This window comes from Pseudochaenichthys georgianus, chromosome 13 (genome assembly GCF_902827115.2).
Source record: "Pseudochaenichthys georgianus chromosome 13, fPseGeo1.2, whole genome shotgun sequence".
In the NCBI taxonomy this organism is placed as follows: Eukaryota; Metazoa; Chordata; class Actinopteri; order Perciformes; family Channichthyidae; genus Pseudochaenichthys; species Pseudochaenichthys georgianus.
The window spans coordinates 7,445,747-7,517,835 of record NC_047515.1 but is presented as its reverse complement, the minus strand read 5'-3'; the positions used below and the strand labels follow the sequence as shown (position 1 = coordinate 7,517,835).

Sequence of the window (72,089 nt, the reverse complement as noted above, 5' to 3'; positions counted from 1 at the left end):
ATTTGATGCTTGTATCATCATTTGCACGATTCTTCTGAAACATTGCTGTTATCTGCCCCACTATTACAGCCGATGTGAAGGTGTTTCATCTGGCTGAAAGCTGTCGGCAGCCATAGGAAACGCCTAGCTTAAGTTAGCAGTTAGCAGTTAGCTTGTGTTTAGCCACAGCAGCCATTGTCATGTTGTCGTTTCTGCCCTTTCATGTCAAAAAACACAATATTTACAAAATGATGTAAAAGTTGTAACTTAGAGATACAGATTTGCAGATACAAAGTATACCGCATCTATTCATTGTCATTGTGTTACTTGACATTTGCATGTGAATCCTAATGAGACTATGTTAACACCAACGTTCTTATGCATTACATTCATCTGTCCATACATCTCATAGAGGGAATGTGGTGTGTGTGTCAGATCAGAATCTATGTGTGTGTGTGTGTGTGTGTGTGTGTGTGTGTGTGTGTGTGTGTGTGTGTGTGTGTGTGTGTGTGTGTGTGTGTGTGTGTGTGTGTGTGTGTGTGTGTGTGTGTGTGTGTGTGTGTGTGTGTGTGTGTGTGTGTGTGTGTGTGTGTGTGTGTGTGTGTGTGTGTGTGTGTGTGTGTGTGTGTGTGTGTGCGCGTGTGCGTGCGTAGGGGGGCTGCTTTCAGGGGATTTGCAGTAATTATATGACAAAACGCTGGCGAGTCTCTCCGGGTGCTGAGCAGAGGCTCACGGGTCAGGGGACCGAGCACTCTGGGCCGGGTAATTTGTAAATGTCATTCAGGTGGAGTCCTCTGTCAGCCCACAGGGAGGGGTGGAGAGCAGTGTGTGGGGGGGCTGCTGCAGTGGTCTTTTCTCATGTAGATTATTCTACCACAGAATCCCTCGTCTGCTTTTGTCTGCAGTGATGGCCTCAGATTTCCTGATGTGTGCAAAACATATTGTTTGACATCTTGTCATGGTCAGTGATGTGGCTGTTACCTAATATGCATGAATATGTAATATTGTTAAATTCGGTTTTTATGTGAGGTGACAGTCCAGTGCAGTGAAATGATTGGTTGCTATCTCCATAGAATTGTATGTGTAAGAAACTCACAATACTAATACATGTATTTGGATAATTTTGCATGAAGTAAAAATGTGCTTGTGTATATATATATATATATATATATATATGTATATATATATATCAGTCTATATCATAGACTGTATATATAAAGGTCTATATACTTTGATCAATATATCAAATTGTTGAAAAATTACTATGTTGTGGGTGTACAGGTGTGGGTGTATGTATGTATACATGTATGCAATGCATATACATTTATTTTATTCCTCAGGATTGTGAGAAACAGCATTTCGATCTCCCTATCTGTATCACACAAAAGTAGATTGACTAAAAGTTGAGTTTGATGCTTTACAGCAGCTTCCTCTGCCAATAAGAATTGATTTTAAGATTCACATACAGGTCCCTGCATGGTCCGGCACCTGAGCACATCTGTGATCCGCTCCTTCCCAACATTACTGTCAGGTCACTCGGGTCATCTGACCACGTACCTCGAGCTTGACTGAAAATAAAAGGTGATTTCTAAAAGGAGTGGCTGTACAGCACTGCAGTGCGTTCAGATGTTTTGGAGAGGCTACACGGCCCAATTAACACTGCTTATAACCCTGTACAAGTGACATTTAACCCAGGTACTTATATAACATTTTGATTCTTCTTAAACTAACCGAGATCAAACACTCCAAAGCACACAAGTCCGAATTGTATATATCACATTGTGTGCTTTGCTTATACAGAAAAGCTATAGCAACAGTAGGTACGAGGGGCAGGGCAAATTGACCCATTTTAAATGTTATGTATAATAAAAATTATACAAGGATATTTGTTTCAAGCTGAAACTTCATGGCCCTATCTTATTTTCTTTTTTGAACATGTCATGAAAATGCCAACTCCTTTATGTTCTTCAAACAATGGAAATCAATTTTATTTTAAACATTAGTGGAAAGAGATGTTTGATTAAAAGTTTTTCTAGAAAATAATCCACGTCTTTATTTTTTTATTGAGTCAGGCACAATGAGTTTACATTTATACAGTCAATATTTTTATTTATTTTCCCCCTTTCCCCCCCTCCCGGTCTTAGCTAGTAAATTAAATAACTAACTAAATTAAATAGATACATGTATAGGTAAAAGTAAGGTAATGTAGAAGATAATATTAAAAGAAAATAAAGAATAGTAACAGTAATACTTGTACCCATATACTCACATATGTATACCCACATACACATACGTGTGTGTACATACCCACACACATGTACACATACACGTACCTACATACATGTATACAAAGACAGAACAAATAAATAAATAAAAATGAATATCACAAAAACAAACAGATAAAATGAGACACAAGAAAAAAAAACATACACATACATTCGTAGTTCCCCCCCTTTCTTCTTAATTTAGTGTCTTAAGTTCAGCTATGTAGGCTATCATAGAGCCCCAGACAGATTCAAATAGTTTTGAGGAGCCCCTCAGGTTATATTTAATCTTCTCCAAGTTAAGGTACAACATTAAATCTTTAAGCCATAGAGATGCTTTAGGTGGTATAGAAAATTTCCATTCTAGGAGTATTCTTCTTCGTGCTAAGATAGATGCAAAGGCTATACTGTCTTTAGTTTTCCTCTTCAACATTCAGTGGCCAGGTAGTACTCCAAAAATGGCCGTTTCTGCACATGGTGTCAATACCACGTCCAATGCCTCAGTAAGGTGTTTGAAAATGCTTGTCCAGAATCCTTGTAGGCGAGGACAAGACCAAAACATATGAGTCATGTTTGCTGGTAACATGTGGCATCTGTTACAGGTGTCCGTAACATTTGGGTATATTTTGGAGAGTTTAGAGTTGGTGTAATAGATAGATACGGTGGACAACTTTTAGTTGTATAAGATTAAGCCTGGCACAGGACGTACTATTGTTCACTCTCGCTAATGCGCCATTCCAGACCTCATCATCTATAATTATATATTTTTTCTTTATTATATAAGAATAATTTTTACATAATTAAATTGTAACTTTACCACAAAAAAACTAATGGCACTTTCATTCTTATGGCCGCTACACACCAACCTGGGACAAAAGAACGCGTACCGAAGGTGTCCCGACTTTTATGTCCGCTACGTCGGCTACGCCGCCCGCCTACGCCGCCCGCCTACGCCGCCCGCCTACGCCGCCCGCCTACGCCGCCCGCCCAATCTGTAAAGGATTGTGTACGTAACTATTCAAGTTTGTATTTCTTTTTTTTAACCCTATTAGCTTCTGGGTCAATTCAACCCAAACAGTACCAAATGTGAACACAACAAAGGGTTAAGTGTGTTCATGTTTCCTCAAGCCTGGTTCTGTGTGTGTGTGTGTGTGTGTGTGTGTGTGTGTGTGTGTGTGTGTGTGTGTGTGTGTGTGTGTGTGTGTGTGTGTGTGTGTGTGTGTGTGTGTGTGTGTGTGTGTGTGTGTGTGTGTGTGTGTGTGTGTGTGTGTGTGTGTGTGTGTGTGTGTGTGTGTGTGTGTGTGTGTGTGTGTGTGTGTGTGTGTGTGTGTTCTACAAGTTATCAGTGGACAGATGCAAAAGCCTTGCTGATTAGACCTGTGATAGCCCAGGCAACATATCAGCCATCCTGCATAAAGTGTTTTTCCCCCGGCTTTACCTCATCAGCCTAGTACAGGCACACATCTCCTACTGATGCACCATTACCATTATGTTTGAAAGGGACATCTCATTTTCTTCGTAAGTGGCCAATCAGCGTGGCCTAAGAGAAGGCTATTCATGTGTGTCTGTCCTCCAAATAGATTCCCCCAACCACAAAGCCACAGCTGTGTTGAAGGGAATATTTAGCAGGTCAAAGTGACACTGATTGATATTGAGTTTTACTGACGTGTTTATCAAAATGGGTTGCATTCTTCCCTCAAAACGTCAAGGACTCCATTGGTTTCTCAACAACACACCAATGTGGATGTTCAATCCACCTTTTTAGATATTCTCTTCTCAAGACGTGTTTTGGTGACCGCTGTGTTTAAATTTGATTACAGGTGTCATTCTCTTAATTCAAGCAAACGGCAGGTTTAAACGCTCAAGACCAAGGTCGGTTCATGTCCGCAAATAAAAATCAACCTCGGAAAATGTCCTTTCAATTTGAAATGTGCAACTGAAGGGATCTGGTGATTTATTGTGAAGAGGCCATGTGTAATTGGAGCATAGCCCAAAAGAACAATTATATTACAAATCAGTGACCCTGAGGAATCTTGAAGGAATGTTCGGAGCAATCATCAAACTTTGTTCTATGATATCAGTGTTTGCATACAGTATGTAGCAGGTAGTTAAAGACAAATTCAAAAAGAACATCAAGACATTGCAATATTAAAACTAGAAGAACACAGTGTTGATATACAGAAAGCTTTCCCATATGACGGGAAAGAAGTGTCACGGAAAGATCAAGAGGACAGAGCGATGCTGATCAATGCCAAGAATGCTCAATTCTATATAATATCTTGTTAACCATTGTCCTCTGTGATTATATATTTTGTATATTTAAGTTTGGTTTAGGGCAGTGCGCCTGAATCTTGTATTCATTCGTGCAGTACAAACACCAAACACAAATCCATTCTACTGGCTGGTGGTGGGGGGGTCAAGCCGACATCTCATATTACCATCTTTATCCAATTGAGAGTTGCCAAATAACCTAACCTGGCAAGGCTCAGTAGTTTTAAAAGAGCCTCAGCATCAAGAACTCTAGATATACCCCAGACACATGTTCCTCTACTGTGACATGTTTCCATGCTTTAATGTTCAAAAAGCTCTTTATTTTTCTCATACTGCAGCACCTCTTTTCACCCTCTGTCTGAAACCAGAGCCCAGTCTGCTCTGATTGGTTAGCTGGCCGGCTCTGTTGTGATTGTTCAAAGAGATGTGTCAGAAATGACCCGCCCCTTAGCCTATCATGTATAATGTGTTGGATCGCGAGCCAGTCTAACATAGTGATGTCTTTACGTTTCGGAAGTAAACAAAGGAGTCCAATGAAGGCGTTTTAGGCTGTGTGGGAGAGACACTCCTTCTGGAAGGAACTTTGGGATTTTAGTCTTTGCAAACCATTTACATGCACCAGAACCTATATAACACACTATGAAAAGGAAAACCCCAAATAAAATAATATATATAAATATATATCTAACTTGTGATGAATTAAAGTAATACCCAATAATTGGCATTAGGTATTGCTATACTTCTCAAGAGCCATTCATCCTAAAAACTGGACACGACACTTTTTTGTTTGTTCTCTGCTTGCTGGCTCTTGGAGTTTCAGGTGATGCTGGTCTTTAGCTTGATGAGCCACACCTGGTTGTTTAGAGAAAAAGCTCAACAATATCCGACAGTTCCCCTCACTCTTCATTTAGACACAGCTGCCGTTTGATTCGGTTTGTTTTATGTTGTTCACGTACGTTTAAGTTAATTCCGTTGTTAACTAATCTTGTATTGTGAAGAACTTGTTGGTCTACCATCTTTGTTTCAGCGTATGAGTCGGGCTGCTTCGTTCTCGAGCACATATAGAAAAGAGCTCCATTCAGTTTCAAACATATTCAGCCAACCATGTTTGAAACCTATGCATGATTAGCCATTACTGCTGCCACTGTTTGTGTCCCTGGTATCCAACAGCACATGTTTTTTGGGTCCAATGGAGGGAGAAAGTCAGGTTACTTCACCATTCAAATGATCACCATAACATAAGCAACAAGGCAGCCTATGATGTTTTTTTCAGCTTCAAACACCAGCTTTATATTCAGCCTGTACAATTAATACATAGTTTTATTTTTCAACAAAGAAAATCCGACTGACGGCAACCCCCACCCCCATCTGTACTAAAACGGCATTAAAAGGGAGCCAATTCTTTACCAAGTGAGTGGAAGGACAAATAAACAGCGTGACATACATTTCCTGCAGCGGTTGCAGCGTTCAGTAGTGACTTTTATAGCTTGAAAGTGAGAGGAGAGGCGCTATCAGACTATTGGACTTTATTACAGTGGGTATAATAGGGCTGGCTGGAGAGTTTTATACGTTTCTGTCTCGCTGAGCGCCATCGCATCTCTCCATTCTCCACCAGTGTGATTGTTGCAGCGGCAGGTTCTCTGTGATAGGCCATTGTGCGACCCGACCACGGATAAGCGGGAGAAGATGGATGGATGGAGGCCATTGTGCACTCTCTCCAAAAAACCCTTCACCTCAGCCGCGATGATGCTGCCTCTTCTTCTCTTCTTCAGCCTCTGCTGATTTTCAGAGAGACCCGATCTCCCCCCTCCCCCAACCCTCTCCCCGTCTGAATAAAGAGCTCTATCTATCAAAGCCAGGCCAAGACTTAATCTCTCGCCAGCTCTCCGGCCTTCGATCAACTATCTGTGAAAACAGCGGCTTATAGAGCTGAGGCATATGCGAGGGCTGCCGTGATTACATTTTAGATCTACCACAGGAAAAGTTATACAGACACACATGCACAGACACACAGACCTCAACCCTGTCTGCCTACATTTCTTACTTTACCTCTTAAAGGGCAGTGTTCCCTTTACATGTAGCTGTTTAGCTGAACTTATTTTAGATGGTTTAGAAACAATACTATAGATAAAAGAAACATGAATGTTAGCTAAACATAGCTTTTTAAAGTCACTTTGTTTGACATTCAACAGTGTAAGTATGGTATACTTTCTTCTAAATATAAAACAGGCTGTAGATGTATTGCTGGAATATAGTAATCGACACAAAACTGGATATTATTCAGGATCAGATTGTGATGCAAGACTTGTCCTGGACAAAGTGGGTATTCTTTTTGAAGCACTGGACATCATTTCTATCATTTTCCCAAGTCAATCCGGGAATAAAGGACAATAAACATGTTTACTAAGACAGATTGTATCTATGACAGGGTAGGAGTGCTGTTATCTGCATAAGAGGCTGGGTGTTCCTGGAGGTTGAAGTCTGATTGAACCCAGGAACGTTCTGCAGTTTCCAGACTCCCCGGAAAACCTCTCTGGTGATGCCAACCCAAATGGAACAAATGCTGAGCAAACCTCAGCCTGGCCGGATCGACGTGAGGTGGCGCCGTCAGCACATCTGGAGTCTCTAAGCGGGTGAGGATTTGTTGAAGCTGTGTCGCCAGCTGATTGACCTGTGTGGTTACGGCAGTCCGACAAACCTCTTACTCCGCCCAATAGCTGTTAGCTGCTCCTGATGCTGGTGAATTGTTCTGCCTTGGGCAAACAATGCAGTCTGGAGCGCTTTTGGGTCGGCTGGGTCCATTTTTGGTCAGTTCGTTCTGTCAGGACCTCGACACAAACTGATGGACCCAAATGCACGACCCAGAGACAAAGTCTTAAATGTAAAAAAAGTATCTTTATTTACAAAGATCAGGAAAATCCTTTTAACAGAGTAGGTACTGGAATTAACAAAAAGCGCTCACAAGGAGGACAAACTATGCATGACCAAAAGAGAACTTAAGAAAGAAACTTAAGCCTACAAAATGTACAAAACAACAAAACCTGACATGAGTGAAAGCGATCTTTTCTTAGCTGAGGCTTGGCACGACCATTCAGAGAAACAAACAAGACGAACTGACACAGGACAGGACAGAGACAGGACTATTTAAACATGAGGTCAGTGGGAACAGGTGGAAACAATCAGGGGCGGGGCAAACGCTGATGATGGCGGGAAAACACACAAAGGGAGGAAGTAACAGAGACAAGAGGGAAGTACAAAATAAAACAGGAAATGGAAAACGAGACATGACAATAAACACAGAGACTGACTAAGATGAAGGAACTAAATAAACAGACATGACCAGAGGCCTGTACTACGAAGCTGGTTCAACCTAACCTGGATATGTTTGAGTTAGCCGGTTGGCCTAATCCAAAACATACGCGCTCTCGCTAAGCGGTCCTACGACGCTGGTTATCAAGTGGATCGCTCAAGCCAGCCGTGTCCTATCTAGTTAGGTGCGCGTTCACATGAAAAGGGTGGTATTTGGAGCATTCGACCAATCACAAACATGGACAAGCGTACTGACAGCGCAGCGTCATACTTCCTGAATGAAAAGTCAACTATAATATTAGACATATGAAGAAGTTAAACTTTAAACATCCATGACTTAAACACTTTATCCAGGATAAAAGCCACAGAGCTGCACCTGCAAGGTGAATACAGCTGGTAACAGAACAAGTGTTTGAATGCGTACATTAACAGGTTTATGATATCACTGCTCCGTCTAAAACACGATCTGACTTTAATTACATTTGACTCGAGTGTTTCCTCAACTTAATGTGTTGCTTAAAATAATACTTCTGCATACAGTATGTGACACTGTGAGTGTTGCACGGCCAGATACGGCTCAGCTGACTCAGATAAGGAAATATATGATACGTTATGAAGTGATATGCCGCGGACTGTACTTAATGTACTCTGATCCGGTTACTTATGTTGTGGCCGATATTTAAGTAAGCTTTCTTAACGCTAATGTTATAATAGTCAGATTGCTCTGAAGATGGAGGTGATATTCTATTAATGTTCACGTTCACACAGTCGGTGATTTTTGCCGGCCGTCTTTCCTGCAACGGCAGCTTTTCTGTATTTCCTTTCTCCTGTAATATGACTTGATCGCTTTAAACTCCGCACACTGAGCTCTGATTGGTCAGCAGGCAGTGGTTTCACTGAGTTGAGGAATAGCCTGCAACCTAACCTGCTCCGAGAAGGTTAGCCGCTCAGCATAAGTTACCATGGAGATCTAGCCTGCTAAAAAAAGAACCAGCGTCGTAGGACCGGAAAGCCAGAGTTTTCCCTGAAGTTAGCCGGCTAAGCGAAAATCCTGCTTCGTAGTACAGGCCTCAGATGTGAACAAATATGAACATGACAGACATAATACATAAACATAACTAACACATTTGACGAGACACAACACATAATATATATATATTAATGCTGTCAAAATTATCGCGTTAACGGCGGTAATTAATTTTTTGAATTAATTGCGTTAAAATATTTAATGCATTTAACGCATGCGCAGAATGGCCCGTCCCATACGTGCCACCAGTGGCAGCGCCAGGGTATGGCTGGGGTAGGCTACACCCATACCAAGAAATGGCTTAGCCCCACCATGAAAAATGATGTTAAAATAAGCAAAATAAAGTCCGCCAACTCGCGCGGAGTAAATTGCACAGACAGCAGTTAGTAAGATTGATTTCAGCAGCCACTTGTCTGGAAATACCGAAGACTAGAAACGGTTCTGAAAACTTTTGTCACGTAGTGATCGTCTTCTCAATAGAACATCTTTGATAATGTCTTCTGGCCAATCAGAATCAAGATAACGGCGTGGTGTTGTTGCAGGAAGTCCCAGCGGAGAATACTTTTGCTGTAGTACATCTCTATACATCGATACAACATTACGTGTTGATTTCTATCAACACGTAATGAAATAAGACCCCACGGTTTGATGATTGATAGGTGTGTGGGTTGTCTTTCATTTTGACACACAGAACAATGTTATAATAAACATATACTGTATGTTAAATGGATATATCTGCCTTCTTTCATTTATCGTTCCATTCCCACAACAATATATATAAAGAAATGGCATATTTTGGACATAGTTCGAATGGTGATTAATCATGATTAATTAATTTTTAAGCTGTGATTAATCTGATTAAAATTTGTAATCGTTTGACAGCCCTAATATATATATATATATATAATAGCAGCCCATGTGTATTTAGTTGCAAGAGTGAAAAAAAAGACTTTAAAATACAAAACAGGCATTTCTGCCTCACGCATATTGTTGTTTTTCAGTTGTATTTAACACTTATTTGAATATATTAAGAGAACTATAATGTTAACACTGTTTCCAAAAATGTCGTAAGTAGTAAGTAATGCAGATGTAAGTCAAATATATATACAAGTCAATAAATAAATACAATAAGCTAAATAATGCAGAGAATGTTGAAAGTGACCAATGAAATGCAGGAGTCTATAATAGAATACGATATATACAAGAACAGAATATAAACTTGAATAGTGTACAGTGAGATATAATTAAATACTGTTTATTGTAGTGATTACCATTACGATAAATACAAGATGACAACAGATACATTCTTTAGGTCATGAAGGCACTTAGAGCTCAGGAGTTGAGTCTCCTGTGGAATGAAACCGTCCCTGAGTCTGGTGGTTTTAGTCCGGATGCCTGCAAGACAGCAGCGACAGAACAGTTTGTGGCTGGGGTGATGGGGGTCTTTGATAATCCTGTTGGCTTTTTGTTAATTTGGTATGAGGCTATTTCATACATTTTAAGGTGGAGGTTAATTTTTTCCATTGCATGGCCATACATGTTGTATTGACTTTTATGATGGATGTCTTCCAGAAGGTTATTCTGGGTTCTGCAGGAATGGTTATACCAGTAATGTCATAGAGCAAATGCATTGAGTATAAATGTACATTATGAATTTAGACATAACGTTCCCAGAAAATATACTGTGCCTACACCAGTTATACATTGTGAGAAGAACTGGGAGCACGGGGAATATATTCTGTGTTGCCTATAGGGTATATTCTACGAATTATATTATGCTTTGTCATATTATTTCTAGTGTTAAAGGAGAAATACTACCCTCCCCAGTGTTTCCTATTCCTCTTCTTCTGAATTACACAAAAGATTATCTAGAAGTCGGTTTTACATTTTTATTTTTTCATTCTACATTTCTGGAGGGGACACTGAAAATGTTATTTATTTTAGTTTGTAATTGCTTATTCATGGAATAATTGATTTGTGTGTGTGTGTGATGGCCTAAAAATAGCTGATTTTGAAATACCGCCAATAGTTCCCCTTTAAATCATGATCAACGGAGGATGTAACCTCTGGGTTTCAAATCAGTTATTTGGTGTCTTCGGATACTTTGAGGTGTCCAGTAGGATTTAAAATGAAGTTCTGTGGCATTGACCGAAGTTTGGCAGCACACCATGACTCTGTAATGTGGGTCGGAGGGTGTGGAAGATGTTAAACATACAGTCATGCTAAATGCAATATGTAGCTTCAAATTGGTGAGGCAAGCTGTGAAATTGAAAAAGGGCAACTAAGTTAGAATAGCCTTAAAAGACCTCCGGGGATTATTACCACTTCAATTAACTCGCCTTTAATTATTTCAGGGCAGGTATGAAGGTAAACGCATGTGAACCTCAATATAACTGAGGTGATTTTACACTGGTATTGTGTAGCAGGAGAGGATACAATTGATTCTCTCTGTTTGTTTCCTTATCAGAAGATAGGAAGATTGGCTTGAAAAGAAAGGGAGTAAGAGATACTGTGCAGAGGTATAGAGTTTTAAGCCAGGCAAGGCTCATTGGTTCGCCCCAGTCCCTTCTTCACACTGCAGGCCTGACTGCTGCCCAATATGGTAAGAACTTAATGCCACCAGGGACCCAACCCATTTGAATGCTCAGACTTCCTTTATCCCAGGCACAAGTGGTGCAGAAAAATTGCTCAGGATTAATTCTGGGGGCCTTGCAAATACACACAGCCGGGATCAGTGCTTACAGCTTTCTCAGTGGTGGCACTCTTTAAAAAGTGGGGCTTTTATAAACGGTGGGATGGGCCTTTCCATTGAGGCTTTGCTTTTGGTGGGGCTGAAGGGAGTCCCCCATTTGCTAATGCAGTTTAAAATTGTGTTAGAAGACATACTATCAGACATGTTCAAAGTGATAAGAGAATTAAGGCTTTTTAGGCACTCCCTAAAACCCAAGTCTCCGTCGAGGTTCCCAAATGTAAAGACTTTTATCGCCTTGTTGGTTTTCGACTGTGCTATGCTAGTATATACTGTATCAACTCCAAATGCACTGCATGGCAGGATTTGGATGGGTAAGTGTAAGATAAGATGGAGTGCAGTTGTAAGGAGGTTTTTCTCTTGCTACTGTACTCGCTACTGTGTCCATTTACAACAGAAAGGACAAGTTATAGTAAGGGAGGCAGATCTCCACTGGACATGAGCACAGAATGAGGACAGATCAGAGGGAGAATTCTTCGACTGACCTGTAGAGAGTACAGTATTAATGCCCTATCTTTTATAGCTTTGAGCAACCTCTTGTTTCTACAATCAAGCAATACTTGCATTATTCTGTACAATATCCATTTCTTTGCTAAACCATTGTCAGTGCAGGACTAGTCACAACACAAACAACAAATAACAGGAATGTATACACACATTCGATTAATTAAACTAAGTATTTAAAGCAGTCGGCAGCTACTATACAGCAATCAGGAGATTCAGGAGACGAAAACGAACCGAGGTCGATATCAAAAAAGTCTACCGTCCACACGGAATCGGCACAAGAAACGTGTCCGTCCACACGAGCCCGCTCGACCCGCCGGAGACGCTGTAGTACATATGCCGGGCCTGTACTTTTACTTTTTATTTTGCACTAACATCTGTATCATGGTCAGGAGCACGAACGCAACCCTGTGATCTGCCATTGTTGTTGGCGAAACGCATCAGCAATGACGCGGGGGTGAGCAGGAGAGGTGGGGAGAGGCGGGGCTATGGCGTCATCGTGTTCAGGGAATGATCATAGGGCGGACACACGGTGCTGCAAGCGTTACGTTACCAGACCTTCATACTTTGGGGTGCGTTATCGTTTGAGTGCTCTGTTTCCGCGGCTCCGTTACTGTCGAGACGAAAGTCAATATGCCTATGTAATAATATCTGTGAAAAACGGACTAATAAATAATTATGTGGTTTCATTTAGATTATTATTATTATTATTATAGTATTGTTCAATACCAGGAGAGGGTATTTGTTTATTTTGGATAGCGTGGGCTACTTTTCAGAAGCGAGCTGTAGAAAAGATATGAATGCCGCTTCCGGCAACACGGCTACAAAAGGGGTGTAGTTTGTGATGGCCGGGCTCTTGTTCTCAAAGCCACGGAGAGAGAACCAGGCGACAGTGTGTGTGAGGCTCCGGAGACGCCGTTGGTATGTTTATTGTGTTTATGTACTTGATCTGTTGCCGCACTTTGCGAGAGTGCTGTTGCGCAATCAACTGTTTTTTTTACGCAGCGCGGTCTGCCTGTGCTCCGTTTGTTTTCTGTACAATTTAGACGGCGCAGGTGTTCAGATGGTGCTTGTTTCCAAGTGGAGATAAACACTCTAATTCATTTAAGTTAATGATGTTAATTAATGGAACAATTTATTCACTTTAATTAAAACATAGTTTGTGGTGCTGTTATTGTTATTATTGAGAATGCAGTGAGACCTGCAAAATGTTTGTAATTTGTGAGCTAACTTTTGTTTGTCCTTTGTGTTTTGAAGGTTTTCAACCTGATGAATTCTTGGAGCTGTCTTGATAAATAAAGACAAAAAGAACGAATTTGAGTTGTCCAAAGCGTCCTCTGTTGCCCTCAAGCCTATCAAGTCAGGCTAAATCACTGGTACAGGCCAAAAACCTGAAGGACTTGACAGTTACGTCCATACGATAAAGAACTATAGCGGATAACAGCCGTTTCGTCTCTGTGTGGACGGGGCCTCAATGTCTTGCCAATTGGCACCTCAGCATTTCCACTTTTTGGTTAATGGTTAGTTTCTGGAACCTACAGTATGTGATGTTTTGGGGGGTTTGCATACGATTTCATGAAGTTGGGCTAAAAAGTATACATTTGGTATCATAGGGCAAACATTCAAGATTGTATCCACGTTTTTTGCACCTCCTCTTGGCTTGGACAGGAGACCTGGACCAATCATAGGCCAGGTGTTTCAGAGAAATCCCAAAAAAGGAACTCAGATTTATTCGAAATAGAGTCGTACAATATCGATGAAACTTTGGAGACGGAGAGAAAATATGAGTCTAGCTTCTGCTCATGGCTTTGGCTAGCGGCATGAGCTAATGTTGGCATCATGGCTACGTTTTAGTCATTACAACCAAGTGGTAAGCAACATTTTCTCTTAATCTAACTTTATAGGTCTTTCTTAATCCAGATAAGACTTGTGTGTTTTCTGAGCAGAAGCTTAACTTGTATCCACATCCTGTAATCACAAAGGGTTTGAAGGGTTTTTGTTGTCTTTACTGGAAAACAACATAACCTGAGGTACCACTTGAATAACAATATTTTAATGATATACTAAAATATTTGTAATGAAAGTTCCTTTACCAGCCTTAAGGGTTTTCAAATTACACACACACACACACACACACACACACACACACACACACACACACACACACACACACACACACACACACACACACACACACACACACACACACACACACACACACACACACACACACACACACAGCCTACAGGGTAACATACTAGCAGCACTCGCCCATCTAGTGGAGTGCGCTTTGAGCACCAGTCCAAACCACACAGCCAAGCTATCATGAGACTAGTAAGCGTGAATGCACACACATTCACACAAACACACAGTCCAATAAACACGGACAATCATGCACCCAACCCCCCACAACCCCTAACCCCCTCTCTCTATTACACACAAACACACACACAGACAAACACACACACACAGTGAGAGCAATCAGCATGGGCCTTCTCTTCCCTTAATGCTGATGACACCGTTTCCATTTCCGTGGAGACAGTGCTCTGTCGCTGTGGCGATATGGATTCTTATGGCTGACACACTCCATCGGCCAGCGGCTTGCTTCCAGCCACATAGCTTTGTTTATGTGGGAAACCATATCAAAGTGAATTACTATTGAGAGGTAGCTAAATCAAATATGTGGTGTGCGGAAAGAAGAGAAAAAAACATCAAGTTTGCCATTTCAAAGTCGTTTGCCCTTGAATGTTATTCTAAAGCTGTTAATAATGAGTGCTTTTTATGATGTAAGATGCCACAGCGACATCCAGAGCTCCGCTCCCCTGAGGTGAAAGATATGGAAGCGGACAGACTCGCTAACCATCAGGGAAAGCATAATTTCACTCTACTCCACCACACCGTATTACTTCTGCACTTGATAAAAGGTCATGTTCAAACAAGCTTTGTATTTGTTGCGCTGGCGTCCACTCGGACAGACATAAGAGGTAGAAATAGCTGTAGTTCTGTAGAAATAAGCACAGGGGAGGGTAAGATGTCATGACAAAATGTAAGCCAGGTAATGAAGTAATATTGCACTCAATATTCAAATCAACAGATGGAAAAGACATCATACAGACTGTTATCCATAATACAGATAAGAGTGTAGACAAATGTTCTGTTAAAGTGACTCGTTGTATTTGTGTTGTTAGAAGGAAATCCATACTTCCCTATGAAGAACACTGAGGCAGTCAACGATACTAACGCAAACAGTTGTTTAGTATACCCTTTTTGCACAAAGATACTGTATGCAGATTATGGAGAGTTCTTTAACAAGGGAAAACTTGCTTTAAATAGGCGATACACTTCTTTCTAATTGCCAGTAGACGAGTACGCCTTTACCTGGTCAAGGTGATGGATGCACGGAAAAAACTGAAACGTTGAAGCTTAGTTGTAGCCAATAATGTTAAGTTTGAAAAAAACAGTTTGGTTCAACTTAACATACAACTGACGTAATACAGTTATGTCAAATCTGTTGACATAATACATTTAATTAAAGTTAACGTTTCAGTTTTTTTCAGTGTGTGCTGAACAGGAGTGGTTGGCACAGGAAAAGGGTAAATAACCTGTAAAATGTATGGTGCTTACTGTTCTTGTATCTGTTAGTGAATCAAATTAAATGTCTAAAATACCTGGTGATTTTATTTAATACATTTACTTTAACGCATATCGAACTGGAAAATGGATAAAAATTACCAACCTTCTCGAACCGGGGGTCAGGTTTTCATCACCGTCAGTACTGCAGACCTTGGTCCCGGGAATGATTGTGAAAGGTAGCGTTCTCACACAGCTAATTCAAAGAAATCCTATCATTAGCTGTTAAGAATGTTCACTCAAAACTAAATTGTCAATCTGCTGGTGGTGAAGTTAAAGAGTCAGAGAATAACTAAAGTGTTTAAGGTTTATTTTCTCATTCATTTAAGACTTCAGTGCCATGACATGAATGTCAAGACAAAGAAATATTTAAAGAAATGTTACTAATTCTAAAAAGAGGAAGATGAGTGATCCAAAGAGGTAAAAATGGAAGAACTAAACAAGAAGAAGTGTTCTTGTTGGCTGAGCCCAAACACATTGTGTGCAGGTTGCAGCCGTTGACCTCAGGCGGTTAGATGGGTGCATTTAGTAAATATGTGTGATAGCTATCAGACAGGCTACAGGGAGGTCAGGGCGGTCTGAGGGTTAGGAGGGGGGGGGGGGGTAGCTAAGCTACAGCAGCACCCTAATCAGCCGACAGACCGTTACCTGCTATTCCCCGCCAGCTCCACCGCAGACAGCCCGGTTCATTTCAATACACACTACGGCCTCAAGTGCAATTGTCAGAGTAAATAGGAACTGCTGGTTGTTTCCTACTCCGCCACTTTCTTCTTACTTGATTTCAAACACACTGGGGCCGTTTCTCAATGTCGAGTAAACCTGCTGCAGAGCCACTATTTCAAGTATACTATGTCATTGAGTGGCGCCGAATGCTGGGCATTTAACATGCATTTAAACAGTCCTTCGGCGCCACTCGATGGCGTAGTATACTTGAAATAGTGGCTCTGCAGAAGTTTTACTCGACATTGAGAAACGGCCTGGGCCACTATTTCAAGGATGCTACGTCATCGAGTCCCGCCCAAGGACTGTTCCAATGTCCAGGATCCTTGGAATTCTACCGAGGCCGGCGTCCTTCGTTGCGGGAAATTTCGAGGATGCACATGTGTATCATGAAAAAAAATCCCCACAATGCTTTGCACACGGACCAATTTCCAAATCGTTGGCGGAAATCGCATTCCATTTAAGGCGGGGCCTCGCATATGACGCACACCTGTTAGCCTGTTCCACCATTCTTTGTTTTTCCGAGGCTAGTAAGGATTCTTGCCTCGCTTCTGAAGCTGTAGGAAGCGTCCTCAACATTGAGAAACACCCACAGACTCACACCTCCTTTCTCCTCTGAAGAAAGAGGATGCCATTAGCTCATGATACACAATCCTCTCCAACTGGCGGGAAATTACTGTCAGCGGGGCAGCCCGCCGCACCACAAGCCGCAAAACAATGGATGGGCTACGACCAAATTAAAGCTCCATAAATCACAAGGTGTTTAACTACGCCACGCGTGTGGCACCTCGCCTCGTCGCAAAGAAAAGGGGGAACGATGGAGGGTGATGGAACGCAGATGGAGGGGTGTCACAGTGTGAGGAGGTTTTGGGGGGGGGCTAATGACGGATTCATATGCATGCTTCAGTAGAGAAGAAGGAGGGGGAGGAAATACTTTTCTGTTTCCTAATGGCAGCAAGGATTATAGTTTAGCACCATTCTATAGGTACAAGCATTGTATCCAGGTGAGACAAAGATAACTGCTGCTTCACCTTCACACAAAGAAACCAGAGGTATGGACATTGTCGCTGTCTGAAAGTTGATTCCTCTTCATATTTTTAAATGGAGTCTACATTTGGTGTGTTTATGTTGTCGTTTCAAGAGATGGTTGTTTTTAAAAGTAGAAAATATGTGTTGCTAAATCTGCTGCTGCTGTCAGACTCTGAGAAGTGGAGGTTCCCACAGGGATAAACACTACCATTTGAAAACTATAGCTGTCATCATTCAACGCTGGCTTAACTTTGATCAAACCCCCAAGTACCTACAATAACAATACAAATCCTGTTATAAACTAGTCCTTTAGAAATGTATATCCATAAACATTACATTGTTAATATAGTGTTTTTTTTATAGTGTTTAATTTCAAGGGGCCTTCTAAAAATAAAGGCGGCGAAATGCTGTGAAAGTGGAGGCTAAATGCACTGTAGATGTAGTAAATACTTGAACATTAACAAAACCATGCCTAGTGTTGAGGGTCATGGTGTGATGAGTTGAACACAGTTGAATTTGTTCTGTATTAGAACATATGTATTCTTGTTGAAGACAGTAACATTGTATAGGACTTTCTTATCAAATCATTGTGCCATCGCTTTAAAAGTTCTAATTTAAATGTTCTTTCATTGCAGTTATTTATGTCGTTGGGTTTTTCAGAGTAAAGTGCCGCAGGTATCCTCTGCTGTGTCACGTACAACAGGTTCAATCTAGATATTTCTAACTTTGATTGCCTTAACGCTTTAAATTGTGTAAATTGATGAGGAAAAAAGCTACGAATTTGAAGGAAATAAATTACCATAGGGACCAGTAACCAATCCAATCTGAATGTTCAGTGCTACGTGCCAACAAACAAACACTGCAGCAACTAAACTGTGACGAATCAGTAAGAGACGGGGCAAAGCCGATGGCGCCATAAGAAGCTCTGATGGCCTCTGAGAGTGTATTGTAACTGCCGTGGTCACAGTCATTTCCAATAAAAGTGAAATTGTCTATGAACTCTTTCCAGCCACTCTCTTTTTCCGGTGAAATAATTGAGCTTGAAGTCGAGGTGCTGCAGAAATCAGACACAACATTTTGATAGGAAGGACAGGGATTTTTTTCTGGATCATTTTTCAAGGGCACTGTGCTGCGTTCTCGAAAAATCCTCGTGGATTTCCAATCAGTGCTAACAGCAGTATTTGGTGACTGGCTCTCAGGAAAAGAGCTCACACAATGATATTTGACTTAGGGTTCAAAAGGCCGTGGAGTCATTCAGACTTCGGCTTTCTTTTTCCCCCTCATCAGGCTGAATGAACCATTTCGGCCAGAATGGACCTCTTTGTGCGATACGCTCTAACAACAGGCAGCAAAATGACTTCTCATTACTTAAAAGATATTTGGAGCAGTCTCTTCAAGTACACAAGGCCTGACAATTGGTTTGGAAATCATTTTCACTGAAAACGACAGATGGACCATTTTCAACTCTTAAATCTACAGGAAAGAATCAGCCATTTCAGTGTGTGGAGGAAGAGGAGCAGCTTAGTGCAGGTGAGGGGATGAAGGAAAGACCACCAGAGTCCAACTCAAGTGGATTTATTCCATCATGTTTAGCGATTTCGATTGATGTCGTGATGTTTTAAATAACACGTTTGCTTTTTTTAAAGAGGCCCTATTGTGCTATTTGGGGTTTCTTTCCTGTATTGGGTTTTAGGCTTTGGTGCATGTCAATGGTCTGCAAAGGCTAAAATACCTGTGTTCCTTCCAGAGGGAGTTTCTCTCCCACACACTCCCCCCTGCCTGAAACGCCTCCATTGGAATCCTTAACTTTGCCGTAACATAGTGACATCACTATATAACACTTGTGCTTCTATTGGCTAGCACTCCAAAACATTGTACATGATTGGCTAATGGAATGGACATGTCAAAGCGGTTGACGAATTGTAACAGAGTCGGCCAGCTAGCCAATCAGAGCAGACTGGGCTCTGGTTTCAGACAGAGGGTGAAAATAGGTGCTATTTGAACATTAAAGCATGGAGACATGTCACAGTAGAGACACGAAATACAAATATGAACCTGAAAATAAGCAGAATTTGTCCTATTTAACTTGTGGATTGAGACTTTGGAATTTTGAAAGAAGAAATAACACTTTATTTTCTGTTGGCTCAGATTCGATTTACTTTATTAAGTTACTGATACAAATGTTTTACAGGTAACTAGTAATACAGAAAGCCTTTTTTACAGTAACCCAACCCTGCACTTTATTTCTCTTAAAATTGAATTAAATACTCAATTCAAAAGTCATAGCTTATTCTGCTACAATTTGAGATCCTATATATGATCATTTTAGATCTATACTTCTCTATAATGGGCCGCTTCGGTGCCATACTGTCAGTATACATTTGAGAATGTACCGTTATCCTGTTATTGTCATGTGTGGGTTAGTTAGCCCCACGACATATGAGCAAAGGTCATGAGCAAATCCAAAAGTTTAAAAGTGGGTGAGCTGTGAATATCTGGTGGGATTTAACACATGAGGTTACAAGTGTTATTCCTTATTTTCAACAAACCCTAAAGATCCTAAAGCCTTCAATGTGTTAGTTTGTTTCCCTACCATCAATCTTAAATTGTGTTTAACTGCTAAGAACTGTATGCTTTTAAAAATAAAATGATAAGATCCATGAAATGTTAGGGACTATTTTCAGCTGCGTATTAATCATAGCCTGTATAAAAGCTATTAACACAGCGATAGGATAAGTAATCAGGCTAGTACTTGTCAGGAGGATACTGTACATGTATTGGTGGTTTTGGTGTTCAATGGAATTTGTTTACATATGGAATAATGTAAAATACTTCAAGCTTTATCATGTACGCACATTAGAAGGAAAAATGTGACCTGACAAACGTCATATTGGATCCACTCCAAAAGGCAGAGAAAGGACCCAGGCGCTGTCCTCTGGTCCCACATACATCAGCCTGTAACTGCTAAATCAATGCAGCTTATTGTCACACAATGGACAGCATCAGGTGAATCCACCAGTCTCTCTGTCTCAGGGAATAACGAGCTGAAGCACATGCAGGGGACAGATGCTGCACACCACTGTCATCACATGTTACTTTTCTTTGCATGTCTTGACCTGCTCCATGTTTGTTCCTCAACGACATGCTGCACCGTCAGTATGCACAGAGCATTCTCCTCCATGAGCAGGGAGAGACGTGGTCAGTGTGTGAGCTGCCTGCTGTATGCTTGCAGCTCCATCTAGTGTTACACGCTCACAACTCACACACCAGGCCAGCTGTAACACTGGCTTGCAGTCGGCTTACAGTAGCACAATGCATGCTTATCATTGATCAGTTCTCCATAGCATTGGTCATTGGAGGCAATAGGAATTACAAATATGACAACAAGGCGTTTTGGGTTTAGAAAGCCTCGTTGCAATTCATATCGTTAAAGCATATACATTTGACTTTTTTGTCCATGTTGTGTTTATTTTGTGTGAGTGATGGCCTGTAGTTATCCTGAATGTGCTACTGAACAGAGGACTTTTGTTATACTACATTACACTAACCCTCACGCCTACAGTACACACCATGTTGTGTTCATATAAGAGAAAAGATTTTAAAAAGGAGATTTGATCAAAATGAAAAAGTGTGAATATAGTTTTCTGTTATATGTATGAGTATAGTTATATGTGAAAAATGACAATAGCTATACAAAAGACAGGTTTGTACTTTTGAGTCACATATTATATAAACAGGCATTTCACCCAAAAATATCCCATCACTATTTGTATTGCTTATACATTTTTATTAAATACCATATCTATAATTTAAGCAATTACAACATGGCTTCTGTTTACCTTTAGCAAGCATTATCAAACAATGTAACCAGTCCGGAAAATATCATGTATTTTTTGTGGGTGTGTATTAGTATGTGGGAAGTATGTAAATTCATCCTTCTTTGTTTACATATGTGTTGTTGTTAAAGCCAATATATTTGTATCTGTCATAACGTAAGTCAAGTTACTGATAATGGTTTGGGTTTTTTACATTTTCTTTTTAAATGTTTTTACCACATACAGTACAACATAGTTACCTTTTAGCAATACAAATGGTTTAATTTGCTAAATAAACATATATTCAGGGATATTAAAAGCCGGCATTATGTGCAGAATGCAACGACCCGAGTGGAACCGGCTACTCTTAAGCATTCATTAAAGCCGTGAATGATTATTCGCAAATAACGCTAATGTTACATTATTCTTAACTGCATCACGAGTAGTTTTCATTAATAAAAGTCACAGTATGACATAAAGAGTTACATTGATTTGTATTTTATTGATTTTGTTAACAGGTGAAGAGCATAGAGTCATTCAAATAACTGACATTAAAACAGAGAAATCACCTTTTGTCCGTGCTGGGCTCTGAAATGTGCTGCAGCTTATTATTGTGGTGCCGCCACATGCTGTCCGTGTGAGCGGTGGAGAGCCGATCCACACCTCTCACCCCCCCCCCCCTCTCCCAGCTTCACCTCCCTCTCCCAGTCTGGGCTTGCCTGCCGCCACCACGGCTGCTGCCGCCACTGCACCGAGAGGGAATTTACATTTTAATAGGCAGAGCTGCTCACCGTCTCCGAATGAGGGTATGTGTTCAGGCGAACAGCAGGAAACGCACCCAGCTGCACAAGTTTTCAATGAACCCTCCAGACAATTCCTGGGCCAGGGAAAATGATATGTTTAGCCACTGGGCCTCCCATTCCTTTTCCCTTTCTTTGGTTCATGTTCCCTGTTTTTAATTCAGTAGCTGAACCTATATGTTCATAAAATAGTGTGTGTGAGCTTAACTGTATGTTTTAAACTAAAATGGAGCATCTTCTGTGAGCGTATGCTTTTTTAAACTGTATGTGCTCATGTGTTTCATTGTTGGTGTGTGGACTGCCTGAATATATTAATGAAAGGCAGGTTTTCCTATAAAGAACATCTTTTGTTACACTAAATATCATTCTTTTCTAATGTGACATTGATCTGTTGTCTTACATAATACACTTCAGTGAAACACATCTTATTTATATTTTATTGGATTTATATTGCATTTCATATTAATCCAAAGGTAACAGAAAGTAATCAAATTACATTACTTTTATATTTTGATACTCAGATTATGTTACTGATTACATTTTATAAAGTAACTAGTAATGTTACACTGAGAAAAATGAAACGTTGACTTTAATTAAATATATTGTGTCACATAACTGTCATAAGTTAGTTGAAAGGAATAATATTAAGTTGTACCTAATTTGTTATTTAAACGTAATCATCTTGCTTTCTACTAACCTAACACAAAATGGTGTAATCTGTTGACAAAAAATGTAAACGTTGACTTAATGAAATGTATTATGTCAACAAATTACACATATTGTATTAGGTTAGATGAAAGCAATAATATTAAGTTTAAATAAAGAATGGGTTCAACTTAATATATTGATTTCAACTAACCTAATACAATAATGTGGAACCTGTTGACACAATACATTTCATTAAAGTCAACCTTTCAATTTTTCAGTGTAACAGATTACATTGTTTAAAGTAACTCTGTGCATATTTTACAACACAAAGCAGATCTGTGAGATGAGATTGGAGAAGGTGCCCCCTCAGACCAGAGTCGATGGGGGGGGGGGGGGGGGGGGGGGGGCTGCAGAGGATGCAGTGGCAGTGGATAGAAACGGGGAATGTGACGGCAGAGGGATGGCCGCTGCGATCACAGAGCATGACGGTTCCATCACAGCTGTCATTAGGCACCAAACAAAAGGCACATCAAGAGCCGCACGGAGAGGAAGAGGCGGGGGGGGGGGGGACGTCACTCCTGCTCTGTCGCGAGGCCTCTTGATGAAGTGTCGGGCCCCGCAGCACGGGGAAGGAGGTCAGGAGGAGTGCAGTCATGTCCATGTTGTTCTCTCTTTTAGGCGAACCTACACTGCGTTACGTACGGGTTCTTTGGGGATGTTAGGGCTTTGAAAACGGTGACATCGAATGGAGCTGTGAACCCAAACGAAACAGCAAACAATAACACCGTGAAGAACAGTCATGTAGATCTAGAAAAGGAGGATAGGACTGTAAATCACAATGAGAAAGAACTAATAGGCAAAGTGTGAGAACATTTTCAGATTTGTGAATTTAAAGATGCAATAATCAAGATGTTCCAGTTTAAATGAATCTTATAATATCAATATTTTTGAAAAAAATGTAATTATCGGTTTAATTTCAGAATATGAAATATAAAACACGTATGGAAACAGGCGCATATGTCACGGGCTTGGCAGACATTATTGGTGGTGTTACAAGCAGCTAATTACAGTGTGTGTGTGTGTGTGTGTGTGTGTGTGTGTGTGTGTGTGTGTGTGTGTGTGTGTGTGTGTGTGTGTGTGTGTGTGGGGTGTGTGTGTGTGTGTGTGTGTGTGTGTGTGTGTGTGTGTGTGTGTGTGTGTGTGTGTGTGTGTGTGTGTGTGTGTGTGTGTGTGTGTGTGTGTGTGTGTGTGTGTGTGTGTGTGTGTGTGTGATATGGAGAAGGGAGTTTATGCACGGACATTCGGCTTCTGTAGAGAGAGCTGTCATTAATTTAGACGATGACATTCAATGATATTTTGTCATTTATTTTCAAACATTCAAATTCAGACTTTTTTGCTGAAGTGAACAATGCTGACTTGTCCTGCATTTTACTTGCACTATTTGACTTCCTTATCTCTATAGTATAGTGATACATGTATTGTATCTTTCGCATTTGGCTGAACAAAGGATTGTATTTGCTAAAAACTAGACCTTAGCTATTGTGCATACGACAATAGAACCTGTGTAAGCTCTCAAATTGAATAAAGGCATTGCAGTGGGCCAGTCTGTGTTCTGTAATGACAGCCTGTAATACTGTGACGTACAGTACTACACGTCCTGCAACTATTCAATACAATGGCAATTCAAAGTATTTCAAAAGACAAAACCTAATTCAAAGCTTTGTATCAGTCCCAGAGTCAAGTGTAATACTTCTTATATGTACTTTTTTTATAAATATTTAATAAATACATTTCCTGTTGACATTTTGGTGTTCAGTAATACGTTTTTAGTTAAAGACGTTGCAACCCCCACGCCCCCAGACCCACCACTCTTTGATTTTTCACAGCATCTATGTTATCCAGAGTGTGAGACAACACGGTGCGTTACAGCTTCGGGCCAGGGCCCCTCCCCCCCTAATTAATAACTATTGAACACGCCAACAACAATCAACACTAATTGAATTGTGTGTACAAGGGTACAAGCCTTATCAAAAGACATGAGGGTGTGTGTGTGTGTGTGTGTGTGTGTGTGTGTGTGTGTGTGTGTGTGTGTGTGTGTGTGTGTGTGTGTGTGTGTGTGTGTGTGTGTGTGTGTGTGTGTGTGTGTGTGTGTGTGTTGGAGAGGGCGTATGTTAGGGCCTCTGTTTTCCATAATAAGTTTACTAAGTGCCCCAAGCCATAGTTTTAATTCAAAGCCACCATATCCACCGTCACTGCGACACTGAATGTTGGCAGAGGGATGGAGCAAGGCTCGGTGTGTGTGTGTGTGTGTGTGTGTGTGTGTGTGTGTGTGTGTGTGTGTGTGTGTGTGTGTGTGTGTGTGTGTGTGTGTGCGTGCGTGCGTGCGTGCGTGCGTGCGTGCGTGCGTGCGTGCGTGCGTGCGTGCGTGCGTGCGTGCGTGCGTGATATGTGGCTATAGTATATTTCTATATATCCCTGTAGTGAAACTGTACATTGAGTACTCAATTGATTAAATATATTCTTATATTGTGTATTATTTAGATACTCTAGGGATATATCTCTTTTCTATTGAATTTGTTCTATCTATCGATCAAACATGATTTCAATTGAAGTTGTACAAATGTCTAAAATTGGATTGGCTGTGAAATGGATTTGTCTACAAAACATAAACAAAATCTGCATTAACATTTAAAAACAAACCACTAGTTACAATATATAAACTCTTTATTAAAAAGTTGGACCCTAAGATGACATGTCATATGATGTCATATGCCTACGTAATCTGTGATGTCACATAGACCTCAGTGGACCTCCACACTTAAAGAGAAATTGATTATGAACATGACCCAGAAACCCCTTCACAAGCCTGTTGGAGCCAAGTTTGAATGCCCTACATTCCACCCACTGACAGTCCGCAGCGGGCTGCTGTCCCTGTGGAGCTTCAGGAGAAGAAAAACGAGAGCCGGTTCAAAAGGGACAGTTCAGGCATTTAGAGACGCAAGGTGATGACACCAAGAACAGGACTGCAGCAAATAGGTGTAGAAGTTATTTGGTGGGATCTTCTCTAGGCTGTAATATAACAACGTGTGCTTGGATCAACAAATCAAAGCTCTCGTGTTCACAACTACGACACTTGGCCTTGAAGGGGCCGTATTATGCTTTCAGGTTTCATACTAGATTTGTGTGCATCTACTGTGACATGTCTCCATGCTTTAATGTTCAAAAAGCTCTTTATTTTTCTCATGCTGCAGCACCTCTTTTCACCCTCTGAAGGCTTCTCAATTCTGTAACTCCCCTCCTCGACTCCCCTCCTCGACTCATATCCTCGTGTCTTAGTCCCGCCCACAGGAGATGCGAGCGGAGGATCCGAGGAGAGGAACCGAGGAGAGAGGAGGGGAAGCAGCAGGCGCTTAGAGAAATGAGAACTCCTCTCCTCTGAGCGGTCATCTTAAAGAGACGTCCATTAATGATGACAGGAGGCACAGCAGCCCTCTGTCTGATGGACAGATGTGTTCATGACCACTTATATATTTACTTTGATTCATTCACAGTGCGGTATAATGAGACAATAACAGGCTACAGATGCGGACACACACACACACACACACACATATATACCATTTCAGAATCAAACCAGTCTGAGAACACTCTCATAATAACGTAACACAATCAGAGACTGGATGTATCCTCGGTGCTCGATGCTCAGTCCTCGATGTGCATTTAGAGAAATGAGATGTCCTTCAACATGGCGCGCTGAAATCCATTTCCAGGTCACTACCGGAGGACCGAGGAGTCGAGGAGGGGAAATTAGAGAATTGAGAAACCTTCTCTGTCTGAAACCAGAGCCCAATCACTGATTGGTTAGCTGGCAGGCTCTGTCATGGGAGATGTCCTGCCCCTTAGCCTGTCACATTCAATGTGTTGGAGCAACTTGGAAAAAAAATTGCGAGTTTTGTTGGGAGAATTTTTTTCTCCAAGCTCAATTTTTCTATATGTATACGTCATACATTTCATTTTGAAAAAGTGTTCACCCCTGTGTAAGGTCTGTTTTCACTTCCTGTCTCTGTGTTGTTCCGCCTGTTTGATTGCCTGATTGTGTTCACCTGGTGCCCTGCCCAGCGGTGTCTTGTCCTTGTGATTCGTTCTGCATGTATTTAAGCTCTGGTTTTCCGTCAGATCCTTGTTTTCAGTTCAAAGGAAACTTTTGTTCTGCTTGTTTGCCTTGCCCTGTGGCCTGTTCTACGAAGCAGGATCTTCGCTCAGCGAGGTAACTTCAGGGTTAACTCTTGGTTTCCGGTCCTAACTTAAAGGTCTCCTATCATGCAAAATGCACTTTTTGATGTCTTTCATACTTTTTTTGCGTCCGATATGATCGAAAATGTGGCTTTACACCCACGGCCCTATCAGAAACGTGACTATCAGAAACAATGCGCAACGTGTTTTGGAAGTAATATGGTCTGTGTTTACATTAACAAGCATCGCTAACACTCAGAGCTAACGCTGTACTGGAGAGAGTATGTGTAAAGAAGCAGGATATGAATAGGTACTCACCTTGTGGTATTTTCGCAAGAGAAAAAGCATTTGAGCTCCATGCTGTTTCAAAAATAATCCTGGTGGTTTTGAACATAATATGGCGTTTAATCACAGCAGCATTTAGCTGAGTACCTACCGCTTTTCAGTTTTTTAAAGCTACGGACCCAGAATCAGCACTTCTCTAACAGGGCTAAAATACAGGGGTATGAGGCATGGCTGGAACGGGTGATGTATTTTGAGAAAAACACTTGTATAAAATGGTATAATAGGAGACCTTTAAGTATTTGATATTTCATTATCTGTGTAGCAAGGATAATCCTTACCATTAGTCCTAAATGATGTCTTTAATTCTAAGTAATCTGCTAAATGTACTTGGCCATAAACTAGCAACACAGAGACTCCAGCCCCGGCTTCATAAACAGAACACAGACAAACTGGGATTACAACATACACAGAAGAAGAGATAATTCACTCTCCGCTCCATTATACTTTTACATTGCCTTGTGCTGCTATCATATTGCTTTGAATGGTGTTTAAATACACTTCTTAAAAAAGATAATACTAGCCAAAGGAAGAAAGCAGACAAATATATTATTTGTGTGTTGTCACTTTGAAAGCAAGAGACATCCCCACAGTGTATACCTCAAACGACCCTCTCTCACACTGACATGGCCTACTAGCAGTGCAGCCTCCTGGCACCAGGCCCAGGCTGCAGGCCTAATTCTGACTGACAGCTACCAAATGACAAAATCAGCCGCTTGTTCCCATGAAAGGCCCCCGCTATAGACAACTGGCTTGGCCTGTGACCCTGAATAAACAGTAGCCCCTTCCCTCCACCCAAACACACGCATGCACAATGCCCATCCTCATCAATGAGGTAATCAATAGCTAGTGACTGATATTGATGAGTCTTACTCAGCTGCTGTCCATTCCCAGCTCCTGTTGGTGTTCGGGGGAGATGAACTTGGGGTTTCAGTAACTCTTACTCTTAGTAAGTAGTCAGTGTCATCTAGTACTCGGGGAGTAGTTAGTGTTAATCAAAGTAAATCATCACATGCTTTGCTAACTTTTGAGGTTCTGTGTGTCTGTGTGAACAATATGGAAGTGAGACAAAAGCAAAGTGTTAAACATTATATCCCCCCTCATCACCTCTTTCCTCTAGATACTCTTCACTGTGAACACACACACACACACACACACACACACACACACACACACACACACACACACACACACAGATACACAACATACCAAAAAAAATCAAAAGCTGTCTCTTGCATATTCTAATTTGTTTCCATTTTTCAACACGACTTCACAGACTTCACAAGCTAGAAACCATGGCAACAGCAAGCGTGTTGCTTCATACTACAATGGATTTGTTTTCCATTCCCTGACCAATGTTCACATTAACTTTGACCACCAAGAGCAGTTCAAAGTGTGCCAAGGTTTCTGTTGTCAGGTGCTATTTCAAGTGTATCTGTTTTTTAAGGGATCTTTGACGATCCCAATAATTCCCTTAATATCCTCTAGTGGATCCAGAATGTGGCAGCATACAAGAACTATAAAAAAAACACCAATTTTAGCAGCTCTGCACTTGCTTCCTGCAAATGCCAGAATTGTATTTTAAAACCTGTCTCGACACCTTCAAAGCTCTTAAAGTCAGGCACCATCTTCTCAGAAAGAGCTCTATTACGCCACTAGAGCAGCATGCTTTCAGAATGTATTTGAGGTTTCAGGACTCTCCAAACGTAGTACAGGAGCCGAAGCATTTAGCCATCAAGCTCCTCTGGTGTGGAACCAGCGCCCAGCTTGTGTCCTGTCCACGTGTAAGAGGAGGCTTCAGATTTCTCTCTTTAAAAAACGTTAGTTAAGGCTGGCTCAGGCTAAAGGTGGACCAGCCCATAGTTTTGCTTCTATAGGCTTAATACTTGTGATTCATGGTAAACATCCGCGGTGGAATTTCAAGAGGAATTTTTGATACAAATTTGGAATGTAATTAATTTGCATTTAAAAAAATGACGCAATAAGGTTTCCAGATGAATCGCATGCATAAACGTTGACAGTGACAGCCCTTGTTTAAAGTCGTTATTGGTATTATTGTAGAGTAAGGAGCAGATGGTTGTCCACTCGATAGCTCCAGTGGATTTTATTTTCTAACCAATATCTCACTAATTTGTCAAACTGGATTGTTATGGTTGGTTTGGTTGCAGTATGTTGCCCGGTCACGATCACAAACCAATCTGTGCGACCTGGACTAAACCATGGACTTCACAAATGTCCTTTAATAGGAAATAGGACTGGATGAGAACATTGTAAGAGAGCTCAGGTGCACCAGGTGGCTGTGCAAGAAATCATCCACAGCAGCTGCCAGATTCATAGCTAATCCAAATATGTTTAAGAGGCCTAAGAGTAAAAAATCCAATTGGGATCTTAGCTGAGGGGCTCTCATCCTGTAGCTCAGGTGCAGTCTGGTTCCACATTTCTCCTCTCAACGTCCCTTCCACAGATGCTGCCTGGATCCAACAATGGTTTCCCTAAATTAAGAGTACTAAACAGGCTGATAGGCCAACATCTTAAAATGATTGAACCATAATAATAACTCTAAATGGTTACAACAAACAAGCAGGCATTTAAACAGAGAAGGATGAGGGATGCAAAAATGGAGAGGAAATTCAATATTATTGGGAACCGTTGAAAGCTAACTCTCAGACCTTAACATTCATGCAATATCGTACAGCTGTTCCTTTCGGGTTGTATTGTGTTAACATGTTTTATATTTATTATTGTAAATGCCATTTTAGGGACAGGCATTGGAAATTAGCAGTAGCTATAAATACTTTGATACATTGCATTATATAGGTTTTGCAATTTTCTGTGTACATTGTATTTTTCGCTAATAATAAACAAAACATTCAAATACAATTCAAAGAGAACTTACTCACATGTTTATCCATATTGCAATGTCCATTGTTATCAAGGCCAAAAAAAACTGCTTTTGGGTTCCGATTTGCATGCCTATTCTTATGCATTTATAGACTGTTTGGGTTTTTATATAATTATTTGAAGTTGTTGGGGTTATTATGGGACCCACAAATATGTTTGTTTTTTTCGAAGAGCTGTTTCATTTATTTCCAAGAATGAATGGCGGGTACCATATCAAGTTATCAACACATGATTTACAACTTGCAAACTGCATCCACTGAAAGAGATTGGGCTCGTTCAGCTAGTTTATTTCACCATGATAATCCACACATAAGACTATTAGTAAGCGAGAACAGAGTACAAAGTTCAAAGCTATTTTATCTTAAATACAGAATGTTGGTTTTTTGCACTTAAAGAGCCTGTGACACCATCCCAACAACTGTTGTGCAATGAAATATTGGGCTACTAGTAATCTCGAACCGTCAGTTTAAAAAAGAAAAAGCGATACCGTTTCGTTAAATATCAATAATTTCGAACATCGCGGGGAAATTCCTTCACTCATTTTGAAGTTTTGGGGGAAGCCGGAAGTGACGTCAATGCGGGAACGCTTCGAGAGCCAAACACGGACAAAGTGTGTTGTGTCATGCATAGAAATGGTGAATTACTGAGATTAGGCACGTTAATAACGTTTTAATGAAGTTGACTACAGTATATTCATATTTGTCAGTGCTTTCATGTCAATTCAGCGACATAAACATAAATGATCGTGGTGAAGATGATGATTACATTAGGATTAAAAATCGGGAGTGAGAGCTGCTGAATTTCCTCCCGTCGGATGTGATATAAAAACAAATCGATTATTTTTGTGGTTGTAAACTCAAGTGGATGAAACTACATTTATTAGTGCTTTCATGTCAATTCGGCGAACATATGATACATTAAATGATGAGTGAGGATGATGATTAAAAATCGTTTGTTTGAGCCGGTCTGCATTTACTGATGAGAAAACAAACCGATGCTTTTTGTAGTTGTAGTACACCAACATGGATTAAACGTGTGGTTTTTTTACCACAATGTTGGGGAAATTAATGGATAAAATGCACGGATTATTATTATTATTCCCACTCCGATCGGGACACTAGGTCCACCGTTTCCCCGCAGCGAGGCTCCCCCCGTTGACAGTTTACGTGGGCTGGGTGCAGTGGCGGACTGGCCATCGGGACGAATCCCGATGGGCCGGTACCGAAGTGGGCCGGTCGGATAAGTAACTAGCACATCCCCCATAGGCGGCGCGTGAGGCTCAGGTTTGAGAAGGCTAAATAACTTTTTTTACCTGACGCTGCCCGCCTCCGGCGTCTATAGAAAAGAGATCACTCAGTGTGCGGAGTTTAAATCTCTCAAGTCATATTACAGGATAAAGGAAATACAGTTTAAACTGCCGTATGCAGAGAAGACGCCGACGTGTCGCACTTATCATTCATATTACATCATCAATCAGATCATCGATCATATAATATCATAATATATCATATATTTCCTTATCTGAGTCAGCTTCTCCAGCCTCATCTGGCCGTGCAACACTCACAGCGTCACAGACTGGATGCAGAAGTATTATTTAACACATTATGTTGACGAAACACTCGAGACAAATGTAATTAAAGTCAGATCCACTCGTGTCTTAGACGTGAACGCGCTCTCAGCTGGAGAGAGAAACCCTGAAACCCGGTCGAGAGTCCCGGGATGATTTGTAGTCCCATTCCACCACTGGCTACATGACCATATGATCGCCCATATTGACGCACCTCATTCCTAAACTTCTAACAGATACAACATAAACCGATCCTTCAGCCTCATATGAGCTCTCAGACACGTTCAACATTAACCTGTCATCGCTGTCTGAGCTTGCTGCTGTGTGCGCCGTCGTGCGTTTACATCTGACTGTATATATATAAAGGTTTACATGCAGATGCTGGGATCCTGGACGGTGCAGCTGGAGCGCTGTGCCCGCAATGACGTCACCCATCATTTGGCGGGACTTGAAGAATCCGCGAGAAGATCCAGAAAATGGTCGACATTGAAGGCAGATTAATGGTTATCAAAGTACAAATATCCAAAATCAGTTCAGTAACGGTTTTCAAGGGGACAATATGTACTCAAATTGATGGGTTTGGATGATGGGGGAAAACCGTGTCACAGGCTCTTTAAGGTGAAAACTAAGACACTGCCAAGGCAAATATATAGATTGATGGAATGTTATAGAAAGAAAAACCTTGATTTGTGTAAGTCAAACTGCTGAAGCATCATATTCATGTCAGATCAAATAAATGGTGGGTTTTGTTGTCCGTATAAATATTATAAGACTTAGAAGTCTATTTTAAAGACACATGGAAATCCAGATCTGTAAAAAATCCTGTGTTTTTTCATTTTCATTTGAACGGCTAGTGTCTTACTTGAAGGTGGGGTAGGTAAGTTTGAGAAACCGGCTCGAGATACACTTTTTGTTATATTCCATGGAATGCTCTTAACATCCCGATTGCAATGAATATATTAAATGCTTTGATAATAAATCCATAATAAAATGTCATCTGTGGAAGCTGTGGCGCTGTAAAAAGCACGACCAATCATCTGAGCCGGCCCGGCTAAAGTAACTGGATGGCCTACCTGCCTGTCAGCCTTCCATCTGTGCACAAACTTATCTCGTGCCCTCATTGGTCATGTGCGCGTTCGTGTGTGTTGGAGGAGGGGCTCTGTGAGGAAGTGGCAGATTTTTTCCGGCTGTGTATTTTCAAATTCTAGCGCACTCGAGCTGGTTTCTCCAAAATGACCTACCCCACCTTTAAGTATAACGTTTCTTTAATTACTCAGCTGTTTTGTGAAGATGCTGTCCTGTGCTAGTTTAGAGCTAATAATCAACATCCTGTCTTTATTTGACACATGTCAATATATACAGTATGATGACCATACATATGCAATGGGCACACTCACTCAGCTGCATGTTTTAGTATTACTGATAGTGTCACATTACATTACATGTCACTTGTTAGACGCTTTTATCCAAAAGGACTTACATACATTCAGTATGCAATGTGTCACAGTAGCAATTTTGGGTGAAGTGTCTTGCCCAGGGAAACAACGACATGCTGACAGCAGTGGGACTTGAACCCTGCTCTCCCATGATCCCAAGATCAACGCACTAGCTCACTGAGCCTCAGCCTCAACCGCCAAAGGTGAAATAAACATTGTAATACATCCTAAGTGGACCATGTCTTCAAGATAACTACTTGAAATTGTCTCTAAAGTGTTTCCAACCATTTGTTTCTATTATAACCCAAAACCTTTCAGTCCAGGTTCTACAGATTGAGTGACTGCAAGATCTTAAAGCTGCATCAAAGCAACCCTACTGTATGTCTTCCTTTGAAATGTATCTCTTATCCATAATGCTGACCTCTCTTCGGATGACACGAGTGAAAGGAAGAACGTCTGTGAGCTGTGTAAACAAGCCTACCTCACAAAGGGGGCCAGATTCCTGCGCCACACTTGCATGAAAATAGCTAACACCGACGAAAGGATGCTTTTTCATGCAGGCTATTGTATATAATGTGTGGTGTTAATTGCACAGATAGCTGACTTCGATCTGTGACTGCCAGTTTGGGATGTTTGGCTATTCTCAGCCACCACAATCAGTGTCTAATCAATAGTGGCACTCGTGTGGAATTTCCCAATCAATTTTCAATGAAAGGCAGACAAAACCAGCAGCCTTGAGTCATTGTTGGAGTCAGCAAAACATCCACAAAGCTGGACACTTTACAGAAGTTTGTATATCGTGGTATATAAGTGGCTATGTCAGATGTAGACATCCAAACCACTTGCTTTCACATATATCCTAAAAGGATCAAAGTGCCCTTCACATTCATTCATCCTAAAGGAATATCTACAGAAGGGGAGAATTGACTTGGATTGGATTTCAAAATCCAATTCAATTCTCAAGCTCCTATGTGTTTTCTAATATAGGAGGGAAAAAAAGTTTTCAATTTGATCTGGAGCTTAAAATGATATTAGGTATAAGATATAAGATGCTAGATATACAAACTAACTAATGTGGGGCATTACAACTTTAGGTTTATGGTTGTAATTCTTTAAAGCCACTCTTACCCCCTAATCCCACCAGGAGCGTCTGCGCAGCGCAGGAAGTGGAACGTTCATCCAACAACTGCGAGGCTGCACACACGACGCTCCGCTTCTGCAACGTTTTGAAACGTGCCTGGTGGGTTATGACGCAGGAGGAGGTCGCAGGAGGAGGTCGCAGGAGGAGGTCGCAGCGCGTCGCAGCGCGTTAGCTAGCTTGCTGCCGTTAGCTAGCTCACACCGATTGATTGTTTTGTCGCACCAATTCATTACAGACTGTTCAATTACCCTATATATTTAACAGTGGCTTCTTAACTACACTATAATAGTGATATTTTACTTTAAAAGTGAAACAACTCTGATGTATGACACTTAATTTTGTATTGCAGTTTTCACCGGAGCCATCACAACATCATAACTGCTGATAGTGTAAATAGGCAACTGCTAATACCTTAGCCATAACAAATGTAAAGGACAAAATATAATAAAATGGAAATATCATGTTAACTACATTTTTCAGTGCTTTCATGCATTAGTGTGTCTGGCAGAGGTGGGGACTCGAGTCACATGACTTGGCTCGAGTCACATGACTTGACTCGAGTCGCATATTTTTTGACTTGAGACTTGCTTGACTAACATTGATAAAAGACTTGACTTTGACTTGGTATTCATGACTTGAGACTTGACTTAAGCTTGAGACGGATGACTTGAAAGACTTAACCTTTTCAAATTAAATATTTGCGTTTGTTTTTGTAGTGAGATATTTAGTTTTTTCTAAACGTGATTGGGTGATTATAGCGCCGTGTGCACAAACCTGGCAACCCACTAGACGGCAGGAGTCTCAGTTAACATGGCAGCGGCTAGCGTTACTCCAAAAATAGTGAAGTTTGGATTCAAGGATTATGTTGTCGATGACGGTAATAAGAAGAGAACAGCGGTATGCAGGGTCTGCAGCATAAAGATCAGTGACAGGACCACCACAGCATCCAACTTCATTCGTCACTACAAAAAAACCCACAGAGAAAGGTGCGTGAATGTGTTGTGTTAGCTAGAAAGCTAACGTTAAGTTTAAGCTACGTTAGACTTGGTTTCAAATCAATAAAGCAAAGAGAAGACAAAACGGTAAATGAACACTAGAACCTCCAAGGGATTCATTTGTACCCTGATACTAACGGGCTGTCAGGAGAGAGAGAGAGAGAGAGAGAGAGAGAGAGAGATGCCTCGTTTATTTCCCCTGTGTTATTATCAGAAGTTACTGTAAACTGTTGAATAATGTAGTTCATCTACTTTTAGTAGTTTGTTTAAATGTTTTAATTATGTTGTTTTGTTTGTAGAAGTGCATCATTCCTTGGTTTGTTGTAAAATGAATCTGAACTTTTTGATCTGTTATGATGATAAACTGAAGCAATTTCTAAATGAACCAAATTAAGTGAGTTTGAAATCGTCCTACTTAGTTCATAAGGAAATTATGAAGAGGAACAAATTAAATGATTTGAAAATGATATCTCTGTCGGTGCTGACGCTGTTGGCGGTTCTAGTGTTAACAGACATTTACATTAAATATGTGTAATGGCAAAAGCCATCTATGATTTTCTTACCTTGTTCTGCCTTTTTGAACAGACTTTTTGAGTCCTCGCTATATTGTCTGCAGTTCTCGGGTTAATATGAATCTAATATGATTGTCATTGGTCTAAATTAGATTTCAAATGATTAACTGTGTATGTAATGAAGATCATAGTGTGGGTTGACCACACTAAGTGGTTTCATAACCACTGATTTAAATGTGGAAACTGGGCTTGTTCATCAGAATGTTGTATGACTTGACTTGACTTGCTTGACCCTCACCACAGTGACTTGGGACTTGCTTGATACTTGTAGGTCAAGACTTGAGACTTGCTCATGACCTGCACATGTAGGACTTACTCCCACCTCTGGTATCTGGAGTATCTACCTACGCAACTGAGAAATAACACAACCCGGTCTGTTTTTCTTTTGGAAACATGGGATTCAACAAGCCCCCCTTCTGGCCTCGCATTCATTCTCATTAGAATATAATGAGTATCTCCCCACGGCTTGAGAACTACCTTGCAGTTGTAGTCACCGCACTAAAGAGTCCTTGGGAAATAAAGCTATTGTGAGTGGATGTGTATATCACATAAATACATTTTTCGTGAAGCTAATTGGCAATTTATTACCACAGCAACCAACAAAACTGTATAATTTCTGTATAATTAATAGTTTGGTGCTGTTTTATTGCCTCTGCTCAGTGAGCAGCATTTTCTCGTTAGATTATTGAAAATTGCAAAAAGCATGAGAGTGCTCATTTACCTAAGTGCTATGACTGAATGTATGTTTAAGAGGCTTTTAAAAGGTTAGCTTTCTCTTCATGTTGGTTTCATGTTGCTTCCAGACACAGTGGGTTACGGGCAGGATAATTAAAACACCTACAAGACAAATGAAAAGCATTACCATGATTTAAACTTCTATTAACACCTGCACACTGAGCCTGATCGTTGCACATGAGATTTCACAGGAGAAACTTGTCGTTTCAATTTGGGAAAGTGAACATGCACTAAATATGTCAGTGTTTGTATATAAACCAATGTACAATATCTTTGAGACAATCAGTAATAATCCACCAGTTATGGATTTACCGGAGCCAAGTGAATAACCAGTTCTTCATACCTATATCTGAACGTCTAAAGCTAGCAACGCTGAACACCTGCCATGTGAAAGATGAGAAGAACAGAATGCTGGTACTCAAAACTGAGAGCAGCTACTTAGGAGTGTCTATCCGCAAAGCCAGGGGCTGTGTGTATAGGCAGTGTCAGAGGTCAGAGTGATGGTGTCATTCCTATAGAAACCAGTTCCTTAGAGTGTCCTTTCGGAATCAGCCTCACAAACAACCTGAAGTGATCATCACATTCCTCCATCTTGGTGGAAAAAAGCTCAAAGACGGCTGTATTTTTTAGGGAAACACAAGAAGGCAAAATTCCCGAGCCAAGTTATTGTTAACTCTTACAGAGAAGTAATCAAAAGCGTCCTGAATGAAACCATTACAAAGTGCAATGGGACTCGGTCAGAACCAGAGGGCTCTCCAGCAGGGGATTCAAACCAGGACCCAGAACATCATTCCATCTACAAAGCATCAGATTTCGGTGAGGAGCTTCTAGTATGAAGTAAGTTGCCGCACCAAGGGAAGGTCTTACTGTACGTGATATAACATAGCTCTTGTTTTAGGCAATCACATCTTGTAAGCGTTGCTAACGATCATGGATTCAAGTGGCTGAAATGAGTTTCCTTCAGTTTGGCTGAGCACACTTTTAGGGATGTAATGAAGATGTTAGACATCCTGAAGGAACAAGGGAAGAACTGCTGTTCCTTTGCAATCAAACGAGTCAGCTTATTTGGTCCCAGTCCTTGATGAGGATGCCTCCTGAATGTTTCCTTTCTAGGCAGTTCCATATCGGAGAAGACCAATGGATCCAACCTGGGCATGCCTCAGGACCTTGCATGAATGGCTCGAGAACATCGGAGAAGAACATCCAATTGCTCAGCAAGAGTCCTTGCACTGAATCAGTTCTTTATATTATGCAATATTAAGATACAAATTGTGAGTTTAGTGTCTCGGGACAAGGCCGAAGGTTCACTACCATCAACAGTATTTCTGATCTGGTTATTCTCTGTGAAACTTTGAAACATCCCTCTGGAAACCGGTGGGTGACATCACAGACAAGAAGCGTCAAGGGACACACAGGATTAATTGGAAATGTGGACTTGAAATCTTGAAAAATGAATTGTTGTAAAAGCTTAATAATGCAATACATTTGAAAAATGATATGTTTATGATGTACCTGTATCAACAGATCAGTCTGATATATCTTTAGTAGGGTATAATATGGCATCATCATAACCGTTTCTCCAACCTTGGGACCAAGGAAACAGAGATTACCAGTGGGGATCAGTTTAGTCATATTCAATGTTGACAGCCTGAGCTTCAAATGGGGGTGTTGTGAAATGAAGAGCAAGGTGTGTACAGTGAGTTAAGAAGTCGTACACGCCACAGCGTATCGGTAAACACCGTTAATCACAGGTTAGCAGATGAGAATGTTAATTGCAGCGAAGGAAATAACAAGACCCAGAGGATGCTTCTATTTATCGACACCCCCACTGTTACTGATAAGGGCCAGCAAGCAGTGTGTGTGTGTGTGTGTGTGTGTGTGTGTGTGTGTGTGTGTGTGTGTGTGTGTGTGTGTGTGTGTGTGTGTGTGTGTGTGTGTGTGTGTGTGTGTGTGTGTGTGTGTGTGTGTGTGTGTGTGTGTGTGTGTGTGTGTGTGTGTGTGTGTGTGTGTGTGTGTGTGTGTGTGTGTGTGTGTGTGTGTGTGTGTGTGTGTGTGTGTGTGTGTGTTCACAGTGAAGAGTATCTAGAGGAAAGAGGTGACGAGGGGGGATATAATGTTTAACACTTTGCTTTTGTCTCACTTCCATATTGTTCACACAGACACACAGAACCTCAAAAGTTAGCAAAGCATGTGATGATTTACTTTGATTAACACTAACTACTCCCCGAGTACTAGATGACACTGACTACTTACTAACACCAACAGCTAACTGACAGTACTGACTGTCGCCGATGTTGTCAAAGTTCAAATTATTTCAACTTTGACCCCAATCAGATCACCAAACCCTAACCCCAAACCTTGTGGTGGCCAAAGAGCGGATGTAAATACGGCCTTCACGAGTACTTTGTATCTGTACACGAGGAGAACAAAACCATCCAACTTAAGTCAAGAAGGCAGACACAGAATGAACTGATGACATTGAGGTTTGGATAAATTAAAAAAAAAGAATATATGAATATTACTACAAAAGATGTCCGTCCTGACTGAAGCAGTAAAACTGGTTGGCAAACGCTGCTTTGTTTTAATGTTTGAATCATGACAGCGGCTTGTATATCTGTTCTAGAGTTTTTGGTTTCTTTATGAAAGAGGAAGACAGCTCGGGACGGCTGCAGTCTGTGAGGTTCACGTGCGACCTTTTGGCCAAGAGGCAGGCATCATGCCTCTTGGCCAACAAGTTGCACATTAGTACTTTTATGAGGGTTTCTGTGCAAGGGCCATTCAGTTAGTCCTATTTACTGGATGTAGTTATGGCTTGTTCAAAAGTTTAGAATTTAATTGCAAAATGCAAAATAAATAAATGGTCTGAAAATGTTTTAAAACATCTGAACAATGTATAAGCGAGATAAAACCTCTTAGAGTGTGCAAAATCAGAAATGAATGGACACTTGGGCATCCCCTTACATTAATCACTTATAAAAGGATTTTAAGGGTAACTTGAGTGAGGGTTGAGTTTAGGGTGATTTAAAGCATGTGTTTTGATACCGTTTTTCACCACTTTCACGGGCAGTGAACAGGTACAAAATGTGTTATAAACCCTGAGAGTTTTGCTTTCACTCAGATGTGTTGGTATCGTCCCCAAACAAACAACCTGCACACGGCTCACACAGCATCTAAATCAATCAGCATGTCTCTATGCATCCGATAGCTGCCTAATTGATGCACTAATCCAGTCACTAAGTACTGCAGCGCTGTGGAGTATGCCCAAAGCAAACACAACACACAAGTCATCAATGAGCTGATCTCCAACAGAGAGCGGAGCAGGACTGACAGAACATCTATGAACTATAGATCAGGAGGAGAAGTGCACACACCTTTGGCCTGGAACAACACAGCTGTCTTCTGTGATGGGCCTGCGTCCTGCAGGCCCATGAGGCATTGAAGAAAAAGAGACCGCTTATTTTCTAATATTTTACATCTTTGACTGCGGGGCCTTTTGTCTCAAACAGCACTGAGGTCATGACCTCTGATTCTGTGAAGTTGGAGGTTTTAGTCACTTTAGTTCAGTTTACAGATTACAGTTCACATGGTGGTGGATTCCAGTATTTTTGGGAATCAATGTGTTAAACTTGGCTGGAAATACTAAGTATTAGTCCACCAGAATGCTCTTTCCTATATCAAGATGCAAGTCTTTCTAAATTAAGAGATGCAGCTATTTTGCACACTTTTATAATTGTTATGATATCCTATGTTTATATACGTCTGTTTTGATAGTAGTCTATTTTGGAGTATTGTGACTTGTACTTTATAAGAACAATATTTTTGAATTGTTTATCGTTTAGACACTCTACTGATATACTTTCTATTTACTGTTTATTTGATTGATGTATTTATTTTTCTATTTCATTTCAATATATATGTTTTACTCATGTGAAATGCCACATGCTGCTGTGACAGAAACAATTATGATTTGGGATAAATGAGACACTTTGGAGACACATGTATTTCCTTATTTCCCTATGTCATGTGTTACTAACTATATGGAGAATAGAGACTGCCAGAGGATGGAGAAGAAAAGAAAGCTTCTAATGTGAAAATGTACATGAATACAAACATGTTATATGTGCATGGTTATATTTCACTGTAACACATTAGTCTGGTGTTTCACATTTAAAAAAACTTCCCATGCACCTTGACTAGCTCATGAGGCTTGATGTTTGTACATTGTACACGCTAGAAGTAGGGAAGGTACTGGGTGCCCATTGACTTCCACCAAATTCCGTTCATAATGAGAGCAACCTTTAGAGTGGTACAGGAAAGAGTTTTCAAACCTGGAGTTTTTTTAGCATTTTAGCACATCCGATTCCTAAATTCATTCATAGCATTCTATTCCCATGTAAATCACTGCTTTATTTCATTCGTATTGCTATTTAACTCTATTTTATTACGGTGTAAAATATGTTTTGTTTTATATTAGATTTCTTGTTTTTTTTATATTTTATGTATGGACCATGACATCAAGTCAAATTCCTAGTATGTGCGAACCTACCTGGCAATAAACCTGTTTCTGATTCTGATTTCTGATTCTTGTCTCGAGTTTTCTGAAAGTGTTTTTGGTAGGAGGCTTGAAATAAGGTCTGTTTTTAACACAAGCTTGCAAGATTCTCATGTTTTGTTCTACGACAGAAAATACGTCAGTACATACCCCAATCTTGAAGTCCAATGCTTCTATGCTGCCATTAAAAAATGGTGAATAAGTCACCAAATGAGACTACTTAACATCGTCAGGTTGTACATTAGCCGCCTTTAGCTTAGCGAGCATGATGTAGTTTGTTTGCAGCATTATATTAGCGCTTTCATTTCTGTGGATTGCTTTTACGCCTCGATCATCATACAACTGGTGGTAATATGTGTAGACTATCCGACTGAACAAAACATGTAAGTATCATAAAGTGTGTTTTCCAATAAGTTATTTTCTGCAATATTCCGAAATCCAGCGGGAGAAAGAAATTAAGCTATCGTCGATGGAGCCCTTGTGAAGCTAACTTCCGGGTCGGTCTACAAAAAGACGCCATCACTGCACCATTCTATGAACTATTTAAGTGCAGAGTCATAATGGAAAGAGTGTCGAAGTCTCTGCTTCGACACAGCAGAGAGACCCAGAGGCTTCCAGTGGAGCTCCAAGCTGAAGCTACATCTCCACCAACAACCACAAGGAAAACTACAAGGAGAGCTTTGAAACTATAGAAGAAAAATAAGGCTCAAACATCATCAATGAAATGAGGCAGATGTTGATGTTCAGGAAAGGGTCTCCTCCAGGTAAAGACCCAAAGAACAGCAACAATACAACTGTAAGGAAAGAGCTACCTCAAAGAACTGAAGCGTTGCTAAATTAGGAGGAAGCTCAGAGTGACATGTGGACAGGAGGAACCAAGGATCACTGTCAAACCTTGAAATCTTGCCAAGTATATTCGTCTAATTTCTAGTCAGAATGTTTCTTTACAATCGATGACTAAATAACTTAAGAAGTAACAATGCAGTGAGATATAGGGTCTTGTTTCTAGACAACGTCTCAGACGAAACACAACATTTCCCGATTCTGGTCAAATGAAGTTCGAAATAAGTTGTCCCAGCTAATTACAACGACTCATTTCTAAATATCCCATCTTAGAAGAAATCTTCCGAGAAATATGATAAAGCTTGTTCTATTGGCACCTTGTTTTTATTATTCTTTTACTTGATTGTGGAGCAGCATTTTTCCACTGCATACCTCCATCCCTACGCCTTCGGGACACATTGCTACATGTATACCAGCTGCACCACAGCAACCCTCCTGCACTGCCATGTAAATCTACAATTTAGTTTCATCATCTCTTAGAGAATTTGGCTTGGATCCCAATACAGTAGAGGTGAATGTAATCTAGTTTGCAGTGCCGACAGCATTGAAAAGTGACATTTCAAATCGAAAGGAAAATTGTAATTTTTTTCTAGAACCAATGTCTGTTTTCATCTGTTTTCAGTTGCTCTTTTTTGAACTATTTGTGTTGTATTCTTGTTGGGTTGATGTTGAGTTTGATGACCTCCACTCTGTGACAGGTGTGAAGGAGTGCTAAACTGTAAAGAAGAATTGTGTCAGTTAAGCTGTTTCTCAATGATAATTCAAGTTGGCCGCCGGTCCTTTCAGCATGCAGCAAAGTGAGTGGGGTGAAGAAGGAAGGGGACAGAGGGATAGTTGAAGCCGGGAGAAGATAGGAATCGATCGTTGAAGAGTGTTCCTCCCCACCAACACTGAGGTTAAAGGAGAAGGCTGCGCAGAACAATGTCCTACTGAGTAATTACAAAAGCACCTCTCTTAACACACAACTGACCCCGCTCCATGCCTACCCGTGTTAATAATCAGCGCTCATAATGAACACAATCCATAGGTCTGCTGGGTTAAGGTCCTCAACAACCTTGCTCCAAGCAACAACGGCCAAGCTCAGCACAAAGAGACGCTTTCTTTAGATGGAGCTGTGTGACGCTACTGCCCCCCAGTGGACACACGGGACACTGACGGCCTCCATGTTATCTTATGAGGTAAGATTACTGTACAGTCTGTGGGTCAGTAACATAACCCTAACCCTGACTTTGAAAAACGATTTGCAGTACAACTCAGGCCCTTGAATATAACCCATACGTGTTGGAACTATTTATTGGTAAGACATTTATTATTTGTATTTTGTAATAACTCTTGAAATTCATTTTCTTGTTGTTTCTGTTTATATTGATTGTTTTGATTGTATTGATTCTTATTTATTGCAAATATTTTTAGTATTAAATTAATTCTAATGTTTTTATTTTGAAGGCAGTTTTGGGCACGGGTGATTATATATTGGAGACAGGTAGTGATGGGATTAGCGCACCAGTATAGGCATATGGTGTTTTGCCAGGGTGACCAAGGAAAGCCATAGGAAAAGCTGCTGGAAAAGAAAATGTGACACCAGATTTCATGCACTTTTGATGATATTAGCTCATGGAAATACATGTATGAAACATTGTTCTTGCCTGGACTTGGACCTACTTTACTACTTGTGAATAAATAATTGAAATGAAAAGAGTGCAACAATGTGCTGCTGGATCATTATTATTATTTTAACTAGTTCACTCTTGCTGGCTTCTCCACTGTTGCTGATCCAATCATTAACACTAAATATATATTTATTTCACCAGTTTCTGACATTTTGTAAATGTAATAATTCATCTATTCATTATTACACTGTTTATGTGGTATAAAGGTATTCACAGCTGTTTATTTCCCCTGCTGAAGATTTGCTTACCGGTGCCTCAGCGGGCATTTTATTTTTGAGTTCTTTAAGGTGGAATGAATATTGTTGTAGTTATACAGGCCTATAAACTCAACGAAGCAATTAAGATCATTAACCACAGTGATAGAAGAAGTACTCTGTTTTATAGTTAAAAGTAGCAATACTTAATTAAAAGTAAGTAAAAATCCTGCATTCAAACCTAAGTGAAGTAAAGGTACAAAAGTATTGGCAGCAAAATAGACTTAAGTAAGTGCTCATAAAGCTTTATGGTCCATTTCAGAATTTGAAATGACTTGATTATGAATATTGATGCATTAATGTGTCTATCACAGCTGGTAAAAGTAGAGATCATTTTAACACTTTTTTTTTTTTAATGTTTTATTTTCTATTCTTATTTTTTTTATTTTCTGCTGTTTTTCTTTAATGTATTCGTTATTTTTCAACAGCTTCGATGTTAACTGATCTAGTGATGCCAAAACCAATGCAGTATTGGTGAAGAATACACCTTGTTGAATTGGATTTTGGTTTCTTTCCCGGTTCATATGAATATCTTTGGAAACGTTACTGTTTCTTTACTGAAAACCCAATTTTTTATTTTGTGTGTGATAGGCTAAGGGACGGGACATCTCTAAGCAGTTGACCAATCAAAATAGAGCCGGCCAGCTAACCAATCAGAGCAGACTGGGCTCTGGTTTCAGACAGAGGGTGAGAGCGTTAAAGCATGGAAATGTCAGAGGCATAGAGGCACTAAATAAAAACATGAACTTGAAAGTGAGTATCGTAGGGCCCCCTTAATATTTTGTTACTTTCCTTTTCCGCTGGAATATAGGGGAACGTAAAAAATGTACTCAAGTAACTTGAATGTCGAATGTACTAATGTTCTTGTATGCTGGGTATAAAAACTGAACTCTTCCTTACATGCTCTCCTACAATACTGCAGTGGCTATGTCAAATAAATCCTATTTGTAAATTAACAAATCCATTTAAAATACTCCCCAATATCTCGACAGCCTGCTAGCTGAAATGATTGAACTGTGCTTGTGTATATACAGTTGCAAGAAAAGTATGTGAACCCTTTGGAATGACCTGGATTTCTGCATAAGTTGGTCATAACATGTGTTCTGATGTTCATCTAAGTCACAACAACAGACACACACAGTCTGCTTCAACTAATACCACGCAAACAATTATATGTTTTCATGTTTTTATTGAACACTCCATGTAAACATTCACAGTGCAGGGTGGAACAAGTATGTGAACCCCTCGGCTAAAGACTTCTTCAAGAGCTAATGGAGTCAGGAGTCAGCCAACCTGGAGTCCAACCAAGGAGACGAGATTGGAGGTGTTGGTTAAAGCTGCCCTGCCCTATAAGAAATACACCAGTTTTGAATTTGCTATTCTTAAGAAGCCTTGTCAGATGTGAACCATGCCTCGCACAGAAGAGCTCTCAGAAGACCTACCATTAAGAATAGTTGACTTGCATAAAGCTGGAAAGGGTTCCAGAAGTATCTCTGAAAGCCTTGATGGTCATCAGTCCACGGTGAGACAGGTTGTCTATACATGGAGAAAGTTCAGCACTGTTGCTACTCTCCCTAGGAGTGGCCGTCCTGTAAAGATGACTGCAAGAGCACAGAATGCTCAATGAGGTGAAGAAGAGTCCTAGAGAGTCAGCTAGAGACTTAAAGAAATCTCTGGCACATGCTAACATCTCTGTTGACGAATCTACGATACGTGAAACACTGAACAACAATGGAGTTCATGGAGGACACCACGGAGGAAGCCACTGCTGTCCAGAAAAAACATTGCTGCACGTTTGAAGTTTGCAAAAGAGCACCTGGATGTTCCACAGCACGACTGGCAACATATCCTGTGGACGGATGAAACCAAAGCTGAGTTGTTTGGAAGGAACGCACAACGCTATGTGTGGACAATCAACTGTATGGCTAAAAAGCAAGACATAGAGCAAGCTACCAGCACCTTTTATTTGTTTTGAAGATTTATTAAAAGCTGTTTTCTTCTTCATCCTGGCCAGAGTAACCTTACAGCCCTCATGACATCTCTTTGTGGATAACAATAGGCACAAGTGTAGGTTACAGTAAGAAACCAGCCCTTAAAGTGGCTGATACCGTGCGAACATGCCGGATCAGGATCTGGTCCGTCATTATAAACTGGCCAACCTCTCGCTCACTTCCCACAGCTTCTTTGCCAGGGCATCATCCCGTCCTTTGGCTCCCACTTGTTGCAGCGCACAGTTAGAGAAGTAGCGTCCGCTAAAAGGCTCAATGCCCTCTTGCAGGGCACAATGCAGGGTGGTCTGGGCCCCCCCCTCAGGATCCTGGAGGAAGAGCTTGGCAAAGGGCATCAGGAGGAGCTGCAGCCATAGGCTCAGGCTTTGACTCAGCTCTGCGTTGATATATCCTAGAAGAAGAAAATGATGAAACGTATGAGCTTCGCAGGAAGTGCTGAATGATTACTGGACAACAGCCTTGTTTACAGGTAGTCTATATTCTCTCAGTAGACCTGCACTAGGATACTCTTGTGACAGAGTACAATACTCTAAAGCAGCCATACAGCAGGTCAGAAATACAACAAGTGTAAACAACAGCTGCTATATTATCAAGACAGCCACGGATAATTAAAGAGTCCTCTGCCTATATACTTAGTGTTTTGCCCGATATATGATATGACAGATATAAATGAGATCTCCTTACTAAGTATCACAGCATCATGTCAGAGTGGATGTCAGCCAGCTGAAGCTCAGCAGTAGTTAAGTGGTGCAGAAGGACAATGGCCCTTAACTTCACAGTAAATGTAATACAGAATGGCTTAGTGAAAAGAATGTCTGCCTTTTCGAGTGGTTCAGTCCGAGACCAGACCTTATCCACTTGAGAAGCTGAAGAATAACCTTGGGAGAGCCGTTCACACCAGACACCCTGAGAATATGACTGAGCTGAAGCAGGTGCTGATGTTTAATGGCTGGGTTAAAGAAAGACATGAAAGATTATAAATGTTTGAGTGTTATTAGCTTAAGCGCATTGTGTTTGTCTATAGTTGTGACTTGAACGATATCAGATCACAGTGAATGACCAAGTCATGCATAAGTATTCCCATCAATGCAGAACGATATTTTGTATTACTGCTGATTTTTATTCCATATTTTATTCCTTCTATTCCACTCCATTGCAATGTAAATACTCTATCTGTGTTTTGAATTCTTGTTTGTATGCACCACGACACCTAGTCGAATTGCTCGTACGTGTAAACCTACCTGGTAATAAACCTGTTTCTGATTCTGATCATTCCAACCATGCCATTGTATGTTTAATGACCCGATCCTTAACCCAATAATTGCAATACATAAATGAACACAGAAATGTTACATATTCCAGTCCAAAACATCTTTCACCAACATTATTTCCAAATGTCCTCGATAAGTCTGATTGGCATTCGTCAGCTTTCTGTCACTTCCTGTTAGTAAAACCTTATTGTCAGGTTAGAGACGGAAATATACAAGTGAAAATGATAATGCTTTCCATCTGAAAATGGTTGCCAGAGAATATGTCCCTACAGGAACTGTGCATAAGGCACTCACCTGGGTGGAGGCAGAAGCAGGAGACGCTGGTGCCCTCGAGCCTGTTGGCCAGCTCCCTGGTGAAGAGCACATTACACAGCTTGCTGTCGCAGTAGGCTTGGAGGTTGCGCCACATAGACTGACCAGACACCAAGTCTTTCTTAGAGGTCATCAGGGGGAAGTGAGCTTTGCCTAGACGGTGCCCAATGGACGCCACGGTGACCACACGACTAGGACCGCACTTCTGGAGGCGCTCCAGGAGTAGGTTGGTGAGCAGGAAGGGACCCAGGTGGTTGACCCCAAACGCCAAGTCAAAATCATCATCTGTATGTCCATGGCCCACCACACCTGAAACACAGCGCTTCTTTTACTGATACCCATTTTCCAAGACCAATGCGAACACAGCGCACAATTGCGAACAAGTTTTTTGTGTTTTGGCACCACATTAACCAGGCTCTATATTCTGTGACGATACTTTGAATTACAACCCGTTTGCTATCCTGTTTCAGCAACAAGTGCCTATTAATTTAAAGCATGTATGGTTAAGAATCAATATGGTATACGTGGTAGGGATGGGAACGATTAATCGAATATTCGAAATTATTCAGGTATTCGAATAATTATTCAGGTATCGAATATGAGTTATTTTTTGGGAGGGATGTCTAAGTTGATTACATATTATCAAATTGAATAATTCAATGTATACGACTGTTACGTGCTCTGGTCCGCCCCTGGCTCCGCCTTCCCCAGGTGTCCTGATGACATTCAGCTGGGGATGACTTAAAGAGAAAAAGCTCTTTTCCCGTCCTGAAACCAAGGGAATACGACCGTGGATTTCCTCTCACTTCGTGTGGATTTATATATACTTTGCTGGGTTTTTTTGTGTGAACTCTGGAGGATATTAGTATAGGTTTTTCGCGGCTTTGTTTCCTTCCCAGTAGGCTGTGTTTGGACCTTTGGGTAGAGGAGGGAAGTCTGGGTCCTACGGCTCATGGTGTGGCTGGCCCCCTTCTTCTTTTTTTGTTTGCTTTACGATCCTCCAGACTGGGTTCCTTATTGCCGGTAGGCATGCATGTGAGTTACGGCTGTGCTGAAAATAAATGCCCGTCGATAACTAAATGCTGTGTTTGGCGTGGTTGTTTTTATGTTGCGGGTCTTCCCACGAGCCACTACCGCTTGGTAGAGGGACGGGACGTAACAACGACAGTGCCATAGCTAAATGTGTTAGGTGACGTCTAAAGGTGTGTTTTGCTCCGCTCACCGGTCCCTCACAGCGGGCAGAGCTGCAGGTGCTGATCTCTCTCTCTCGCGCACGTCCGGTTATACTTCACTCGCGTTTATGTCCAAATCCATCAGATCTAGCCAATGATATGGCTGCTGCCCCTCCCTACACGCAGATCACGCAGACTCAAACCTCATTTTAGGCCCAAATGCGGCGCAAATGCGCAGCCGTTGCGAGGTTCCGGCGCTAACAGTTCATGAGCGTGCTCCCCGCCCCCTGTCAACACTCGCGACACATGAGTGGCCAGCCTAAACAACAATAAGCGCTGCTTGGCAACCGTGTGTGGCGGCAAAGTACATAGACATTTTGACAGGAGAGATTTAGTTTTGCCGGTATTCAACATATTTTACCAGTCATAGTCCGGTAATTATTTACACTCTAAGAAGAGTCCTACACAACAGACATGGCGTCAAAAAGGAGTAATATGTGGAAATATTTCGACCAGGTTAGTGAGTGCGGTGTAGAGGTCAAACTATGCCAAATTAAACTTATATACATACTATACCTTGCTATACCCGCAATCTCCGTTCCTGCTGAGAGGGTCTTCTCTACAGCTGGCCTGATAGTGAATCACCTCCGCACATGAAAGCTGTAGGCCTATAGCTGTCAAACTGTGATCACCAGTTCAATACATTTGACTAATTCGACTTTGTTTCTATACTTATTTGAACATGTATTTATTTATTTCCAAAAGTTATTGAATTATTTTTTTGGGAAAAATAAAACATTTTCTTTACCCAATTTATTTTTGTATAGGATATGTACATTTCGGTTAACCGGTTAACCGTTTTTGGGGGGGTCGAATATTCGAATATACATTTGCTTTCAAATTCCCATCCCTAATATGTGGGTCCAGTTCATGTTACGCGAGTTGAACCAACTGCAAAACCAAAATAGCCCCAGTAAGTGCTTAAGCAAAACTAATTTCAGTGGAAAAGGGGTATCAGTTAGGGCTGAATGATTAATCGATTTTAAATCGAAATTCACGATTTTAAATGATGCGATTATCAAATCGCAAAGCCTACGATTTTTTAACATTTTTTTCTTGTGTGTCAATCATCCACACCAATCAGAAGTGCTGTGCTCCACATGTACCAGCCATTGTTAACCAATCAGAAGTGGCCCATGATAGAAGGTGATCAAGTATTTTTGAAAGTGCCTGCCCTTTCCAAACGGCTTCCAATGGAGCTTTCCTAGATGGTTTGGTGAAACAAACCATCTGAGTCAGGTTAGTAATGCTCCATCACATGTTTTACATCTATTACAGGGGGAATCTTAAACTGAAGCTTGACTTTAAAGCAACCTAACGGAAGTTTCATGTAAGTTTAGTTATTTCACTCATAGCTCGAGCTGCGGGGGTACTAGAGACGGGAGCACGTTGATACGACCTTCCTAGCTGGAGATATGGCCGCCTTTTACAATAAACTTCCGTTGGGTCGCTTAAAAACAAATATCGCAAATCGAATCGCAATATTTGTCAGAAAAATCGCAATTACATTTTTTCCCAAAATCGTGCAGCCCTAGTATCGGTGTACTTCGACTTTACAGCTCTTTGGTAGGGATTTCCAATTTGACCATCCTCACCTGCGTTGTTGATGAGGATGTCCAGTCGGGGTTCCGTCTCCAGGAAGGTTTTCACAAAGCTGCGAACAGACTCGAGACTCCCCAGATCCAACTGCATGAACACCACCTGATTGTTCCCACTCTCCTGCAGACGTTATTACACATATCCATCTGAATTGAGGAAACATGCACCCATTTTCTGCATGTGAAAATAAACTTGAATATGCTAGAATGTTTCCTGGAATCAGGCTGGACTTTCTAAATGCTTGTGTCATTATACAGTGATGTGGTCAAAGTGTCTTACTTCCACATTATTACAAATGTGCGAGGGCTATGAGTAAGTCTAACTGTGAGCTAACAAAGGTCTTGTGACAGCAGCCAGTTTATTAGGGCTAACTACCTAAAACGTATCTAGTCTTAAAGAAGAATAAATCCAACTTTTTTGAAGTTTTTTGTTTTCAGTTAAGAGACACTTTTCAGATTAGTTGATATACCAACAGCTGGAATTATCAGTGCTATGTATGGATTGGGTGCAGCGTCCTGTGTCTACTTTAGCCTAGAGCTTCAGAAGGACTTACTGTACGGATGTCGAAGGCAGCAGCCTCAGCTTTGTCCTTGTTGCGACAGGCGATTATAACCCTGGCTCCTCTCTTTGCCAGGTCCAGAGCCGTGGACTTGCCAATGCCAGTGTTGGATCCTGTGCAGGAAAACCACAAGCAACAAAACACTGAAGACAAGGAGCTGAACTCAATGACACCTAACCATCGTTTAATGCTGCTCGCAAGTACACAGTTTAAAGGACAAGATTAGACCAATAATATTCATATATTTGGGATTGATATTAAAGAATTGTCAAAACAAAGTCAGCTATTTAAGTTAAATCAAGAGTTAAGAATAGTGTGTTCTTATTGTATTGTACTACTGTAGTAGTAATTTAGTACTCAACTCATATTCCAATATACATTTTGTATACATCTTGTAGTATGGTTAGACTCATACTTCATTTCAGAGGTAAACCTACATTTCCATTATACATGAGGGCAGTATGTTCAAATTTGTGAAAATAGATGTAGGTAGGCTTAATAATCCACAATAACACACACACACAAAATCTAGTTTGAGCTTTGGAGGTAAAATAGTATTTGTCTGTGTCTGTCTTTAAAAAGAGCCTAAGGCAGCAGTTCTTGACCAAAACTCTAAAAGCTTGAATACAGTATGTGGGTGGGGACTCCTTAAAAAGTTATTCTATTTTTACATGCGTTTCAAGTTCCATTATCTTCCCATGAAATGTGTTTATTATATCTTGCCTTTTTTTAAACCAATGTTGAGACTGATGAAAATGTATCTTTTAGGACAACTTAATGAATAAGGTTATATTAGTTATAGGGTATTTGGTTAGTGTGAGGTCTGAGGTGATTGTTAGCTTTTGAAAATAGTGATTCAAAAGATAGTTTATATGTATTTGTAGTTGTTAAGCCACAACGGTCCTCAGCAGCAGCTTCAGTACAGTTAAGTGTTGCAGACCATCCTGCTTTTTCCATGAGCTGAGAGTAACCGAACTACACGTTAGCAGTAGCTGAAGAGTGAGGCTCTTTACCTGTAACAATGGCCGTCTTCCCCCTCAGCTTCACTGAGCTGCAGTACCTTGCTCCTTTGAACACATTGTAATACAATATTAGGTAAAGGCAGACCGCTCCCGCAGCGAGGCAGAGCAGCACCGACATCGCTGCACGGCACGCGGCTAGCAACAACACTCTCGATGGCAACAACACTCTGTACTCTTTCAAAATAAAGTTTATATGGCCAAACAAAACGATAATCATTCGCTAAGTGCAATATACCGTCATCATTTTAAAAATAGTAATGCTAAAAGACAGCACTTTTGACAAAAAATGACTGGATTTGATTATTTTAAGTGTGATTTTGAATTCAGAAATAACAAAATAATTTACTTTGAAAGAAAAACCCAACTCTACAATAACAGTAGGCCTATCCGGTTTGGTTTCCTGGTTTAGCGTTTCTGAACCAGCAGATGTCACCATGTGCATTCAAAGTAACATTTACATTCTTAAAGACAGCTTGACTATAAACCAAACCTTTTACAACACTAAACACCTGCTAAAATTGAAAATCCCCCCAAATAGTGCCTTATATCAGTATTCCTCTTATCTTAGGAACTTGAAACAGAAACATGCTGTCTCTGTTGTGTTTTTCTGTTTTCAATATTAATTACTTGCATACAAATTCAATGTTTTCTTATCCTTGACTCTGGCTTCTTGCTCTACTAGCTTTTTCACATATGACCTACATATATCAGTATGACAATACGACACCCTCTGTCCTCTGACCCTCACATCGTACAAGGAAAAACTTCCGGAGAAAACCCAGTTTAAAGGGGAAAATGGGAGAAACCTCAGATAGAGCAACAGAGGAGGGATCACTCTCCCAGGACGGAGAGACGTGCAATAGATGCCGTGTGTAAATTGAAAAGATAATACATTTGCAACATAGGTAGTCCAAATGTTTGGAAATGCATGTGTGTATAATAGGAAGATGAATCCACGAGGATATCCATCCAGGACCTATGATCCAGGACCACAGCCACGACTCGCGATCCAGGGCTCGCGATCCAGGACACAGGGCCGCAGGATCCTCCATGACTCCGGATCCCGGCGTATATAGACACCAAAAAGAAAAAAATGTGGGGAAGCTGGGTTAATCGGAACATGAGAGTACTGTAGGAGCAGACACAGTTGTGGTGGCTTAAAGCCCAGCTCTGCTCCGCGCCGTCCGTTAGATGAGCCTGGTCAGATTAATAAGAGAAGGAGTTCAAAACACCGGCATAACAGTTATAACAATAATCTGATTTTAATGGTAAAGAAACACCAATACAATTTTACAGAGTACTCTGGACTCCCAGGCCAGTTCTACTGATGTGCGATACAGGTATCGGGACCAGCCAGTCAGAAACAGGGGGCTCCGTGCATTAATAAACAACAGTATATGGACATTTTTGGGGCGGAGAGTCACTGCTTATCTTCCACCGGACTTCACTCCTTTAATTTCCCAGGGAAGGTTTCACACAAACTATTCTTTCCTAAACAATAAAACATTGTACACAGATATATTGGTGCTATATTGGCCTCAAAAAGAACCGTGTGTGTGTGTGTTTTCCTCTCTCTCCCTCTGATTGTCCCCAGGTGCAGCCTCTCCCCAGGTGCTCCTAATTAGCAATCACGGCTTCCATATAGGACCGGAGGAGGACGGCAGTGAGGCCCTTCTTTCTCTCCTTCTCGTCTGGCTGCATGTGTGCAGCCTGTCTCGGTGTGAGACCCAGCCTAGTTGTGTGCTGTTTATTGTACGCTGGTGTTGTAATTTGGCTGGTGAGCCGCCTTAATATGTTCTTATTAAAACCTCACTTAAACTTTCAGCATTGAGTTTCCTCTCCTTTTTCTCTCGTCCAGCTATCTTTTGTGTCGCTACTTCCCTTGGTACCCCTAGATCTACAAGGGAAGGTAACATGGGGGCTCGTCCAATCTTTGAGACAAAGAGTGAGTATTTGGTTGTTGGTTAGTGTTGATATTGTGTGTGGTGGTGAGCAGTAGTGTATATAGGTGTAGGATTGGCTGTGAAGTGTCTTCCTGTTGAACAGCTTCCTCAGTTTAGACAGGGGAGTGTCTAGCTGGACTGAATCAGTCCTTCCTTCAGGCACTCATTTTTTATTTTGCCTTTTTTATTTTCGGGGTAATCCTGGGTGGGGATTCATTCCCTGTTGGGGGCAGGCGATTCAGGGTTTCGGCCGCTGATGTTTGCCTTTAAAGTCGCCTCGAGCCCAGCACGCTCCAGAAGATAGTTAGGTAAAGTTTGGTAGGCAGGATCTGGGGAAGTTTGTAAATAAATAAATAATAATATTTGTAAGTAGCTGTTGCTATGGGGTCTAAATTAGATGCCAGGGTAAACGTGCATATGGCTCGTCTCCAGTGTGAGAGGGAGGAGCGTGAGCGAGAGTTTAAGCTCAGGAGGGAGCTGGAGAGCAGGAAGCAGGAGCTGGAGATCAGGAAGCAGGAGCTGGAGATCAGGAAGTTGGAGGCAGACACTGCTGTCCGGATGCATCAGCTAGAGCTCCACCAGCTGTGGTGGGTGATTCTGCCGTTACACCTTCAGGTTCGGCTGCTGCTTTTGATGTTGGTAGCAACATTCAGCTGGTCCCTGTCTTTCTTGAGTCGGAAGTGGAGATGTTCTTTAGTGCATTTGAGCGCATTGCTGCTGCTCTGCTCTGACCAGAAGACGTGTGGGCCATACTTGTACAGTGCAAGCTAGTCGGCAAGGCTCAGGAGGCTTGCTCTTCTCTTTCTGTCGAGGATAGTTTGGAGTATGACAAGGTGCTATTCTCAGGGCATATGAGCTTGTGCCTGAGGCCTACAGGCAGCGTTTTCGCGGCATGAAGAAAGCTGCTGGCCAAACATACGTGGACTTCGCGAGGGAGAAGAAAGTCCTCTTTGACAGGTGGTGTAGAGCATGTACAGCGGATGACATCGCTTCAGTATGTGAGCTGATGCTGTTGGAGGAGTTCAAAAACTGTACCGGAGCGTACGGTAGTCTACCTGAATGAGCAGAGAGTGACTACCCTTCAGCAGGCTGCCACTCTGGCAGACGAGAGTGCGCTGATACACAAGAGCGGTTTTTTTCCAGCGGGACCCTCCTCAGCGGGACACTTATCGGAGAGCTCCTGATAATGATGTTCCCTGTGCCAGTGTTCCAGTGTTAGGTCCCAGGATAGACGGAGCGTGTTATTTTTGTTTTGACCCAGGTCACATGATAGCAGACTGTGCAGCTTGGAAGAGGAAGCAGGCCACCACTATGGCGGATGAGGAAGGGCTTGAGCTTTTGGCTCGGAGCGATTCTCCTCATCGTTTTGGGGTCCGGAAAGCTCGTAACAGGCGTGCCACACATGCTCATTCTGCTTCTCTTCCAGGACCCAAGAAAAAGAGATCGTGTTTCTTTTGTCTTGATCCTGGTCATCTAGAGGCAGAGTGTGTAGCTCGGAAGGAGCAGGTGGCAACTGCTCTGGAAAAGCCAAAAGCCCGGCACCCGGTTGCGATGCGACAGAGTGGTGAGGTGCAGTTAAGTTCTGCATCCGTCTGTGACAGTAGTGTGGGTGTTTCCGTCTCTGAAGCGGTGGGGGTGGACCTAGCTCAGAGCGATGCGGATCTGTGTTCAGTGAGTGGTGTGTGTGTGTTGTGTGTGTTGCTCCGGTGTTGGCTGCTAGTGAGCAGTGTAAGGTGTGTTTTATGGGGGGAAGTGTTACGTGCCGTAGTGTGTGTGTGTGTGTTTTCCTCTCTCCCTCTGATTGTCCCCAGGTGCAGCCTCTCCCCAGGTGCTCCTAATTAGCAATCACGGCTTCCGTATAGGACCGGAGGAGGACGGCAGTGAGGCCCTTCTTTCTCTCCTTCTCGTCTGGCTGCATGTGTGCAGCCTGTCTCGGTGTGAGACCCAGCCTAGTTGTGTGCTGTTTATTGTACGCTGGTGTTGTAATTTGGCTGGTGAGCCGCCTTAATATGTTCTTATTAAAACCTCACTTAAACTTTCAGCCTTGAGTTTCCTCTCCTTTTTCTCTCGTCCAGCTATCTTTTGTGTCGCTACTTCCCTTGGTACCCCTAGATCTACAAGGGTGTGTGTGTGTGTGCAACCAACAACCCTGCATTCTTGGAACGCAATGCCCTAGTAGGACAGTAGGGTATAATGAGTTCTTTAAGGTAAGATGGCGCCTGCCCATTAAGGGCTTTGTAGGCGAGAAGAAGAATTTTAAATTATATCCTGTGTTCTATAGGGAGCTAGTGTAAGGCAGCCAGAACTGGAGTAATGTGGTCCCTTTTCCTAACTCTGGTTAGTACACGAGCCGCAGCATTTTGAATCAGCTGAAGCGACTTGACTGACTTCTTGGTACTCCCTGATAATAAAGAGTTACAATAATCCAGCCTAGAAGTAACAAATGCATGGACTAGTTTCTCTGCATCGTTTTGAGGCAAGATATGCCTGATTTTTGCAATGTTACGTAGATGGAAGTAGGCGGTCCTTGAAATTGATTTTATGTGGGCGTTAAAGGATAAATCCTGATCAAATATAACACCAAGATTCCTTACAGTCTCACTGGAGGCCAAATTAATGCCATCCATAGTTAGTATATCTTTAGATAATTTGTTTCGTAGATTAGAAGTGTAGCCTATGCTTTTCTTTGTTTATCTGATATTTATTTTTCAAACTTTAAATTACAATTTTATTTAGTTGTACTCATAGAAATGGATAAAAGTCCAATTCAAACAGGATACTGTACTTCATTTTTTCGGCCTACTTGGACTAATATCGCCTTAACTGTGACGCAAATGCATTGAAATGGTGTGCTTTGTTACGGGTTGGAATCAAGCTGACAGGCTAAAATACACGCCCAAACGTTGTTTATGTAATCCGTTGCACATATTCAAACTCATTTAATGTCAGGATTAAAGTGACAAGAATAAGACAAAGAGCGGTACATCTACATGTTACCACTTTGCTTAACATGTTGTGTAGTAGCCTACTTGGTGTGGTGAAGCATAATTCATCATGTACAGTAGGTAGGCCAAGTTATTAGGACAACCAAGATTCCAGAATTTCAGAAGTTCTGAAAGTTCACAGATAATTATACAGAAACAACTAAAAAAGATAACCATATAACAGGCATCCTCAAAGTACGGACTCCGGTCCGGATCCGGACCGAACCACAACTGTCTCTGGACTCTGAGCAAATTATACTTTTCATATGTATTATCTGTGTTATCTGCGAGACATCGCCATAACGCAACGAGTCAAAATGATCCGCTATGTCCATAGACTGCAAACAGCGCTCATCGGACATTTATGAGAGAAAGTCTCTAATGTCCGAGTGCAAGTGAATGCAGCACAAGATGCACGTCATGTAACCCCTCCCCCGGTCCTAGCGCGAGCGTGGACATATGATTGGCGGCGATTTCATTTGAACGGGACGCCGCAAAACGAGAAGCATTCGGACCCAAGCACTGAAGGAATGAGGTATTTGAGGTCTCCACTGACAGAGAAGAGACTGTCAGTGTGGCTGTACTCAGCATTGAATCAAAACGCACTAAAACTGTTGATCTTAATACGTTTGTGAGGCGTTTTGCTGAACAAAATGGTAATCGCCGCATTCAGCTGTAATACACGTCAACTTGATGCTCTGCTCACGGATGAGCATACAAAACTATTAAGATGATGACCTTACGTGTGTAAATATATTTTTTTCTTTGTGGGGGTCTGCCCCCAAAAAACAGTTTTAAGTCCTGAGAAAGTCAAATAAGACGGTGTGTAAAACTACACTGCCCAGCCAAAAAAAAGTAACCACTTTGATTTAACTAGGCCAGTAGGTAAGGACTCTCCACTGGATAATAACTGCAGTATAAAAGAATGCATGACTGAAGTGATGGAGACCATGTTGAAGGCAAACACAAAGAGGAAATAACAGGTCAAATCAAGCAAATCCCCCTCTCAGATTCCACAGCAACCAGAAGAACATAAATACTGGCTGGTGATTTGATTAATCAGCTTTGTGATGGAATAAAAAATGCACAGTGCATTTCCTTAGCTGTGGGTGAGTCCACTGACACCACTGACATTGCTCAGTTGCTGGTGTTTGTGAGTTTTTATGATGAGGCAAAGGGGGAGTTTGTTGAAGATGTGTTGGGCCTGACGAACCTCAGTGGACACACAAGGGGGGAAGACATTTATAAAGCAATAATGGGAATGCTGAATGAAAGAGGATGCAGCTGCCTTTATTCATAACTGTGCAGCTCTTACACTGCGACTCTGAGGGGTCAAGCACAGACACAATAACAATGAAAACTGCTGCATACAGATTATTTTTGTTTTTGAAACCTCGTGTTAAGAATCTTGTTGCAATTGTTTAAAAGTTTGAATGACCGTAATAAATGGACCTTTGTCTTATTGAAACATTTATTTTGGACCTTTAAGATTTGTATTTGAGTACCCCTGCAGTAGAGTGTCCGGGTAGTCCGATTATTTCTGTCGTCCTTTCCTTCATAGGTCCCTCTTGAGCTTGCAAGGATGAATAGATGCTTTATGTGGTGAAATCACTTCAGTCATGCATTCTTTTATACTGCAGTTATTATCCAGTGGCATTATCCAATGTCAGTGGTGTCAGTGGACTCACCCACAGCTAAGGAAATGCACTGTGCATTTTTTATTCCATCACAAAGCTGATTAATCAAATCACCAGCCAGTATTTATGTTCTTCTGGTTGCTGTGGAATCTGAGAGGGGGATTTGCTTGATTTGACCTGTTATTTCCTCTTTGTGTTTGCCTTCAACATGGTCTCCATCACTTCAGTCATGCATTCTTTTATACTGCAGTTATTATCCAGTGGAGAGTCCTTACCTACTGGCCTAGTTAAATCAAAGTGGTTACTTTTTTTTGGCTGGGCAGTGTAGTTTTACACACCGTCTTATTTGACTTTCTCAGGACTTAAAACTGTTTTTTGGGGGCAGACCCCCACAAAGAAAAAAATATATTTACACACGTAAGGTCATCATCTTAATAGTTTTGTATGCTCATCCGTGAGCAGAGCATCAAGTTGACGTGTATTACAGCTGAATGCGGCGATTACCATTTTGTTCAGCAAAACGCCTCACAAACGTATTAAGATCAACAGTTTTAGTGCGTTTTGATTCAATGCTGAGTACAGCCACACTGACAGTCTCTTCTCTGTCAGTGGAGACCTCAAATACCTCATTCCTTCAGTGCTTGGGTCCGAATGCTTCTCGTTTTGCGGCGTCCCGTTCAAATGAAATCGCCGCCAATCATATGTCCACGCTCGCGCTAGGACCGGGGGAGGGGTTACATGACGTGCATCTTGTGCTGCATTCACTTGCACTCGGACATTAGAGACTTTCTCTCATAAATGTCCGATGAGCGCTGTTTGCAGTCTATGGACATAGCGGATCATTTTGACTCGTTGCGTTGTGGCGATGTCTCGCAGATAATACATATGAAAAGTATAATTTGCTCAGAGTCCAGAGACAGTTGTGGTTCGGTCCGGATCTGGACCGGAGTACGTACTTTGAGGATGCCTGCTCTACTGTACCAAATGCTGTATCTAAGGTTGTTGTGAAAAAGTCAGATGTGATAAGAAGATGTTAGGTGCTGAAACAGGTGAACATAATATGTACACATAAAGGACATATTTTCTGTCCTCACCTCTCTTTACATTACTTCTCCCCAGCAATGACTGGATAACAGTCATGCTTATCTAGGGGCAGCCAGGGAAATTAGATTGTTTTGGACCCAGACATGCTGATGCATGGGTCATATGCAAGCCCCCAAGAAGAGAGCCATGTGTTGAAGCACGTTTTCTTAGTGGCCAATTGGTAGTACTTAACTTTCGTGTCAGTCCGTGATATCAATGGGCCCTAAAATGCTTTTTCTCATTGACTTAAATTAGGAAAGAGACGTATGTGAATAACTGGTCATTTTTCTCTTGAAGTAACTTGCCAGGACAATCTCTTGAATAGCACTTACTTACCATTAGGGCCTATGTAAACTGCGATGAAAGCTGAATCCAGAGTTCTTTTTTGAGGAATGATAGGGGCCCCGCGTCCAACGCTATATCCAGTTCTCTTTATTCATCAATGTTTATATGGCAAACTTTAAGTTTCCAACAACCCCCGACACAGGGGGTGAGTACGCCTATCAACACGTAGCCGACCTAAGTTCCACTGGAAAGGGTCCAGTTTACTTAAAACACTGATAACCTTTAACTTGTGGAGAAACTGCTGATGTCCCCCTTTAAACCTGGCTTTGCTGTGGAGAAGCATTGTGGGAAACGGTATCTCATGCCGTTATAGTAACATGTTTATTTGTATGGGGCATCAATCATTTAGATATAAACTAATTATTTATCACCAACATGAATAAAACACCTTTACCTTACATTGCTTGACTTATCTCACCTGCCAGATAACCTCTTCTGTGTGTGTCACCTTTCATTACATTATTAATGTTTAAAGAGAAACAATGCCAACCCAATATCAGGCATTCTTGGAAAGTCTCTTACTGAACTCACACAGCTTCTTTGCTGCAGTGCCCTTCTTTGCTTTAGCATTCACTTTGTTCGCAGTGCAGTTGGAATAGTCACTTCAAAATATGTTGTACTGCTGTAAACTTTGCCCCAAGAAAATACTTTGTTATTGATGTTTAATCATTAGCATGTGCTGCCATGGAATGAAGGCACAGGTCACTTATCAATGCCTGATGTTGTTGAACCAGGATCAGTCGTATCCTGTGGTTTCACAGACTCACTTAATCCTATCTGAAGGAACTGGAGAGCAGCATTCCCTGCAAAAAAGAGTAAAGTAGCACTAGAGTCAAGTGGGAAATACAAGACTCCAATGTGTGATGTCCCTTAAAACCATCCTCTGGGGAGATGTTCAAAATGTCAGATGGATTTGTGTCTCTAATGATGCTGTGATTCATAACACTCACAGGCTTACACTCATACAGTAAGCACATGTGGGATGCATTGTGTGCCGTTATTTATGATGACAACACTGTAAACCTAAAGATTACCCTAACCCTAACCCTAGAGACAATGCTGGACATATCAAAGCGTTATGACCCAACTGTTGGAGAGATTGATTTTGTACTACTTGCATTCATAAACATCCAGGCATTTCATATACTTCTCATATCTTCCTTATGTGTTTAGTTATGGCACACTTGTAAATGTCAAGCCAGATGGAATAAACAAAGACAAAATAGAGAGATTTGGGTATGCACACAAAAAAAGTCCACTTCTTTGCTGGATATATGATGACTTATTAAAACTCCTGAAACAATAGTTTATAACACTAATTAGTTATGTGAGGAACAATCAATGATCAGAAGTAATACATAAGGTATGATTATGTGCTTCAGTTATGTGTGGGTGGGGTTCATTTACTACAGGCCTGTCTGTAATCTGATGATTGATACATTATGATTGATGTTTGAAACACACCTTATCTCATCAATCTTTCATGTAAAAAAACAGTATATGGTATGAGCCGGGAATGTGTTCATGTAGGAAACCATTGCTTGCAAGAATTAAATGCTTGTAAGTAAACCATCTCATGCAGTCCCATTTTTATTTACATTGGGCATCAATAACTTTAATACATTTAAATTAAAGAAAAGGGATTTATCGCACTTTAACAAGCTTTTGCAGAAGAATTTATAACCTTATCTGTGAGTAGTACAAATCGTATGATTACAGTATGCGAAAAAATCCAAAGAATGAAAACACAATGCTGTAAAAACTGCTGAGTCATGGCAACTCCAAGATAGTCAGACTGGTTCTCTTTTTCATGATACAATGGCATGGTAGGGCTGCTTGACCAACCTTTACCTTACATTACTTGACTAATCTCGCCCGCAAGGCGCAAGCTAACCTTTTCCCTGCATCTGTCACCATTCCATTATTAATGTTTAAGAGAAACAACGCCAACCCAACATCAGGCATTAGATGGAAAGCTTGTTATGCGAGTCCACACAGTCTCTCACTGAGCTCCCACAGCTTCTTTGCTGCAGCGTCATCCTTTGCTTTAGCGTACAATTCTCTCACAGTGCAGTTGGAGAAGTAACGTCCGTTGAGCGGTTCAATCCCCTCTTGGAGGGCACAGTGCAGGGTGGTCTGGGATCCCTGAACGGGGTTTTTCCAGAAGAACACAGCTATTGACTTCAGGAGCATTTGCAGTACTGAGTTAGTGTTCCTTGTCAGCTCAGTGTTGATAGCTCCTGCGCAGGGAAAAAAAAATGATGCAGAGTTTTATCAGCTTTTGTAAAAATGTCAGGTTTTTTGCTGTTCTGAGTTTGTATATTCATGGCATATTGCACTTATTATTAGTTGCTTTGGCATATAAATATGGTATATTTATCCACAAGTTTTCACCTGATAGCTATGCTAGATTACACAATATTTTCTATTTAGAGAACTGTAGTTTTATGAATTTCTAATTTCCCTATCGTTCCTCTGGTAATTGTACTCACTTGGTCCTGTTAGTGTAAACACAAATAACAATTACAATATAATTGCAATAAATATTTTCTTTCCAGTATCCTGCACCTAAAAACAGGATCACCAAAGTCATTAGGATGTATCCTCCGTGGACCAAGAAGTGCTGGTCCACATTTCATGGCAATATCAATATTTCCTTAGATATTTCAGACTGAACATACTAGTGGGCGAATTGGCCTACATTGCTATCCCTAGAACCTTACCACAAAGCACCTCATTGTTCCTCCTTTTATGGAACCAGTGTACTATAATCCCCTTTTCTTTGCATGTGTTTAATGCTCTGGCTACTGACCTGGGTGGAGGCTGTAGCAGGTGGCCTTGGTTCCCTTAAGTCTTTTGGCCAGCTCGTGGGTGAAGAGGACGTTGCACAGCTTGCTGGCGCTGTAGACATGGAAAAGATCCATGGGTGAGGTCCCAATTCCCAGAGCTTTGTGGGTGTTCAGGCAATCAAAATTAATTTTTCCAAAGTTGTGTGCCACAGACGACACGCTGACCACCCTGCTGGGTCCACACTCCTTCAGCCGGTCCAGCAACAGGTTGGTTAACAGGAAGTGACCAATGTGGTTGACGCCAAACATCATCCCCAGTCCGTCCTCTGTTCGACCCCGTATGACAATACCTGAAACAAAAACATTGATTATACATGGGAATGATTTTTTCTGAATTAATCTTTTACATTTTTGAAAATGTTTCCGGATGTTGTTCAGGTTTAGGATCAATCTAACCGGCATTGTTGATGAGGATGTCCAGTCTAGGTTCAGACTTCAGGAAGTTTTCAGCAAAGCTGCGGACAGACTTCAGACTCCCCAGATCCAACGGCATGAACACCACCTGGTTACTGCCACTCTCCTGGGAGATATTGCAGTTAAATATAAAACGAAGGTGTGGAAGACGCTGTCCTCTGTGTAGCATGGCTATAGCATTCACAGTCTTTCATGAACCGTGGACCAGTGTACAAATGTAGATGTATTGTAACAAATATAAGTCTTTAAAACACATTTAACATCATGATTAAAAGCAACAATAAGCTTCTGCATGTCATGTGGCACCTACGCGCTCGTCAACAACATATTTAAAACAAAGTATCTCTTCTTAGAAGAAGAAACAGAGCATGATTCAGTTCTGCTCACCCTCTTGACCTCCTCAACAGCAGCCTGTCCTCTCTGCACACTGCGACAGGCCAGAATCACTCTGGCTCCTCTTTTTGCCAGATCTATGGCGGTATACTTCCCAATGCCTGTGTTGCTGCCTGGAGAGGAAAAGTGAGAGAAACGAGTCATACACGTTTTATTGGTCTAATTCTAACATGAACGGAATCTATATCGACATATACTCTATGTTAAATCATGGTGCTTGGATGATGGAGTTCGTTCTCATGATAAAAGTTATGTTCATTTCTTCTTCTTCTTCTGTCACTCCTGTAACAGTGCTGTCATTTAGCAGATTGGAGCGAGGGCTTAAGGAAGACGCAAGTAATAAAGAGTCCAGCCATTTTGGCCTCATGCACCACTAATGCGGCTTTCACACCAGCGCTTTTCAGTTTCTAGCTCCGAGCGGGAGCTTTTCTGGTTCAGCTCCGGTTTCCCTTTTCAGCTCCCGCTCTGTACACACCGCCCACTGGCGCCCCAGAGCTGCCCTTGCTGCGTCATGACGTCACCGTTTACATCGCTGATTTGCCCCCCAACGGCAGCTCACAACAACAACAACAACAACTGCGTTGGGTCGATGATCGTGTTGCTTTTAATCACACGAAGCCAGAATAAATTGAATAACGACTTCTCCAACCTTATACTTTTCTCCAGAGTGCCGTGGTTCATTGTTTATTAATGTGTTTCTGCAGCATTTACCGACCGCTGCAGTGCTGCTCTTCCACAGGAGTTTATTCTCCCGTTAGCTCCCGGTTAGCTCACACTGCAGCGGCCGCTCTAAAGTATTCACTGTCCGACTCACACAAGCAGCTGATGCATATCCCCAGTTCCCCTTAGCCTAAGTGAATGTGTGTCAGTCTGAATTGACACTGTTTGGTATCACAACGCTGTTATGAAAGTTTCTCTGGTATAAAACGGGTGATGTTGGCATAGCAACCGAAGCTAAACTGACTACTTGCATCCGATAGCTGCAATAATACAAAACAACACGTCTGCCTCTCTCCACAATGATCGATAACAGTGAACGGATGGTCAAAGTAAGGCACAAATAAACAGAATCACACGAAGCCTGGTTAGTGTTGCCTGACTTTATAAAGTGTGTTTATAGGCACTACTGCTTGTAGGCAGGCATAACAGTCGACAGGGGATTCTGGGTAACGTAATAACGTAAGCTATCTTTAGATGCGGATTTTGTTAAACTAATATGTTTAGGCTGTGGACCAACACTATACATTGATGGGGAAGGGGGTAGCAATAAAGATAACACCATTAAACAGTTACACAACATAACAGAAATAATATCGATAGCAGCGTCCCTAGCAACCACCTTGGTAACAATGAAAACGTCGCGATTTCCTGAAGTAATCTTCGTAATAACTAGCAAACTAAAGATCATGTACATCCACTGCACACATAATCTGAAATAACAACTCATATTTCTCGCATCAAATGACATCAAAACGCATTTTAATGGCCAAATTAACTTTAAAATAGACCTTTTCTACCGAGAATAAAACGAATTTCGGCCATGTTTTCTTTTTCTGCAGGGAGAAATTTGAAGATCACGTGACATAGACGCCAGCCATCGGAATGAATGGTGAAAAAAACGGGGTTTGTCAAACAGAGCACATGGTGTAGGCCAAACGATAGCTGGGGATTCTGGGTAGTGTAGTGTCTTCTGCCATCCTTTACTCAGAAAACATATTTGTTTCTCCGAATCGAAGGGGAAAAATACAAAAGCATTGCACACAATTTAAACCAATCAATGTTGTGTAATTAACAAGGATAATCTGGTGTTTTTTAGTCGATGAGTAGTGCAGATATCACTGTAAAATCAATCGACAGTAAGAGGACACTCACAGTGTCACATACTGTATGCAGAAGCATTATTTTAAGCAACACATTAGGTTGACGAAACACTCAACTCAAATGTAATTAAAGTCAGATCCACTCGTGTCTTAGATGGGGCAGTGATATCATAAAACTGTTACGCTTTCAAACACTCGGTAGTTTATTTATTTTTTAACCAGTTGTTCTGTATTCACCTTGCAGGTGTCTTGTATCCTGGATTATTATGTTTAAGTCATGGATGACTAATATTAGACAAATATGAACTTTAAAGTTCATATTTGTCTAATATTAGTTACTTTTCATTAATGAAGTATGACGCTGCGCTGTCAGTACACTTGTCCCTGTTTGTGATTGGTCAAATGTTGCTAACCCCACCCCTTTCACGTGAACGCGCTCTCAGCTGGTGAGAGAAGCCCTGGCTTGATTTACCGAGTTGATATTAACCAGCGTCGAGATCTCGTTTGTTAGGGTTAGTTTAGATCACTCAAACATATCCAGGGTTTGAACTGGCTTCGTAGTACAGGGCACAGGTGGCTGCATAGCAGTGCTAATGTCAAAGACACAAACATTATACATTATATTTTTATTTTACCAGGGGCCTATACTACGAAGCTGGTTCAACCTAACCTGGATATGTTTGAGTTAGCCGGTTGGCCTAATCCAAAACATACGCGCTCTCGCTAAACTGTACTACGACGCTGGTTATCAAGTGGATCGCTCAAGCCAGCCGTGTCCTATCTAGTTAGGTGCACTTTCACATGAAAGGGGTGGTATTTGGAGCATTCGACCAATCACAAACATGGACAAGCGTACTGACAGCGCAGCGTCATACTTCCTGAATGAAAAGTGAACTTTAATACTAGTCAAAAATGAAGAAGTTAAACATCCATGACTTAAACACTTTATCCAGGATCAAAGCCACATAGCTGCACCTGCAAGGTGAATACAGCTGGAAAAAGAAAAAGTGTTTGAATGCGTACATCAACAGGTTTATGATATCACTGCCCCGTCTCTAAAACACGATCTGACTTCAATTACATTTGTCTCGAGTGTTTCGTCAACTTATGTGTTGCTTAAAATAATACTTCTGCATACAGTATGTGACACTGAGTGTTGCACGGCCAGATACGGCTCAGCTGACTCAGATAAGGAGATATATGATACATTATGAAGTGATATGCCGCGGACTGTAATTAATGTACTCTGATCCGGTTACTTATGTTGTGGCCGATATTTAAGTAAGCTTTCTTAACGCTAATGTTCTAATAGTCAGATTGCTCTGAAGATGGAGGTGATATTCTATTCATGTTCACGTTCACACAGTCGGTGATTTTTGCCGGCCGTCTTTCCTGCGACGGCAGTTTTTCTGTATTTCCTTTCTCCTGTAATATGACTTGATCGCTTTAAACTCCGCACACTGAGCTCTGATTGGTCAGCAGGCGGTGCTTTCACTGAGTTGAGCTCTTAGCCTGCAACCTAACCTGGTCCCGACCAGGTTAGCTGCTTAGCATATATTACCATGGAGATCTAGCCCGCTAAAAAGAGAACCAGCTTCGGATGACCGGAAAGCCGGAGTTTTCCCTGAATTTAGCCGGCTAAGCGAAAATCCTGCTTCGCAGTATACCCCCCTGGATGCAGTGACACAAATATTTGGGAAGGCTTAGCCTTCCCTAGCCTACAGCACCCGCCGCCCCTGAGCGTCCCTTACATCTCTTGAACTGGGTGGGGAACTTGAAATACGCAGCTATCTGAAGAAGGAACGCTTCCGATTTTTTCAGTGTGTTGAAGGTGGAAAAGCACTGGATGTGTCAAGTTGTATGATTCTTTTAAGAATATTTTTAATAAAGAAAATTAACTCTAAATTATCTTCGGGGTGAACCAATTCAAAGATCCTCTGTGCCTTAGGGTAATTACCAAAATGCTTGCGCAGAAAAGCTAGACTGGGGTGAGCCATGCATAAATTATTCTGAATGTGTTAGAGTTAGGATTAGGGCTAGGGGTTGGTGCACTTCTTAAACAAATGTTTAGCCCACAAACACCAGCTCAGATTTGTTTTCTCTCTCCAAAAGATGCACTCTGACAATAAGATTTGCCCCAGGGACTCTTAATCCAGACCTATGTGAGCTGCACATTTTGTACACACTGCACATAACAGTACTTGTTCATTAGAAATGGATCAAATGACTGTGTGTAATGAAAAAAGTCAAAGAAATGATGAATCACCAAATGTTCAAAAGATTGTTGTCAAATATAGGTTTTGAAAAAAAGCTTTTCCTGGCTGTACTGTTTTGCCCCAATCCCCCTTTTAGCCTTACTTTCAAATTATGTGTGTATTATTCTTAAAGTCTTGTATTTGTGCAGTCACCGACTGCAACTGAAGTTGAATGTGAAGCTATAAATGTGCAGTATGTTTCTCCATGCATAACTGTTGCTGTGCACACAGACAATCATTTGCTAGAAAAGTCAGTCACATTTCTTCTGCCACCCAAATAACACACAGTGCAGCGTAGCACTCTATCAAAAAACAACCCAATAAAAACAAAAACCTTTTTCTTACCGGTCACAATCACAGTTTTCCCAACCAGCCTTGCTTTACTGGTGCACTGCTTTCCCTTCACCACAATATGACGAAAAAGGTAGACGATTCCTACAACAGCACCCACAATCTGCAGAAAGGTAGACATTGTGAAAGCCTCGCTTGCTCACATCAGACTGGCTACACTGAGAAAGTCCAAGCTAATTTATGCATTGGGATCATAAAGATTGGGACCAGCCCAGTTATGCAAACTCTCCCACTTCCTGTTTGGCGGTGACAGTGGGCCCCGCAGCCACTAAGGCCCCCCTAGCAAAAAATGGGGGAAAAAAAGATAATGTATGTTTAATTAATTTTGTTAATATGCCTAGATTGCCTACTCTCAAAGTCATGTATTATATTATTGAGTCAATACTATAATACATTAACCGTGCTTTACCTGAACCTCATCATGACACTAGAGAGGAGTCCTCTCTCATGCCCCTTTCACACCAACGCGTTTTCAGCTCCGGCTCGGAGCTGGAGCCTGAAAAGTACCGTTTTTTCCTGTTCACACCGCAGAGGCGCCGCCTCTTAGCTCCGGAATCCGGTTCACTTCCAGCTCCAAAAAATTGTCGGTCGAGAGTAGGGGTGGGCGATATTGAAAAATATAATATCACGATATTTTTCAAGCAGTATCACGATAGACGATATTTATCACGATATTTTTTCATGTCGGTTATTAGGGCCCGAGCACGAGAGTGCTAGGACCCAACGGCGTCCTAGCACGAAGTGCAAGGATACCTATTGTTATTCGTGGTATTATTATTATTATTATATAATTACGGAATCCTTGTTTTCAGGCCCTTAGGATGCTGAAAAAGTTGTATAATTTTGCACGGACGCCAGGACCGGTGAAAAATTTAATATTCTGGAGTCAATGAGTTCAAATTGTCCAACCTGCTCGCTAGCGCCACCTATTTCAATTCCATTTTGGAAAAATTCACAAAGTCCCACCGTAACTCCGAATGACCTGACATTTTGCAAACATATCCGGGTGGACCTGCTCTACAAATAATCCAATTGGAATCTTTAGCTCCGCCTACTTTATTTTTTTTTAAATTAGCATAATTTTCAAAACACTTAAATATTCAATTTTTAGTTTATCAACGCCAAACTTCGTATACAGTATTGCCGGAGGGTCATACACATTACCCTAGGAGATGAGCATGTTCAAACGATAATTATTTCCGCCATGAATTAAAACGTACTCGCAAAAAGGCGGGGCTTAGAAAGAAATGATCATAATTCATCAACAATGTATCCAAACATCACAGATTTTGGTGAAAACGTTGAGTCTGTCTTGGGGAATAGGCACACCAAAGTATTTTCATTTTGGACTATAGGGGGCCTCAAAAACACCGCCAATTTATAACTCAAGAGCGGATGGACTAATCTTTTTGTTTTTTGTTTACACATACTCTCGGGGCGACTACGAACTTAGATTCAAAGTGTCGCAACAAATTCAGAATGTGGGCGTGGCCTATACATTATTTTTAAATTGCGATAGCATAAAATGAGCTTCGGACGCAAAACTTGGGACACACGTCAGAGCCCAGGACCTTTTCGAAAATGTAAAAAAAAAACGTACATTTTCAAAAAGACTGCTCACTAGCGCCCCCTATTGTGTGGTAGTCACATATAGTTTCTCAAAACTTCACGAATTTTGGCACAGACATTTCTCATGGAATTGCGGATATATTTGTACATACATTCCATTAGCCCCGCCCCACAAAAAGTCGGCCATTTTGAAATATGTGCGTTTTTCAGCCATTTTACGCACGTTCTTGCGAACTCCTCCTAGGGGAATGATCGGAAAAATTCCAATGCAGGACAGGTTTAGCCCCTATCCCATATGATACTTAATTGAGGAGCACATTTTTGAAAAATTACTCGTGGAGGTCGTAAGCTAACAGCGAATACACCATTGTTGACGATTTACATGTCGCAAATTACTCTAAACTACTCGGATATAGTTATTCCGATATTCACGAAACGCTGTATACATATTGCTATTATGATTGCACACATATTTCAAATTTCCTTTCATTAGCTCCGCCCCCCAGAAAGTCGGCCATTTTGAAAAATGTGCGTTTTTCAGTCATTTTACGCACATTCTTGCGAACTCCTCCTAGGGGAATGATCGGAAAAATTCCAATGCAGGACAGGTTTAGCCCCTATCCCATACGATACTTAATTGAGGAGCACATTTTTGAAAAATTACTCGTGGAGGTCGTAAGCTTACAGCGAATACACCATTTTTGACGATTTACATGTCGCAAATTACTCTAAACTACTCGGATATAGTTATTCCGATATTCACGAAACGCTGTATACATATTGCTATTATGATTTCACACATATTTCAAATTGCCTTCCATTAGCTCCGCCCCTCAGAAAGTCGGCCATTTTGAAAAATGTGCGTTTTTCTGCCATTTTACGCACGTTCTTGCAAACTCCTCCTAGGGGAATGATCGGAAAAATTCCAATGCAGGACAGGTTTAGCCCCTATCCCATATGATACTTAATTGAGGAGCACATTTTTGAAAAATTACTCGTGGAGGTCGTAAGCTAACAGCGAATACACCATTTTTGACCATTTACATGTCGCAAATTACTCCAAACTACTCGGATATAGTTATTCTGATATTCACGAAACGCTGTATACATATTGCTATTATGATTGCACACATATTTCAAATTAGTTTTTATTAGCCCCGCCCCCCAGAAAGTCAGCCATTTTGAAAAATGTGCGTTTCTCATGCATTTTAAGCACATTTTAGCAAAGTCCTCCTAGGGAAATGTTCCAAAAAATTCCAATCCAGCACAAATTCTGCCCATATCCAATGTGATGCTAAATTATGAAGAAATCAGTTGCTAGCTGAATCGAGGACCTCGTAAGCTAACGGAGAATATACCTTTTTGGACCATTTATATGTCAGATAAGCTACTGAAACCTGCCTGTCTGCCTCGCACATCAACGCTCACAAACACATAGACACACCTACACGTTCTACAACACACACCTACACGTTCTACAACAAACACAAACAGCTCCTAAAGCATATAATAAATGTAAATATTAGGCTTCAGCCCTTGTATTTATTAAGTGAAGCACCATATGGTTTCATGAAAAATCTCCTAAAGCCTACAAATAAACACACCCCCCCTCCCCCACACAAACACTTTCTCTGTCTATAAGGCTTACAGTTACATTGTTCAATCATGCTTTAGCAACCATGTCTTTATTATGATCTCTTGTTTTCTCTGTGATTACCACAATTCTGGAGAAATGGATCTGCTGGGGAACGACCCTTACTTTGAAAAGTGCACGGCAAATCAGAAGGACAGAGCTGCCACCTGAGGTGCTGGATAAAGCAAGCCTGAACAGCGCTCAGGAACATCATCCACCCAAACCTCCGCTGACTGCAGTACAGACGTATGAGTGTAGACGTGTAGAGCTCATCACTGCTGTCACTTCAGCCTTACATACTTTTACTTATAATTAAAAAATTACATCTGTGTGCCATGTAGTACTTGTCATTTTGCATAATACTGTATATACTTATTACATTGCTGTTAACATTGTCTTTTTTTAAATACTGTCTACACTTAATCTACAACTTCTCTCATATCTTTGAATCTACATTATGGTTGTTTATATGTATCTTGCACTTCTTTGCGTCTTAGGTTTACATTTAAATGTTTGCTGTGACGGACTGCGGAGCTGAGCAAAACACACACTAACAGTTAGACCAAACACACTTCGCTATTCCATCTACCTCTGGAGCTAGCTAAACTAGTTATAAATATGTTTATTCTTCACTGTCGGAATATAGGGTTAGGGTTAGGGTTGACACAGTTGGCGCACATGTCTAAGATTTCCTGGTCAGAAACAAAGGAACGCAAAGTCAGGTAAACAATTTAGAGGGATGACAAACGGCTCATTTCGGAGGACTGAGGGGGGGGACCAGCAACCCTCCCCGACAGGCGCACGGACGCGAGGGCCCGCTCAT

The 72,089-nt window shown here is 41.3% G+C and overlaps 2 protein-coding genes across 3 annotated transcripts; both read right to left on the bottom strand.

Annotated features, from left to right (window-relative positions):
- Positions 1-45,170: 45,170 nt before the first annotated feature.
- LOC117457917 (dehydrogenase/reductase SDR family member 13-like) lies at positions 45,171-53,797 on the bottom strand. 2 transcript variants are annotated; one of them, XR_011644320.1, is made up of 6 exons: positions 51,982-53,797; positions 50,963-51,081; positions 50,406-50,529; positions 47,561-47,887; positions 45,946-46,386; positions 45,171-45,835 (listed from the first exon to the last, which is right to left on the bottom strand). XR_011644320.1 is itself a non-coding variant. In XM_034098191.2 (5 exons), the coding sequence occupies exons 1-5, from the start codon at positions 52,205-52,207 to the stop codon at positions 46,130-46,132; spliced, it is 1,053 nt and encodes a 350-aa protein (XP_033954082.1). In that variant the 5' UTR covers positions 52,208-53,797; the 3' UTR covers positions 45,171-46,129. The 2 variants fall into 2 exon arrangements, 1 of the variants encoding a protein (XP_033954082.1); XM_034098191.2 differs by having other exon boundaries at positions 45,171-46,386.
- A 7,762-nt stretch (positions 53,798-61,559) lies between these two features.
- Positions 61,560-68,246, bottom strand: LOC117457454 (dehydrogenase/reductase SDR family member 13-like). Its single transcript, XM_034097556.2, has 5 exons — positions 68,059-68,246; positions 63,633-63,751; positions 63,228-63,351; positions 62,795-63,121; positions 61,560-62,222 (listed from the first exon to the last, which is right to left on the bottom strand). Exons 1-5 carry the CDS (start codon positions 68,183-68,185, stop codon positions 61,963-61,965), a joined length of 957 nt encoding a protein of 318 aa, XP_033953447.1. The 5' UTR covers positions 68,186-68,246; the 3' UTR covers positions 61,560-61,962.
- Between the last annotated feature and the right edge of the window lie 3,843 nt (positions 68,247-72,089).

What these genes read in the sequence shown, in the direction of transcription:
- LOC117457917 (XM_034098191.2), bottom strand. Translation starts at nt 52,207, where the DNA reads ATGATTATCGTTTTGTTTGGCCATATAAACTTTATTTTGAAAGAGTAC. An exon ending in CATCCTCATCAACAACGCAG is followed by an intron (nt 47,888 to 50,405) that starts GTGAGGATGGTC and finishes GCTGTGTTTCAG; the next exon opens with GTGTGGTGGGCCATGGACAT. An exon ending in CTGCTTCTGCCTCCACCCAG is followed by an intron (nt 46,387 to 47,560) that starts GTGAGTGCCTTA and finishes TTCTTCTTCTAG; the next exon opens with GATATATCAACGCAGAGCTG.
- LOC117457454 (XM_034097556.2), bottom strand. Translation starts at nt 68,185, where the DNA reads ATGTCTACCTTTCTGCAGATTGTGGGTGCTGTTGTAGGAATCGTCTAC. An exon ending in CATCCTCATCAACAATGCCG is followed by an intron (nt 63,122 to 63,227) that starts GTTAGATTGATC and finishes TTTTTGTTTCAG; the next exon opens with GTATTGTCATACGGGGTCGA. An exon ending in CTGCTACAGCCTCCACCCAG is followed by an intron (nt 62,223 to 62,794) that starts GTCAGTAGCCAG and finishes TTCCCTGCGCAG; the next exon opens with GAGCTATCAACACTGAGCTG.